The sequence below is a fragment of the Ipomoea nil genome, unplaced genomic scaffold, assembly GCF_001879475.1.
Source record: "Ipomoea nil cultivar Tokyo-kokei standard unplaced genomic scaffold, Asagao_1.1 scaffold2494, whole genome shotgun sequence".
NCBI lineage: Eukaryota > Viridiplantae > Streptophyta > Magnoliopsida > Solanales > Convolvulaceae > Ipomoea > Ipomoea nil.
In genome coordinates, this window is record NW_017618922.1 from 752154 (window position 1) to 824242 (window position 72089).

Genomic DNA, 72089 nt, shown 5'->3' on the forward strand with positions numbered 1-72089 from the left:
ATTTCATAATCTATAAACTAAAATTTCATAATCGATGAACTACAATTCCATAATCGATGAACTATAATTCCATAATCAATGAACTATAATTCCATAATCTATGAACTAAAATTCCAAAATGAATGAACAATATAATGTTGTTGCTGGGAATCGAACCTGAATTTTTTTAAAGGAGAGACGCGCGTTTTTTAATAAAACGACGTCGTTTTGGCATCCGTATGCACCATGCATGGATGCACATCATAACGATTGAGCTATATTGTTCCAAAAACTGTGAATAAAATATTGATGTAGATGGTCTAAGTGCGTGCAAATGGCAGAGGCAAGCTCAAACTACAAATACGCAGACCAGACGATCTTTCTTGTCCCAAAATCAGCTTGGTAAACGGGTTACCCCACCCACATTCACAGCTATCTGGACTGCCACTTGCGAGGTTAGCTCGCCGTTCCCCATCTCTGTCACCCAAAGCCACTCAAATGCATGTTAAGTTTCAGTAAGAAACTTTATGCCCTTTGCCATGGAACATCCCTCCCCGTGCTGCGACCTCTCTCTTCACTTTCCTCGGCCCCTCTCCCATCCGCACGGATGCAAAAAACTATGCCTCACTCGGTTGACATCATTTATCGAGTATCCTCCTCGATCAAAAAGCCCAATTGGGAGGACGACAATGGCTTGAAATCACTGGTTTCTCACATGAACCCAGAATCCGCTTCCAAAGTTTTGGCGCTTCAGAGCAAAGATGTTCGCCTAGGCCTTCGGTTCTTCAAGTGGGTGTGTAGGTACTCCACGTATTGCTATGAATTTGATAGCAAAATAGAGATGTTAAGTTCGTTGGTAACTAGTAATTCAATTCAAATTGTGCATAGAGTCCTGATTTTGTTAATTACGGAATGCTGTGTATCTGAAACTGAGACCTTGAAGTTAATGCGCACACTTGAAAGCATGAGAAAGGCAGGATTTAGGCTCAACTATTCTTGTTATAGTGTGCTTTTGATGCGTTTAGCGAAGCTAAACATGGGTGTATCTGCGTTTCAACTGTATGAGAGAATGGTGGGAGATGGGTTTGTTCTTTCGCTTATTGATTACACTGCTGTAGTAAATGCTCTGTGTAAAATTGGGTTCATAAAATCTGCTGAAATGTTCTGTTCCAGGGTTTTGAAACTTGGATTTATGTTAAATGTTCATATCTGTACATCTTTGGTCTTGGGTTATTGCAAGGTAGGTGATGTTGTTGACGCATGCAAAGTGTTTGAGACAATGTCCAAAGAGGACGGTTGTAAGGCTAACAGTGTTACATATTCAGTATTAATTCATGGTCTATGTGAAGTTGGTAGGATAGAGGACGCCTTTCAACTAAAGGAGCAGATGAATGAGAAGGGTTGTGAACCTAGCACACGCACTTATACTGTACTCATGAAAGCTATTTGTGATAGGGGATTGACTAGTAAGGCATTCTGTTTGCTTGATGAGATGATAAAGAAAGGTTGCAAGCCAAATGTTCACACATACACAGTGTTGATAGATAGATTATGTGATGAGGGAAAGATTGAGGGGGCCAATGGTTTGTTCAGAACGATGATAAAGGATGGGTTGTTTCCTAGTATAGTAACTTACAACACATTAATTAACGGTTATTGTAAAGAGGGAAGGGTGGTGTCTGCCTTTGAGCTACTTGGTGTGATGGAAAGAGGGAAATGCAAACCAAATATCCGTACATATAATGAGCTAATAGAAGGATTATGTAAAGTAAACAGACCTTATAAAGCAATGGAACTATTGGAGAAGATAATCAGTAATGGACTGTGGCCTAATGAGGTAACCTACAATATATTGATGGATGGCTTCTGCAAGGCAAGCCAGCTGTCTGCAGCTTTCAGGATTCTACAATCCATGAAGCTTGCAGGCATTGAACCTGATGGTTTCACTTATACTATGTTGATTGATGAGCTATGCAAAGATGGAAAACTGGAGCAAGCATCTGGTTTCTTTGGTTTGATGCTCAAGAAGGGAATAGCACCTGATGAAGTAACACTAACTGCTCTTATTAATGGTTATTGTAGGGCTGGAAAAATTAGAGATAGCTTTATAATTTTTGACAGAATGATAAACACCAGGTTTTTGATTAGTCCACATCCCTTCAATTTATTTCTTGATGCTCTCATCAAACAAGTTAAGTTGGCTGAAGGTAATTCTATTTTTGCAAAAATGCTAAAGTATGGTTTTATACCCTCTGTAGTGACTTACACAATATTAGTGAGTGCACTCTGCCGAGCAGGTAATATTAGCTCTTCTCTGAAAATCATAGATGTTATGAAGCAGGATGGATGTCAACCGAATGTATACACTTACACTGCAGTGATATATGGTCTCTGTCATAGTGGTAGAATTGAAGAGGCAGAGGACTTCTTGTTTAAAATGCCTGATTTTGGTGTGTTTCCAAATGATATCACGTATAGTATCTTGGTTAAGTCACATGTGAAAGGTGGCAGTTTGGAGCGTGCTCTTGCTATTGTAAGCACCATGGTCCAGAATGGGTGTGAGCCTAATACTCGCATATATTTTGCATTACTTTCACAAATTGTTTTCTCAAGTATGAGTGGATTGGATTTAATATTGCCTTCTAATGAATTAGACTCTGATTCTTGGATAACCACAAAAGGTGGTGTTCATTTCTTTGCGGACTCTGTTTTTAGACAGATGGATGCCTCCCATGTTGCCCATCTTCGAGATAAGATCAAGCAATGTGGGGGCAGTACATTGGGTGTGTACAACTTCTTAATTTTAGGGCTGTGTAAAGTTGGAAGGATAGCTGAAGCAGAGGATCTTGTACAAGAGATAGTGAAGAGTGGTTATACACTTGACAAAGCCATAAGTTCATGTATCATGGAGTACTTTTGCAGATATCAAACTTATGATTATTGCCTTCATTGGGTAAAATTGATGATTAACAATGGTTGGATTCCATCCTTTGCATCATGTAGTTCTGTAATTCTTGGTCTTAGAAATGATGGGAAATTTAAAGAAGCTAAATGGCTGGTCTCTATCCTTTTAAGAGATGTTATTGATGATGAAACTGCAATCTCTTCACACATTGAGTTTTTGTTAAAGGGGGATGAACCATCCAAGTGCTTTGATCTTCTAAATTTGACTCACAAAATTCATCTCTCAGAGAGGCCAATCATCTAGTTTGTCCATTCAAGGCTGTTGCATTATTGATCACAATATTTAGTTTCCTCTCTCTATGGATCCTCGTGGTTTCTCTACATCAACCGGTGAGTTCCAACTCATTTAATCTCTCTGTATCAATGAATTCTCAAGCTTATCTTTGAAATTTGAATTACATTGCCTAGGGAATTTTATTTTGTCGCCATGATTTTTTAATTTGAATTGCAATCTGTCCAGTATTTCAATTCAATTTTGCTTAATTTTTCTTTTACTCTCCTTTTTGTTTTTGATTTTTGACTCATTGACACTAGAATTGAAGCATTTTCTGAAGTTGACTAGGCTGGTTTTTTGAGTGACAAGAGATTGACCATGGGGTATTCTGTGCTTGTGGTAGGAAACTTAGCCTCGTGGAAGAGCAACAAGCAGAATGTGATTGGAAGGTCCAGTTTGAAATCCGAATATCATGCGATGACCCAAACAACTTGTGAATTGGTAATTTGGTATGGATACACAACTTACCGACAGAGATTGACATTTAGACATGTGTACTACTAAGCCTATGGTGTGACAATAAGGCAGTCATTCATATTTAGTTATTCTCAACAATCTAGTTTTCCATGAAATAACAAACATATTAGGTAGATTGTTGTTTAGTATGTGAAAAGATTTAGCTGTGATTGATTTCTACATCACATGTACAAACTAGAGATCAATTAGTGGATCTATTTACGAAAGGGCTCAAAATCTATGCTCCAGCTTGAGATACAAATATAAAGCTATTTACATGAAAACTGGGATGGAAATGTGGTAGTGTAATAATACTTCTGTATTTGTTCAATTATGCATTTTTCCCCGTGTATGTCCACTGGTGATGACATCAGGTGATTTAAGAAAAATGTCCTGCAAAATCTTAGGAGCAATTAATTTTGAGATCAGAGTCCATCTTTTTATTTTCAATTATTCTCTCTCTCTCTCTCTCTCTCTCTCTCTCTCTCTTTCTATAGATTCACTTGTTTCATTTCTAAATGGGAAAATGTTGTTTTTATTTAACTTTTAAAAATTTATTATGCCTAGTTTCATCAGTGTTTGCACTTGATCAATGAGTATTACTCCATATTTGATATAGATTTCCATCCTTTGCAGAACTTGTTACTATCAAATGCAAGTACTTAAATTTAGGTTGCAGTCAAGAAAATGAAGGGAAATTTTGTATTACTGGGAAGTCTGCATAAGACTAAAGGTGTGTGCTGTTGCTTTCATTTGAAATGCACTGATTTCTTGATGTTGGTAGTCAAATTAGTACTTTGTAATAACAGAGTGATTTGTTTGTAAGTGATGTGATAGTTAATTTCTGTTGTCTTCTTTTGTGCGGTCCCTTTGTAAAACTAAGTCATCCTAATATCAAGTTGAAGGAGGCTGTCAGGGAGAAGGATGAGCTATTCTTCTTCTTCATCAAACCATGAAAGAATGGCAAAGACCTTTCTCAGAGAAAGACTTAAGGGGTTTGTTGTCTAAGTTGCTGTGAGAGTGTGAGTACTTGCACATTCACATAGAAATGGATATCTTCATCAGGATTCGAAACCCAGTATTATATTTGTTTAAATTTTTATGCATTAGATGCAGTTCAGTCTTGTTTTCTAAACTGAAAAACTATAAGTTATTGCCTTTCTTTCTGCATTGAGAGAATTTTCTTTTGACCAATGACATGATGATGATGAAAATTGCTGACTTTGAACTTCCAAGAGAATTGTCTTAGAGAAACTCAATTCATACAAATATGGGCATAGTTATTTCTCCACTTAGTGTTGAATATTAGGAAACCTTTGTTGAATATTAGGAAACTCCTAGGAGGAGTGGGCTTAGTTTCCTATTCCTATTAGGGGTTGATTTAGTCCCCGTGTTCCTAAGTTTAAGATACATAGTAACATAGAGTACACCGAGAGAGAGAATCTATTGTAATCTTTCATTATAATATATTCTTTCTATTCTTTTTTTTTTTGGTTTCTCACATATTTTGCTTCCGCCTAACTGGCAAGTGATTGTAAGTCTCCACCCACCCGGCCTTTCAAACCCTCAATTTCAACACTCACTTTTCTCCTCTTACTTCCCAAACTGATAATTGAACAATTTGAGTTCAAGGTAACAGCAGACAAATTAATCTGGCAAGAGCACCCAAATTAATTTGGTGATCAAAACATTGATAATGTTATACATATATCTGCCTTTTTACATTAGTGAAGTTATTACGCACAACATTACAGTGAGTTTACCGCTATGTCATGATCTCTAGAGCCTCTCTTGCTTTTCCCAGAATGTTAAATACTGTTGCAGCGATATGGGATGGCGTGAGACCAGCTTCTGCCAATTGGTCAGCAGGAGCTCCATGATCAATATAACGATCTGGAAGAACCAGGGGCCTCCACTGCACAAGTTACAATACAGCATTTGTAAGTTTCATGTAAGGCCTTAAACAAGAACTTATTAAGTACTCCTATCAATCATATATGGGTTTTATTGACACAGGTTTTCTGTGTGGTATTGATAATATCAGCTACACTCATGTAGGCATACATCAAGTACTGGTATTAATAGTACTCGGTACAAGTAGGCATTTCCTACATGGTTGTATCAGGTACTATCGACATTTTAGAAATATTCAACAGTTAGTGTGCTTTGACTCTGAGTGAGATTTAAAGACATTGATCTTGATCCTTCCTGTGCATAATGGTGAAGTTTTTTTTTAATAGTTGCAGGTAATTAATATGTTGTTTAGCCTTACCTTTAAATTTCCATCAAGGAGACCATCTAGAGCCATAAACTGAGCAACATGAGATCCAAAGCCCCCTATTGATCCTTCTTCCACAGTGATCATCACCTCGTGTGACTTTGCCAAGCTGCGTATAAGAGCATGGTCCAAAGGCTTGCAAAACCTTGCATCTGCAACAGTTACTCGTAAACCACGAGTTTCCAATAAAGCAGCTGCAGATAAGCAGCTCTGCACTGCTGTTCCATATCCCACAAGAGCCACTCTCTCTCCTTCCATCAATATCCGGCCTCTACCAACCTGAAAGAAATATTCAGTTGGATGAACTTATTTAAGAATTCCTTTTGCTTTTATGAGGCAGGTGGAAGTTGAACTTACCTCGAGAGGGGTGCCTTTGTTGCCAGGCGGCAGCACAACACCAACCCCATTCCCTCTTGGGTACCGCAAACAGCTTGGTCTGTCATCTATGGCGGCAGCAGTTGCTACCATATGAAATAGCTCAGCCTCATCAGAAGGAGCCATCACTACCATGTTTGGAAGACATGCCATGAAGGTAACATCAAAAGCCCCACAATGTGTGGGACCGTCAGATCCAACCAGACCTGCCCTGTCCATTGCAAACCTTACAGGCAGCTTCTGTAAATCCACATCATGCACTACCTGGATATAACCCAAGTACTCCAAAAGTTCTTCAAGTTTGTAAAATTTGATATAAGATAGTTGGTAAGTAACTTCAGAAGCTTAGTTTAGAAAGAAGCTGGATATGGCGACTTGCCTGGTCATAAGCTCTTTGCATGAAAGATGAATATATTGCACAGAAAGGCTTAAGGCCTTCACAGGCCAACCCAGCAGCAAAAGTTACTCCATGTTGTTCTGCTATCCCAACATCAAAGCAGCGTGATGGGAAGCGGCGTTGGAAAAGGTTCAAGCCTGTCCCACCCCCCATGGCAGCGTGGATTGCAACTATGTCTTTATCTGCCTCTGCTTCTGCAATCAAAGCCTCTGCAAAGTATGTTGTATAAGACTGGGTTTTGGCACTGGCTTTGAATTGTTTTCCAGTTGCAGGATCAAATTTGGTCACTCCTGAAAGTAGTATAACACATGAGGCAACAAGTAGCAAGAAAATGATGGTAGATGATGAAGCAATGGACTAAGATATTCATAGGTTCAAATTTTCAAGTGAGGGATTATGCATAAGTTTGGAAATGAACTGATTGATTGATTGATTACCATGGTATTTGTCTGCTGCTTTTTCAGCATAAGGATAGCCTCTCCCCTTCTCAGTAACAACATGGATTAGAACTGGACCAGTAGTCTTTGTGCTCTTGACTTCTTGCAGAATAGATACAAGATCATCAATGTTATGGCCATCAACAGGACCAATATAATAAAGTCCAAGCTCTTCAAACAGTGTTGATCCAGAGCCACTGATCATCCCGCGAGCATATTCATCAACTTTTGCTGCAAGCTCATGCATCGGTCCACCAATCTGCTTTGTAACTCCCTACAGAAATTTCAATAACAAACTTTCATCAATCTCAAATTCTTCAATATCTTATTCTCTCCCTGGAACATTTTTTAGTCATGCTCTAACCTTAGCAACTTCTCTCAGTTCTCTAAGAGGCCGGTTGGACTGTAACCGACTCAAAGCGCTACTGAGAGCTCCTACAGGAGGAATTGGCCCGTCTAGAGTAGCAGTTGGTAAAGAGACTTGTTTGTTGTCATTAAGTATAACAATCATGTCAGAATCCAGGTAACCCGCATTGTTCATTGCTTCATAAGCCTGACCTGCTGTCATGGCACCATCACCTATAACAGCAATAACATTGTTTTTCCTTCCTTTCAGGTCTCTTCCCACAGCCATTCCTGTCAGCCATGATATTAAACTTCAGAAAAGAGCATGCATGGCTCTGAACTAAAGAAGATAGGGTTATTAACAAGACTATGAACCATGACAGAAGAGGAAAGCTAGCTTGAACAAATAGATTTCAGATGCATGTATGTCAGATCATCTCAATTCATAAATTAGATGTGGAAGGAAGTAAAAGAAAGACAACCTAAGCCTGCAGAGATGGTGGTTGAACTGTGACCAGTCCCAAAACAATCGTACTCGCTCTCTGAACGCTTAGTAAAGCCTGCCAGCCCATTCGTCTGTCTAATTGTTGGCATCTTCTCCCTTCTACCCGTCAAAATTTTATGAGGGTAGGACTGCAGAATTCAACACATCACCGTTCACAACCCATACATACTAAAGACAATGAACATAATGTTGCTGAACTAGAATGTGAAACCAACCATTACCTGATGACCAACATCCCATAGTATCTTATCTTGTGGTGCATTGAAGACATAATGAAGGGCCACTGTCAGCTCAACGACACCAAGACTGGAGCCAAGGTGACCCCCAGTCTTTGAAACATTGAATATTACATCAGAGCGGAGCTCGTTTGCAAGTTGATTCAGTTCCTATTATTTAAAATTCATATTAGAGTTCATAACTTCATACACATGAATATGCAACACAGCAGTTTAAAATCAAACTTTTAGATAATAGATAGAGAACTGACTTTGATAATTTCTTTACATAACTCCCTACCTTTACAGACAGATTCTTCATGTGAATTGGATAGTTTATAGTGTCCAAAAGAGGAGTTGGTGGTCTCTGTGAGTAGTACTCATCTTTATCTGCTAGTGATGCCTGAACCCCACTTGATCTTTTCTTGTAGTTGATCTATAAAGCAGAACAATCAGGAATTCATAGCCAAATACAGCTCAGCTCAGGTATTTGACAAGCACCAGACTAATAGATAGCCATATTATGTTATAATATGCATTCATGGGCACATATATTTATGCCCAAAATGAAAAAAAAAAAATGCTAGAAAACCCTGAATGACTACATCTGACCATTCAAGGATTAAACAGAATCTCTAACCTGACTGGGCTTCTGTTGAAAGTGAAGATGCAGATCTGAACCATGGAACCACTGAGAGCTGAAAGGTCTTGGCTTTTGAAGATCTGAACCCACAAGCCTGCTCAAATCCCCTGGAAGCGCACATGTACAAAGAGCCATTTTGTGAAATGTGAATGCAGAATGAAGGGTGAAGAAGACCCAGAAAGGCAGAGGACTATAAGAATCCAAAAAAGTCAGGCAAGTCTCTCAATCTTTGTTTTAGCCTTTAGGTGGTGGCTTTTTGAGGTAGTTCAAGCAACTAATGGTAATGGTAGTGCCACTAGCCACTACTGCTGGTCCTGCAACTTTTGACCAAAACACAGAAAGAAAGAAAACAAAAAGAATTCTCAAGAAAATATAGCAATTAGGACGGTGGGTTACTGAAAATGAGAAATCTTTGAAAATTGGAGTGCATGTGGCGTTAATGAATGGAGGGGGAGCGAGGAGTCTTTTGGTTTTGGAGAGGGAAATTTGAGAAGAAGAAAGGACTGTTTGGTTGACTATATAAGTATATATAGTGTGGGTTTAGTTAGCAAGAGATTCTTGAAAGAGAGTTGCACAGCATCACGGGCAAGCGGCTTGCTATTGGGCCACGTGAGCAGAAATCGTAAATGGATAGAAAGATGTGATAATGTACGGGAAATATATTTTTTTTTTAGGATAGGGAAAGGTGTCACTTCTAATTTCACTAGCTTTTTTGGTTCTTTTTTTCTTACTCCAATCAAATGTGTACACAAATACAAATAAAAAATAAAGTAAAATTTAAGAGTCCATGTACAATTACTCTTATCTAAACACATTATTAAGCTTGTTTTTTTTTTTAATCTCTGTAATACTCTTTAACGAGTAAAACATTCACATATTAATTTTTTTTTAATAATTCCTTTATAATTTTTTATTTTTTTTTTTAGGATAAGGGAAGGTGTCACTTCCAATTTCAGTCGCCTTTTTAGGAATTATATTCTTGGAATTTCAAATCTTACTTCTTAAATTTTATTCTTTGACGTGACAGACATTATAAATTACTTTTTTTAATGTAAATTTTAATATAAATATTTACATCAAGATTTTATGTGTGGGAATAAAATTCTGAATAGAAAATAGTAGTACACATAATATTTTTCTTTAATTTTAGATTTGAAACCGATTTGTCTAAACACATTATTAAGCTTGTTTTTTTTTTAAAAAAAAAAAAAAAAATCTCTTAATACTCTCTATTGAGTCACGAGTCAAACTTTCACATATTAAATTTTTTATAATTCCTTTATAAATTTCTCTACCTGCGTTCTCACTAGCAAAAGCGATAATCACTTTTATATCACATTATTATTATTATATAATAATAAAATAATGATACAATAATAAATAAAAACAAAAAAAAAATACAAAAAGCAACCTTTTGTACTTACAAGTCACCTAAGCTCAAAAAAATAATAATTCAATAATATAGACTTGGCCTAAAGTTTTTTGTTATCTTAGGCCATTTTTTATAGGACTTATTTTACAGCTTATAATTTATTTTAAATAACGTTTCAAAATAAACTAGTAGCTACTAGCTTTTAAGCGAAATTATAAGTTATATATACCAAATAGAGCCTTTAGTAATTGGATGATTTTCTTATTATTTGTGTATAATTATAAAAATTACCAATATAAATGCTCGAAGACCTCAATATTTTTTTCAATTCTTGTCGTTTTGAGTGAGAAAATAAGTGAAATTTCATATTACTTATGAATGACTAAAGTTTATAGACATAAATGACCATTTAAAGTCAAAATGTTCCACGAGTATATGGAGCCTCTATATACTTCCCAATAACAATCATTTGTAAATCATTCATGAACAAAGTCAATAACAAGTTCTTTTCCATTTTCTTAAACCAAAATAGCACAACCGCTTGTTTGCAAAGATGCCACTGAAGTCTTACTTTTCTATAAGACATGTCAAGATCGAAATGTATATTGTTGTCCATGAATTTTATCCGCTCGCAATTCATATGATAAAATTCAGTGAAATTTCATTAGATTTTTTATCGAAAGGATTGCAAGATAAAAATTCAAGTCAAGCACTCATACATACAACATTCATTTTTTATTTTTTTTTGGACAAAAATACATACAACATTCATAGTTGTACACAAATAGTGAGAATGATACCAAACTCATGAAACCAAAAGTAACAACAATACTTGTGCCTAATTATTATGACAATTAATTTAAGTTTATAAATTCTTTCACAAAAATATGAATTGCTAAAATAGAAAATGGCTGTATCACTTTTTATTTTTTTAACAATCGACTTTTAACCATGGGATAAAGTACAAATAAGTCACTAAACTATTTGGGAAATATTAATTAAGCCATCAAACTCAAATAACCCCTAAATAAGTCATTGAACCTGGAAAAAAAAGAGCAATTAACATTTTTAACAAGTTAACTCTAGGTTTTTGCTGACTGGATTGCCAAATATTTATTTTATTTACATTTTTTTTAATTATAATCCACCTACATAGTAATATATTTTAAAATAATTATAATCAAAATAGTTTTGTCTTGTCTAGATTTAATTTATTTATTTATTATTTTTTAAACAGAAGATCCAGTGAAAAATAATAATAAATAAAATTAATCAATCAATCTAATCTCGACAAGACAAAACTATTTTAATTATAATTACTTTAAATTATATTACTATGTAGGTGGATTATAATAAAAGAAAGGGAAAATGACACTTTTTCCCCCTAACGTAAATAAAATAAACATTTGGCAATCTAGTCAACAAAAACTTAGAGTTAACCTGTTAAAAATGTTAATTGCTCTTTTTCTGAGTTCAATGGCTTATTTGCTCTTTTTCCGGATTCAATGGCTTATTTAGGGGTTATTTGAGTTCGATGACTTAATTACTGTTTCCCAAATAGTTCAGTGGCTTATTTGTACTTTATCATTGATGTTGTAGAATCTCTTGAATGCAAATATATTAGTGTGAATCTAAGAATTATATAAAAGGAAGGTTTACAATATTGATCAATATCGATATCATTTATATCTGGTACAATCATATATACTTTTTGACTTGGTGTATAAATTGAGTATTATTAGTAATGAATTTCAATCACACATTTGAATTTTTCATAGAGTTAATTCCATTTTTCTCCTAGATTTATAGGTTTCAATCCACTTTTAGTCTCTTTTTATTAAAACATCCACATTTAGTCTTAGTATTATTGTGGCATGACCATTTTTGGTCCTCCCTCAATAAAATTGTTGAAATATCGTTAAATACAAATATGTTTCGATCATTTTTCTATAAAGTGAGTTGACCTTCCTATATTTTTATGTTTATTTATTTGGAAAAATTCGTAAATGAAGACCGAAATGCTTCTGTATTTAACAAAATTTCAATGGTTTTGTTGACAGAGGACCAAAAATGGCAAATTATACCGTGCACCAGGGCGCACAATGCATTGTGCGCCCTGGCCCAAAACGACGTCGTTTTGTACTTTTTTCGCGTGTCTGCTGTTAACTCCTTAAAAGAAAAAAAATTCATGTTTCGAATGTACATAATTGTATAATAGAAAACACAGAATTTTATACTTGAAAACACAGAATTTTATACCTGAAAACACAGAATTTTTATAACTGAAAATCCTCATGTTTCGAATGTACAGAATTATATAATACTCGTAGAAAACACAGAATTTTATACATGAAAACACATAATTTTAAACCTGAAAACACATAATCTTTTTTAAAGGATAAAAATCCCCTATTTCGAATGTACAGAATTGTATACCTGAAAACACATAGTTTTATACCTGAAAACACATAATTTTATAACAGAATAAGCATACATTTTCGTCGCGTTAATTCTCCACACAACTTAACAAAACAACATCGTTTTGGGAGGCGCGGGGCGCACTTTGCTATGTGCGCCCTGGTGCACGGTATAACGATTGACCAAAAATGGTCATGCCACAATAATACTAGGACCAAATATGGATGTTTTAATAAAAAGGGACTAAAAGTGGACTGCCATCTATAAATCTAAGACCAAAAATGGAATTAACTCATTTTTCTTATATAAAAATCAATACTAATAACATCTATATCTATCTATATAATAATAATAGCAAATTAGAAATGCTATCAATATCTTTCCCGCTCATTTTTGTAGATACACGTTACGTTATATTATATGGTACTAGTTTGATACCCGTGCGATGCATGTGGAATGATTTGTAATTAAAAGAATTACATGAAAAGAATATAATTAATCTCATACGCCAAAATAAATTTTCAAGTGTAATTGTTAAAATATAAAAAATATATATATATATAAAGGTGTGTAGTTAGTATGATAGGATGAACGGATTAAATATTTGAAATATTAAAATTCTAAACAACTCATTTATATTAGAAGACAAATAACTTTTCTTTGAATCTCTTGAAATTCTAATGAAAAAGAAATTACTTTAGAAAAAGAAATATACAAAATAAAGGAAATAAGAAAATACAAAACCCTGCATAAGGATTAAAATAAAAAAAAAAAAAAAAAAAAAAAAAAAACCCTACATAATGTAGCCATTATTTATACTACTTCCAACCAGCAGAGGCGCTGTTGCTATCCAAACGCTCATTGAGTTGTCACCATCTTCGACCACCACCCTGTGCAAGTAATTGAAACACCCAAATCCTTGCTCCCATAACTCAATATGCCTCTTCTTCGCCTGTTGCCTCGCCTCCGCCATGTACGGTTTCTCCACCATGGCCAGCTGCAGTTTTCCTTGTGTCGTCATTGATCGCCCGCGACTGCGATGCATCTAACACCTATGCGAAATTCAAGAACCCAATCCTGTTTATCAATGGAATCCATAACAACAATCTCCTTGCCATTCTCACTGATCCATACAGAACGTGGAGTTCCCCAGAACCTACTTCGACTAACAGCCCAATCCCTTGCATTTTCCTGTCAAAGAATACACCTCATTAAAAATATCAAGTGATAAATTTATTATCTGAGTGGTCAAACTTAATCGGCTACTTCTTCTTTTCGTCTTCGACTGAATGGGATCAGAATTCGAATCTGGGTCCATTTCCTTCCCGCAATCTAAGACCTATGTGAAATTCATGGACCTAATCTCGCAACTACTATGCCTATATATATATATATATATATATATATATATATATATATATATATATATATATATATATATATATATATATATATATTAATGCAAAGATGATATCGAGAATTGAATAGGCACCTTGAGCATAACAATAGATCATTACTCTTTATCAATAAATGAATAGGAAAAGATGTATTGATAAATACGTTTTTTGCCTACGAAATCTAATCCAGGAACATACACCATTAAGGGCATCCTCAATAGTGGTAGGATTTTGAGGAGATTTTGTAGGTGTGATTTTTAAAGATTTGAATCATGTACTGAAATTATTTGTATAAAGATATAATAATCAAAGGCTTTAGTTGCGACTTATTTGTAGCATGAAATTGAAGAGTCATCTTTCTTCTATACTATTTGCATAGCTTAGTCTACTAAGGAGCCAATGTTGGGCACCAAAAGACTAATTTGGGTATAGTAAGAGATCAAGTATTTTTAGAAAAAAAAAATTCTAAGTGTTGCATTGTGAGGGTAATTAACTCCTTATATTTATTTCCTATAAGGCTCTCTATGGTACCGAGAATAATGGTGAACGAGAGTGTTTCTTGTTAAGCATGAAAATTTCAAAGGAAATCATTTGTGAGTAAGTAAAGCACTCGTCAAAGTTTATGTATGTGTGATCGAGAGGATCAAATTGCTTTAATAAAGAAGACAAATGATGAGATTAGTCGTTGAATCATTGATGAAATGACTAAAAGTGTAAGAGGTGATGAATTTGTAGTGGATCCCACTTTTGTGGTCAAACGAAGCCATGGAAAGAGTCACAAAGCAGTACATTAATTGGTCATTCCTATAATGTGTGTACTTGTGAGGTTGAGCTACAGCTCTTAATGAATTCATAACCATATGAGAAGGGTGGTTCTGTTGAAACGGACCTAATGAGTTCACCGCTTAATACTTGAGTAATACCCAGTTGGGGTGGTGATGTAATCACATTTGTGCATGTTTTTATTGTTATTTTGAATCATCTCAGCAGCCTAAGTCCTTTAATTTTGCTTATTTAATACTTGTTTTCTCATTAGGATATGACTTTACACTTGTTTTGAATGTTTTACGGTGTTTGGTAGTGTTTTTAAACCATTACAGGTTAAGTGCAAAAGCAAGGGGAGATTTCCAAGCACGAATGGGTCAAAAAGAGGAGGAAGTTGAGGTATCACAGCCTCGACGCGTCGAGCCCTTTGCTTGACGCGTCGAGATCATCCCGTAACCAAAGTTGAGTCGGACCGAAGGCTCGACGCGTCGAGAATGCCCCGAAGATCAAGACCGCGCCCAGAACAGAGGCTCGACGCGTCGAGAGTGTGAATTGCTGAAATATTTGGAAGTCTGAAACTTTCCTAAAATAATTCCATGGGGTTCCCACTATAAAAGGATCATCTTCCATCAACCCTAGGGTTTTTTTTTTTTTTTTTTTTTTTCCAGATTTTGGTTTTGGAAGGCAAAAAGGAGCAATAACCAAGAGGACCAACTTCAAGATTGAAAATTGGCTTTGGAGTAGAGAATTGGCTAGGAAGATTCGGGAGAATTCTTTTCCTCTTTCTCTTATTCCTATTGTTTTTTGTTTATCTTTCAAGATTGTATTGATTGCTATTATGACCATGAGTGGCTAAAAACCCTTAGGGATTTTTGGGTGAATTTGTTTATGAATCTATGTGCCTAGTTCGTTAATTCTTTAATATATTTACGTTTGGTTTTATGATTTGTGTTGCAATCTTGTTTTAATCTGTTGTTACTAGTAATTAAAGGCCTAAATTACTTGCTACATAGCCATGTTCATGTCATAACGAGAGTTAGGCATAAATTAGGGCACACACGATTGCACTTGACCGTTGCACCTTGAGAAAGGGCAAATTAGTTGGGAATTTATTCTAGATTGTTGCACATCGAGAGATGGTAGTAATTGAGAATTAATGAATGTTGTCCTTTGTTCTTATTGAGTGTTTAAGCCACGAGAGTGGAACTTCACTAGGGGTAGAGATTATGAGAGTAATTCAATTCCACTTTGCATTCTCACACCAGTCTTAATTCCAAACTAAATAATTACAATTTTGATTGGCACTAGGCGATTAAACATTGTGATCCCAAGAATCCTGCTTTACTCTATTGCTTACAACACCTTGTTAATTAGTTTATTCTGTCTTTTATTTTCTACAATTATCAAATCTTCAAGTTTCGTTTAGATTAGTTCCATATGAGTAACCAAGTAGCTAGTGCTTAGTACCCTACTTCCCTATGGATCGATTACCCGAATACTCCGGGTATTATTTGTTTGCCTAAATTACCACAATCAGGTGGTCTATTTTGAGGTAGTAGACCTAACGAAATCATTGACTTGAGTGAAAAGGGGCTAACCACCTTTGATGAAAGATAATGGGGGCATTTTAAGAAACTAAGTGGATAAGAAATATGTTGAGAAACGTGCAATTGTAGGGGTGTCCAACACATTCACTACATATACATTGTGATTTAACAAACTGTCATTTGTGTTGCAAAGAATAGTGTCTATAATGAAAAAGCGAAGACATATAAGAGTCAGACATGAGTCTATAAGGCAGTTGATTATGACCGGAGTAATCACAATGGAATATGTGAAATTCGAGATGAATGTTGCAGATCCTCTCGCAAATGACTAAACCGAAATGCCATTCTTGAGACGTCAAGGGAGATTGGCTTAAAATCGGTGAGGTGAGGAATTCATGACGGATACCACTTATGTGGTCAAACAAAATCATGAAAAGAGTCATATAAATCTTGTGAAAATAAAATAGCCCAACAACTTTGTAGCCTTAAAACAGTAGACTATGTTAGACTTGAGAAAGTGATATTCAAAAAACTTAAAAGTCAAAGAGTTTGACTTCTGTAGAACCTGCATGTGTTAAAGTTGATATGTGTATTCGGGTTCAAAATTTATCCAATCGATGAGTTCAAGACTTGTTTCACTCTCGAGAAGAAAATTACTCGATGTCACTGCGTGTCAGTTCAAGATATTAAATCACTGACATTAATATCAACTATGTGTATTGCTCAGACATTGTCTATCTCAACCTTTCTTTTAAATGTGTGGGAGATTGTTGGAAGAAATTTAGAAAGAAAAGGCTTATTCTTCCATTCCTATTTTTTCGGTCAGCTCTCTCATTTTGTTGGCATTCATGGGATCGTTCAAGATCCATGATCCATTATTTTTGCAATTTGCGTGGCTGGCCAAGAGGAAACAGTTGAGCTGGAATACTATATAAACATTGTTTATTCTTCATTAAGGAGGCACTACATTTCATATATTCAGCTTCTCTCGTCTCTTCATACACGTCTGAGCTTATAAAACAGTCAGGTTTGTCTGCATATAACCTGGTGCAAGGTTTGCACAGCTTCTTTGTGTTACCTGTCGAAAGCAATCCGAGCTCTTGAGCCTGCACCGGTCGCCGGAATTTGCTTTTAAGGAAATGTTGTTCGCAACACGACACAGAGTCTTTCTTTCCTTCTTTGTTGTCTTCACGTTAAGCCACTATTATTTCATCTGTTCTTGTTGACATTGTTTCAATTAAATCCCAACAATATTTTCATCAAAACTCATTACCATTACTAAATATTTTATTTTCATTCCGATTTCGATTCCCAAGTGTGAACCAAATTCACCCTAAATATCTTAAGAATTACTATGTACAGAGAAGTCTAGTTCCAAAAATTTAGAGTAAATATTGTGTGAAACTATCTCGTAATGCTTTTAAAATGAAATTAATTATTTAGATCGGCTATTTAGCTAACGTTAAACCATTAAACTAAACAATTCCAAAAACTATAAAAGAAAATCGCTACAAATACCAAGTAAATAACTAATTCCAAAAAGAAAAAAATCATCGTGAATCTCAATTAATTAATTAATTAAATCTAGATTTAATTGTACCATTCAATTGTCATTAAAATTCATATTTAATTATTTATTATTTATACTTAAATTAATTTATCTCATTAACATGTTATTTGGTACATGAGAATTTGAATTCCTTTCCTACGCAATTCTTTACATGGCGTTTGGTTCAAAATAAAAATAAAAGAAATATAATTTAGAATTTCAACCGGAATGGAATATAATAGAAATACTATTGTACTGTTTGGTTTATAAGGAAAATAAACATGAGATCAAATGAGGAATCATATTTTTGTATTTGGTTGGACCATCGAATAAAAAAATATCATTTAAATACCAAAATGCCCCTAGCCTATTCAAAATAAAATTTTAGAGCATATATATACAAATAATAAAGAAAAAAAAAACAAAAATGAAAAAAAAATGTATTGTTTCAGTTCGTGTATAGTATATTTGTAATACATACAGACATGAAATGATGTAGTTTCTGTAAGCATATAAATGATACACATGTATATCCCAATTATGTTGGCTATAATTTGACAAAACATAGAATATAGTTGGTCTATTCTTTTAGTCTTGGTTGGTTCGTAAATCATCTACAGAATCAAGTGCTTCGAAGCTTATTTATCTAACAAATTCCAATTGAATTGAGCAAAGTCATTGGCTGTTTTTTGAACGAATGGACTGCATGGTTTAAAGGAAATGTTGGCAGCTTATATTTAGCTTTTTCTGGTGGTCCTCTTGGCTTATATAAAGGCGTGAATGTGAAGTTCTAAATATAGTTTTATGGAGAGCACTAATTGGTGAAATTGAGGTACAAGAATCAGAAAGGGAATTCTTACTATTATATGTCTTATTAATCATATTGAAGATTGGTGGATTGTTCTACATGAATGTCATTGACAAAGTGAAGATTGAAGAATTATCGTGGCTTGCACCACGTACCCTCTCCCAACAATAGATGTTTTGAAGATTAAGTTGGTTTATGTGCAGTGGTTGAGGTATTTTGTATTCAAACCCTTGTAATCTTGGTGAACATGCATCTAGTGGATTGGACTTATGTAAGTTGCCCCGGGACGTAGGAGTTTTAGTTCCGAACTGCGTAAACAATTGTTGTGTTCCTGGTTCTACTTTTCTTACCTGTCTTTTATTTTGTTTACTTTATATACTAAAACAAGTTTAATTAAAGGATAAGTTAATTGCTAATTAAAATTAATTAAGTAGAAATTGTAGGATCCACTTGCATTCAATACTCACGATTCAATTTCAATTGGTATCAGAGCTTGGAAACTTAAATTATTAGTCTATCGATCTGGCTATTCCGTGCTTCTTGAACTCAAGTTTTCAGTGTTTTTAGTGTTTTTCTTGCTTTTCTTGCTTTGTTAAATTTCACGGTGTGTTAAGTGTTTCAGGATTGATAGATATAAGTCTCATTCTCAGTTGACAAGTGATAACTACGCCTATTGGAAAGCTCGCACCAGAATCCATCTTAAGGCTCAAGGAGAACGTGTGTGGCGTTCAATTATAACAGGATTGACTCATCCTACCAAGGCTGGAGCAACTCCAGAAGATCCCCAGTGACTAAGCCTGAAACAGAATGGACTGAAGCTAAAATAACCAACGCTGGATAAAATGATAAAGCACTTGACACTATTTATTCTTCAATGCATGAAAGTCAAATTACGTTTGTTACCGGTGTCTCAAAAGAACAATTCACGCAATAACAAGTTTCAAAACCATAACGGATCGAGCTCAAACACATCAAAAAATGGTCCAAAACCTAGCTCATCAAGTTACAAGCCTTCTGCCTCAAGTCCACCCAGTCCAAAGACAAATCAAATGGCAAAGGTATTCGTTGTTACGAATGTGAAGGATATGGCCACGTCCAAGCTGAATGTCCCACATATCTAAGGAGAAAGAAGTCCATGTTTGCCGTGACCTAGAGTGACGATGAACCTGAGTCAAAAACCGCTGGATCTTATGCAAAGGAAATATCTGGTAACTTTGTTGCATTCCCCGCCAAAACTGAAGTTCTTTCAGAATCTGAAGATGTCGCTAATTCAGAAGGAGGCGAATACACCTCAGCTAAAGATTTTGATTTACCTACTCTTTGTTACGAAGTATAATATAAAAATTTGTACTCCAAATGGGAGGTTTTACTTAAAGCTAATCGTTCATTGTCTAGTGAAGTAGGAATATTAGATAATGCTAGAAAAGTGTATAAGAATTAGGTAGCTGATAAAGATCTATCTCTTAAAATTACTCTTGATCGAGAAGAGAAGCTGAAGTTGGAGGTAAATGCACTGAAGCAGGAACTGAACACCCTCAAAAAGCAAATCCAAATGTTGGACACTACTTCAACTCTTGACAAGATTCTCGATTCAAGAAGACAATCATCTACAAAATTTGGCCTAGGCTTCACCGATGGCAACAACAAGGACAAAACCGTCTTTGTCAAAGCTTCTGGACCAGATCAAGAAGATATTCCTGAGTCAAGTTCAGCGAGATAAAACCATGGTAAAGTATGGCAAAACAAAAGTATCTACAAGTCTTATAACCCTATTTGCCATTATTGCAGGATTCGAGGCCACATCAGACCTGAATGCTTCTATTTCTACAAAGATCAAATGGCCAAAAAATACAAGCATAAGTAGGGGTGGGGATAGGCCAGTCCCCTTCGTAGGGGCCTAAGGCCCGACCTATTTAAGGCCTACATAGGCCTGACTTGTTTAGTAAAAAGGTCAGGCTTGGACTCATTTTGAAGCTTATTAAACTAAACAAGCCATGCCTATTTATACCAAGCTCGACCTTCAGGCCTAGCCTATTTACACACACATATATAATTTATTTGTAATATTAAGTTAGTATATATTCTATTTTATATTTAATATATTTTTATATTTACAATATAATTCCAAGTATATATAATTATCAACCCTAACACTCCACCTTCAAAATCGTATTCTAAATTCTGATCCAACTATAAACATTGTTGTTAATCCTATTATAAATGTTCTTATTGTTTAATTGTTCTTACTATTAAACAGGGTTGTAAAAATCCCGCCTAGGCACCGAGTAATGGGCGCCTAGGCGCTAGGTGCCCATAGGCCGTGGCGATTTCCGCCCTAGGCTCCCGCCTAGGAGACCGGCCGCCTAGGCGCCCGCCTAGCGCCTAAGTCAGCCGCCTAGCGCCTAACTCGTCCGATTACGCCGAGTTAACTTGTCAATTTCTGTCGAGTTAGTCGAGTTAACCCGACCGACTCGACCTTGCTAATTTTTTCCATTTATATGACATATACATATAATATGACATATATACACTCGTAGACTAGTTTGATACTTTCAATCTTTGGATGATTGAAGTATTTGAGTATTTCATTTGAGTTTTTTTTTTTTGAATATTCTTTTGATGTTATGACCTATGAATTGTAATTATGCCATTTATTTGGATGTGTTATTTGATAAAATGTTGAAAACAACCTCATTAAAATTGTCAAATTGCAAGTCTGCTACTGTTTTTTTCGCGACCGCCTAGCGCCGCCTAGATTCCGCCTAGGCGCCGATTAGGCCGCTTAGGCGCTAGGTGCTGCCCGGGCGCCCGACTAGCGCCCAGCGCCTACTGCAACCATGCTATTAAATATTTAATGAAGTGTCACGACTTAATTATGTGAGTTGATTGTTAACTATTTATGAGATTATATAGGATGACAATCAATAATACAATTGAATTCATTCATAAACAAGTTAACAAGCATGTTGAAGTTGTGACTTGTTTTATTTTATTTTATATATGTTCTAATACTATTATGTTTTCATTGTGGGGATATACTTATGTAGTTATATATTAATTTTGTATTAGCTAGTATATTTCTTAAATTATTTAGAAATATTTATTAAAGTTTTTTAAAAAAAAAAAAAAAAAAAAAAACTTAATATATAGGTTTTAAATAGGCTCAAAACAGAACTTACTTTAAAGTCTTTTTAATGACCTACATATTAAACAGGCTTTTAAAAAGGCTTCAGGCCAGGCCAGGCTAATTTGTAGGCTCAGGCTTGAGCCTAACAAAAAGCCTACATACAGGCTCAGGCCTAGGCCTAGGCCTTAGATTTTCGTAACAGGCACAGACCTAATTTTCTAAAGCTCGGCTCGGCTCGGCCTATTTCCACCCCTAAGCATAAGTATATCACACCTTTTCCTAAACAGATTTGGGTTAAGAAAGCTGACTATATTTGTCATGTTTCTTTGCATACAAAAAGTATAGGTAGAGAAGAAAAATGGTATTTTGATAGCGGATGTTCGCGTCATATGACGGGAAATGCAAAATATTTGAATGAGATCAAAGAAAGCAAAGGTGAAGTAACCTTTGGTGATGGCGTCAAAGGCAAGGTTACTGGAGTTGGCATCTTAAATGTCACAGGACTACCAAAGCTGAAAAAGGTGTTGCTAGTAAATGGTCTACACGCCAATCTTATAAGCATTAACCAACTCTACGATCAAAACTGGAATGTGTGCTTCACCAAAGACAGTTGTAACGTTATGGACAAAGAGAAGCAATGTGTAATGGAAGGTAACGATCAACTGATAATTGTTACATACTAACCAATGATGTTCTCTGTTGCAGGTCCAGTATCAATTAGTCAGAATTGTGGCATAAAAAATTAGGTCACTTGAATTATAGATCACTTGACAAACTCATAAAAGTAGAAGGAGTTCGTGGCCTACCCAAGATGAAAATTGACTCAGTTAGAGTTTGTGGTGTGTGTCAAGTTGGAAAGAAAACGGGAACATCTCATCTAGCTATAAAGACTATCAACACAAGTCACTGTCTGGAACTGATCCACATGGATCTTATTGGACCAACTCAGACGGAAAGCGTTTGAGGTAAACGATTTATTTTGGTTTATATAGCCCGAGGTGAGTGCATGTCTTAAGTTTGAGTTTCCAGTTAAGGATAGAACACTTGGTTAACTATATCATCGCTTTATGTGTCGAGGTCGTCACTATGGATGAGACCCTAGCGTACGAGGAGAGACCGGTGAGAATCTTGGACACCAAAACAAGAGAGACTCGTTGTAAAGCCGTGAAGTTGGTGAAAGTCTTATGGTCCAATCATGAGGTCGATGAAGCTATATGGGAGATGGAAGACGAGATGAAGAAGCGCTACCCAGCTTTGTTTGCTCCAGGTAATCAAGCTTATGTGTTAATTTGATTCCCAGGTTTGATATAGTTAGTTGGATAATTTAGAATTGGGTAGATTGATGCTTGGTTCTAGTTAGATCTAGAACTTAGAATTGATCATCGACATATCTTTTGCATATCATCTTCATCTTGCCTCATATTCCGAAAACTAGTTTAGACCTACTTCGTCCTATTTATCCTTTTTGACTTCGAGGACAAAGCTCTTTTTAAGGAGGGGAGAGTGTGACATCCCGCATTAAATATTCTACAATTAGTATTCCTAAATAATTCTCTAAGGGATTTATTCCTTCAATTTAGCCAAATTCTTTTAGCATAAATAAATCCCTAACTTATATAAATTCATTAAAGGCCTAAATTCCTAAGGATTATTATTATTATTATTATTATTATTATTATTATTATTATTATTATTATTATTATTATTATTATTATTATATACCTAATCTCCTACGACTAAACTATTCTTGGACCTTAGTATTATTTCCTACTTATATTATATACATTTAATGGCCTAACTTGTATAATATTGACCCATGCATATAGTATGTATTATGATAGCCCATTTACCCTATGAAATAACCCATTTATATATATATATATATATATATATATATATATATATATATATATCTTCAACCTAATACATATAATATTATGTATCTAACATTTATATATCTCTTCCTCCCCACTTCACTCCACTCTCACCATACCCACTCCATTTTCCCTCCCCATAACAATAGAAAATTACCTTCATCTTCTACAAGAGAAATCCCACCAAGATTCATATTTTAATCATATTCATTACAAGACTAGGTAAGATCATCATTTATCTTGCACTTTCCCTTCATATTTCATGATCTTTATTGCATGTTCTTATTATCCTACATTGGGGTTTTGGGGTTTTAGAAGACCAAGTTGAAGAGGAGATGCTACGGTGATCTTGCTTGGAGCTAGACTAGAGTTGTTTGGCTAGCTAAGAGGTAAACTTCCTTGTCCTACAAAACCTATTTTCTTCCAATATGTGATGAATATATTTCTTGAAAATCTTGAGCATATTCTTGTTGTTATTTCTTGATATGAGCCTTGTTCTTGAGTATTCTTTGTGTTAATATTGAGCTATGATGTCTATCCTTGATTCCCTATGCTTTTGTTGGTATTCTAGTGTTGTTGGAATATATTTCTTGATGTATTGTAATTTTGAAAATTTTGATAATCTACAGTAACCGATCTACTTTCTTATCTATTGAACAATGCGCATATATATAACAGATATCAAATCGGACAACCAATCAGACAGACCAATAGATATGATAAAGAGTAAATACCAGTCAAGGTCCCTCGAGTTTAGTGGTTTCACCACCTATAGTCCCTAACTTCCGTAATTACCATTCGTGGTCCTCCGAGTAGTGAAAACTGACCTGCTACCGTCCTCCCGTTAGTTTTTTCCATCTAAACCGTCAAAAGTGGGGGTAGAGACGTCATTTGACATATATAATTATTTTTTATTGCCGCTGCTGCAAATCCAACTCATTGCCGCCGGAAATAGCCACGCTCTCATCTCCTCCGCGCAACTCCCGTTCTTCCTGGTGAGCAGGGCACGAATCCACCTCAAATCATACTAATGACATGAATCAAACCAGATAATTTTTTCTTTAAAAAATCCCAAATTCAATTGTTTCCCAAGATTCAGCAGATTAATCATCCCTTTTAAGTATCCCTAAACACTGATTCCAATTTAAAGAGACAAATTAAAGACATGCGGATATAGAAGGTTCTGGTGGAAGCTCGGAGTGACCAGCATTGGACGCGTGTATCGTCGATGCGAATGGTAGAATTCTGCACCGGAAAGCCATGGGAGAGGTTATGTTCTAAGCGGAAGTTTTAGAGTGTTTTAGACAACAAAATTCAACTGGTTCAAGTGCCGTCACTACGATATATTTCTGGGTGAAGAGACTGTTGAATCGGAATGCAACCGACATCGTTTTGGAATACTAAGAAGGCGGCTGCCACTCGCCACTACGGACAGCAACCTCTTGACCCGGTCACCAGCAATACCGTGAAATTGAGATTGTTCTCTTTCTTTTTTTCTTCCTATTATTATTATTTTACTGCTACTAGTAAGTACTGTAGTACTACATCAAACGATCAGACAAGCTTGGAAGTTTTCTAAAGAAATTGAGGCTAGCAGATGGCATTGGGTCCCGGAACATGGGGTGGCGGAGGAAGTAGAAGCCTAAGGCCATTGCCACCAGCTTCGGCGGCACTGAATATAACACTATGGTTGTCACTAAGCACAACACAATAACCAGAGCTTGCACTCTTTCACCATGGGTTGCAAAATCACCCAACACTGTTTGCATCCTTGCCGCCAGTATTCTCAGCCGGTCATACCGCCAGTATTCCTCGTCCGAGTTGACGTTCAGGACTTGGGAAAGCCGAGTGTCCATACCCGCCGGGAATTTTGGCCAAAAACGGTAGTACCAAACTCCGATCAAGAGCGAACACATATAGGAACCCGGGTGGGAGTGGAGACGATCAAATCCGGGTACCATACAAGAACCAAATAAAGAATATGGACCAAAATGGTGGTTACTGGGTTCCTCCATATCCGGATATGGTTTAACCATTTTGCCAACCCGACAAGCCAAGTTAAAATGACATTTCTACCCCTATTTTGACGGCTTAGACGGCAAAAACTAACGGGAGGACGGTAACAGGTCAATTTTCGCAACTCGGAGGACCACGAATGGTAATTATGGAAGTTAGGGACTATAGGTGGTGAAACCACCAAACTCGAGGGACCTTGGCTGGTATTTACTCTATGATAAAAGTGCGGAAACTAAAGGCAGAAAGTAAATCAACACAATGATTTGGTTACCCAGTTCGATATAGTGTGTATCTACATCCGGGGGTCAATCACCGATGCGTGGAATCCATTAACTCAGAATCCAATGTACAGAGGTAGAGAAACGATCTCACCCAATAGTGATCCACACTATGTCAGTACCCAATCTACAGAGGTTTAGTAGATTGTTGAAGACGAAGAACCATGCATTTAGAAGTCCATGAAATCCCATCAATGGAGAGCTAACTCTGATGCAGTCCGCTTTAATGCCGCAGTCCCACGCTGTTCCCACAACTGAGTGATCTTCGCGTCCACTATATACATATATATATATATAGATTTTGGTTCCTGTGAAAACAGGTCTTCCAGTGCGGTCAGTGCGACATACAACATTAGGTATGCATAAATGCACCATACAGTGTTCGAGAATACACCAGAATGAAATGTCAAAAAATGCACCACAAAAAAAAAATACACCACACATAATGGTGTATTTTTTAACAGTGTGTGGTGCATTTTTGCATACCTAATGGTGTATGCCACACTGACCGCACAGGAAGACCTGTTCTCACAAGAACCTGACCCTATATATATATATATATATATATATATATATATATATATATATATATATATATATATATATATATATATATATATATATATCGGTTCTCGTGCGGGTGAGGGCTTCAGGTGCGGTTGTGCGGTTTAATTTGAGCCATTCATCTCGCTTTAATCAACGTCCAAGATTACCAAAAAATAAAAAAAAAAAAAAAAAACACGCGGTGACAATTTTGTAATTTTTGCATCTAGGTCAAAATTAAGGTGAGTGGTTTTGTGATTAATGTGCGTGAGTTTTGTATATAAGGTGCGTGAGTCTTGTGCGTAATGTGCTTGAGTTTTGTGCTTAATGTGCGTGGGTTTGTGCTTAATGTGAATAGTTGTTAAAACCTAACTGTGTGGGCTTTTGTGCTTAAGGTGCGTGAGATTTGTTCTTAAGGTGAGTGAAGTTTGTGCTTAATGTGCGTGGGGTTTGTGCTTAAGGTGCATGGGGTTAGTTGTAACACCCCCGATTTTACCAACTTTTTGAAACTTTAATTTCAAACGATAAACAACTAATCATTAAGGCAAACAACAGCAGAAGCTAAACAAAATCGGAGAGGTGTTATGCCACACCCATAAACCATGGGTGCACAGGCTAAAAACTATCAAAATCATCAAGCAGCATAAGTCTAGGCACACAGGCCACTAGTCTAGGCACACATGCAACTAATCTAGGCACACGGGCCAACAAAAAGTAAATGTCTAAACATGGGAGCTACTCTATCTAGCGTCCACATCTAGCGCGCTCGACATCTACTCAAAACCTGTAAAACGTGGGGATAACACCCGGTCAGCGATTATTGCTGGTAACCCATCAATACGCGTTAAATAACATAGTATAGATAGATATAATCAAAGTCATTTGAAACTGAGGAATACCATATATATCATTTTAAAACCAAGGAAGGAAGTCAACATCAAAGACCAATACACTCTCAATAAGAACGAGGATCATCAACCTCACAACAACAACAAGACCGCAAACATAATAGACAACACAACTCAGGATGCATCCTACCATTCGCAAGGTAGAATACATCAAGACATGCTCATAAGCAAGGGAATCATACAATCACACAATGACACATTCATGTCACAAGAATCATGGTACCAAGTGTATCGCTTCCAACTTTCAACTTCCAACCATATGCCTCATTCCAACCTTATGGCTACCCCCGGCCTTATCACAGTTCCAATCGTTACCTCCAAGTGCCACCCTGTACTTCTGAGTCCAACCTTTTACCTCCGGGGACCGTCGCCCTCCCACCTACACCGCCAAACATCACCACCGATCTCTCAGTACACGAGGGTACCATTAAATATCATAATCATAAAACCGCCGATCTCGTGAGCAAAGCTCAAGTAACAAAATCACCAATCTCAATCATAGTGTCACATAGTCATCATCATTATCAAGAAGACTAAGGCTCAACAATAGCCCCAATCAAGTATCAACAAAGGGTACAACGATTTGCATACGATCACACCATAAGAATCAATCAAGAGATCACAACAAAGACATGAGACCATACTCAACAACAAAGGATTACAATCCAACACCAAATGATTGTCAACACAAGTTGCCAATCCCAATAAGAAGGAACGAACCACACATACTAGCATATCAACAACAAACTAGCATGCTTATAAAACGGGTAAACCAAATTAGTTCCAAAGAACATTCAAGACTCACATTAGCCCAACGAATCAAAAAGTTGGACCCTTAGCACGATTCAAGACACCAAATCCTACATGGATTCCTAACACACCGTTCTAGACATACGAAACATCAATAAGACTCACAAATAGCCCAATAAATCAACAACGGGAGGTCAAAACATCAATACCGGGAAGAAAGAATCACGGGGAACAAATCTCCGCACACATCCACAAGTGTTCCCCGCGGGTGGGGCCACGGGTAGGTCCCCACCCGTGGGCCTGCCCGCGGGGTACAACCCACCAGCTACACGTTCCCCACGGGTGGGGCGGCGGGTATGCCACTACCCGCCGTTCTGCCCGCGGGGTACATTCCTGTACACCAAAATTCCTTCGGGGATTTTCATCACCAAGGTCAAGTTCAAGACCAAAACACCCAAAATCTCACACACAACAAAGATATGACTTGAACCCAAGAAATAGCCAAGCAATGGCATTCAAGAAGCCTAAAAACAAGCTCTAAACATGCATCACCACAAGATCATGCATCAAATCTCACAATTCATCACAAGAACAACAAGTAGAAGCCAAGAATCATCATTTAAGTAAGAAAATAAGTTTTGTATATCATGGGTTACCTTTGTAGACCAAAAACCACACTTTTACACCCTCTTAAGCTTCTTCCCAGAGCTCTTCTTCCACACTAACTTCTTACACAAGCCAAAACACAAGAAAGGTTTTAACTTTAGATAAAGACACCCAAAATATGACTAAAAACACCCAAAAGTTAAGAACCTTACCCTTTTCTATGCTCAAGAAGAAAAAAGTAGGAATCTCGGTGAAAGATCTTGCAAGGCTTGGAGGTTCACCTTCTTGCTTGAAGAATAAGCTAGGTTATTTTAGAGAGAGGCTAGAGTGTTTGAGTCTTAGGTTGAAATGATGAATGAAATGAAATGTCTTATTAGGGTAGCTTGAACCACAATTCATAGGTGAAAAGCCATTTTTACCCTTATTAATGTTGGAAAGACAAGGGGACAAGGGCACAACTCAATAAGCACAAGGTACACCCATTTGACTTAAGTGACTAGTCAAAATTTAGTCCCTCGACTATCAAATTTCAGGATTTTTAGAAATGGATTACAAAGAAGCTTGGATTAATTCTTCAATTAATCCACGATTAGTGTTTAGATTTACGGGGTGTCACATCCTCTCCCATTAACAAGAAGCGGCGTCCCCGAAGCTTGGGCACGACGAGTTCAACAAAAGATAGCAACGAATCAAAGATGTGATAAAAGATAGCAAGTGTATAAACATAATCAAGGCTTCAAATTAAAGGTCAAGAGTAGTGCAAGGGTTTAAGCTAACGGGGAAAAACTTCTCAAGCAACACCGCTACTAACACAACTCAAGGCTAACTAACACCCCGCTACACTATTCCTAAGCCAAGAACCAACTAAACTCGAACAAAGCAAAGCAACTAACCAAACCACTCAAACAACAAGCTAACAACAAAGACACACAAGAGAGCACAACTAAATGCACCACTAAGCAAGCAATAACCAACAAGCCGACAAACAACACAAACAAGGAAGGAAAACGAGCTTACCCCAAACTCCGGCCTAGGAAGAATCATCCTCCGAATCCTCGAAATCCTCGTTAGAAGTTTCTTCGGCTCTACATCGGCTAGAGCTAGCTTCCAACCTATCCAGCCTCTGGTTCACGGTGACGAACTAAGCCTTCATGAAGGAGAAACCTTCCTCAATCATCCGGTTTTGCTGTCGAAGGAGGGCCACCACACGTTCCGAGTGGGTTATGGCATCATGCTCTTTCTTAGTCCTCACTTCCTTCCTCCTTAAGCTCTCTTCGCTCTCGGGGTCACTTTCCTCGGCTTCTTCTTCTTCTTCTTCTTCTTCTCCCTCTTCTACTTCTTCATCCTCAGCATCTCCACTTAAACTCTGCACCACCTGATTCAGCTTCCCAAAGGGGATCTCAAGCTGCTCAACCAAAGAACTCCTCACGACAGTGGGTTTCCTTGCGACTTCTTCTAGAGTGATGTAGTCACCATCATCCAACTGAAACAGATTGCAGCTCCGAAGGTTCACAGCATCCAAAACCATCTTGCCCACAGGCTTGGGCACACAGCCTTCAACATTCACCCCTTTCCTAACGAAGATCCAACTCAAAACCATGCCATAGGGCAAGCTTTTCCGGTTATGATCTCTATAGTAGTCTATATGTTGCAACATCAAAGAAGGCAGATTGAACTTCACTTTGTACTTCAGACAAAAGGCAAAGGTGCACTCCAATTTACCCAACAAGCTACTTTTGTTATTGTTAAGTAACAAACAATCAGAAACAAGCATTACCAAGATCTTTTGCTCGACAGAAAGCCATTTCCTTTCTGGCCTCGTGGCCTGAGTAAAACCACTTGTTCTTCCCAACAAAAAGCTCAAATAATTTTGATAAATCATGCTACTTGTCTCAATCCAAGAATCACCACTGTACTGTGAGACTCCAGTAGTTGTCAAACTCAAGAGTTGAGCCAACCGTTTCTCAGTCAAGGAAATTTTCACACCTCCCATCTTAGAGGTGATTTCCAACTTTCCCCGATTCTTGGTCACACTCATTTGACGGTAAAATTCTTTCACCAAACTCGGGTAAGTCTCGGTCCTAATTGCGAGATACACATCCAACAAACCTTGATAGCTCAACAATTCCAACATAGAACTAGAAAAAGAGTCGGGGTCGAAAGCTTTACCTTCCAAAACCGAGTAATGGGCATCCACCCATTCCATTCTTCTCGCGGTTTTGGACCTTCTAGGCATGATTATGAGATGTCCAAGACAAGGTAGACCCAAAACGTCTCCTTTTCCCCTTGTTCTCTCATTCTCTTCCTTCTTCTTCTTCTTCGGCTTCTTCGCGGTTCCGGTAGGCAGCAGCACGACGGCGAGCTTCCGGCGACAGTTGGCGACGGCGGTTGGCGGCTGACGATGGCTGGTCGGCGACGGGCAGAGGGGTTTCGGCTGTCTCACGGGTAGGAGGAAGAAAAGAGGGAAGGGTTTTGGGGAAAATTTGGGAAAAGAATATTTTAATTTGGGAATTTTTGGGTAGGTTAAGGGTAAAAGGGAAAAAGAAATTTAAGTGGAATAAGATTTAAGAAACACAATTGGTCTAGATAGTTCAAGGGTTGGTTTGGAAACTAAGAGGCCTGGGTTTGAAACTTACTAGCTACGAATTAATCTTTCTTTAGCTTTTTAGGCTTAACTTTTTAAGGGGTTCCTAGAAATTAACCATTCTAAGCTTTAAGTTAACGGTTTCTTTAGCTTTTTAGGCTTAACCTTTTAAGGGGTTCCTAGAAATTAACCATTCTAAGCTTTAAGTTAACGGTTTAGACTTAAGGTGACAAGAAGGGTGAGGTCCTAATTATATGTATCTCTATAAAACCTCGGAATTAAAACTAAAGTTAATCACTCAAAAGAAACAATCAAACTACAAGGAATAACTCACTCAAAAAGATAACTAGGAGGATCGCACAAAAAGGTACAGGAGCAACACGAAAAAGGTACACTCTCAAGATAAAAGGTAGGCTCAAGAAGGATACTTGTGGACTCCTCCTCCACTAAACCCTCAGCCTCAGCCTGTGACCGGTTCATCACGAACACTTTGCCCGAAGGCTTCGTCCCCCCCCCCCCCCCCCCCCCCAAAGCCTCGACCGGAACTCCCTCCCGACGGTCCGTTGGGTCTCGTACTAGGTGGCAAGGCTCTCTGGTTGGATTGGAGGTGGCACTCAAAAGCTTTGTGGCCCCTTTCCCCGCACTTGTAGCACCGAAGCACATTCCCTTGGCAATCCTTCCCCACGTGGTCCTTCCCACATCTCTTGCACATTCGAAAGGCCTCTCTTTTGCTCCACTCTCAACCTGAGTTGATCCTTGAGACGGAGGAGGTGCAGGTCTTGCTCTGAAATCTTGCCTCGGCTTCTTGAAACTGTGAGATCCACTTCCTTCACTTCTCTTCTTGGCGAACTCAAAGGACCCCCGTTGATGTTGTTGCACTCGATACAGATCTGCTGCGCTCAGGTAGGCCTCATTAAGCGTCCTAGGCTTACTCACCGTCAAAGCTTTCCGGGCTTCGTAGTTGAGTCCCGCAACAAACTTCTCCACCTTAACCAGCTCGGTGGGAACCAACATCCGAGCAAAGTGGGCCAACTCGAGGAAGCGTTTGTGGTATTCCACCACAGTCGACGACCCTTGTTGGAGATGCAAGAACTCTTCGTACATGGTCGCTCTAACGCGGGATGGGTAGAACCTCTCTCTTAACTTATCCTTCAAAGCTGACCAATCGAATCCGGGCTCTTCTTAGCACGCTGGGCCTTCGTGCACCGATCAGAGGTCGGGTTCGTGGCTAAAGTAAAATGAAGCCAACTCGACGCGGAGATCATCCGGATAACCCACCACAGCAAAAATCTTATCCAGGGACCTGATCCACTCCTCAAGCAGTACAGAGTCTTCCTCTCCAGCAAAGACGAGCGGCCTATGCCCCGAAACTAAGCGACCCACGTCTCGATTCCCGGCACGCGACGGCGGAGGAGGGTTGTTGTTGAGCAAGAGGGCGTTGCTCAACGTCTGCATCGTCTGAGTCAGATGCTGTAGGTTATGAGCCAGCTGCTCGTTGGTCAGCGTCTCCGGGGTACGGGCACGATGACGAGGCAGAGCCATGACGAGACTCTACAGAAATAACATAGTTACAGCACGGCACAAAGGAGCTGCACACCCTTACCCGGCGCTAAAGACGAGGAAGCCAAAACTAAACAAGAACAACAGGATAAACACAGCAAACAATAAACAAACTCACAGCTCACCGCGCGTCTTAAGAATCTTAAGTCCTGACACTTAGGCACTTAAAGGTCAACTTATGGTCTTAAATCACATTTAACTTCTTAAAGTCCAACTCTTAACATCCTAGGCTCAAACCTACGCTCTGATACCAACTGTAACACCCCCGATTTCACCAACTTTTTGAAACTTTAATTTCAGACGATAAACAACTAATCATTAAGGCAAACAATAGCGGAAGCTAAACAAAATCGGAGAGGTGTTATGCCACACCCATAAACCATGGGTGCACAAGCTAAAAACTATCAAAATCATCAAGCAGCATAAGTCTAGGTACACAGGCCACTAGTCTAGGCACACATGCCACTAATCTAGGCCCACAGGCCAAGAAAAAGTAAACGTCTAAACATGGGAGCTACTCTATCTAGCGTCCACATCTAGCGCACTCGACATCTACTCAAAACCTGTAAAACATGGGGATAACACCCGGTCAGCGATTATTGCTGGTAACCCATCAATACGCGTTAAATAACATAGTATAGATAGATATAATCAAAGTCATTTGAAACTGAGTAATACCATATATATCATTTTAAAACCAAGGAAGGAAGTCAACATCAAAGACCAATACACTCTCAATAAGAACGAGGATCATCAACCTCACAACAACAACAAGAACGCAAACATAATAGACAACACAACTCAGGATGCATCCTACCATTCGCAAGGTAGAATACATCAAGACATGCTCATAAGCAAGGGAATCATACAATCACACAATGACACATTCATGTCACAAGAATCATGGTACCAAGTGTACCGCTTCCAACTTTCAACTTCCAACCTTATGCCTCATTCCAACCTTATGGCTACCCCCGGCCTTATCACAGTTCCAACCGTTACCTCCTAGTGCCACCCTATACTAGCATATCAACAACAAACTAGCATGCTTATCAAACGGGTAAACCAAATTAGTTCCAAAGAACATTCAAGACTCACATTAGCCCAACGAATCACAAAGTTGGACCCTTAGCACGATTCAAGACACCAAATCCTACATGGATTCCTAACACACCGTTCTAGACATACGAAACATCAATAAGACTCACAAATAGCCCAATAAATTAACAACGGGAGGTCAAAACATCAATACCGGGAATCTACGGTTTTAGGTCCTAAATTGGGCATTGTAGCGGAAATCCCACATTTCCCAAGCACCACCACACTTTGAAGTATTTGAGGTTAGGGACATGCCCTTTCCACAACTCATATGGGGTTTTGTCGAACCCTTTATGGGGTACCCTATTTAGTATGTGATTTGTTGTTAAGACAGCTTCCCCTCCTCCCCCCCCCCCCCCCCCCCGCTCCCACCCACCCACCCACAAAGAGTCTGGAACACCTAAACAGATTAGCATGTCATTAATCATTTCTTTAAGAGTTATATTTTTCCTCTCAGCAATGCTATTTTGTTATGGAGTATAAGGAGCAATTACCTCATGAATAATACCAGAACTTTCACACAGGTTTTTGAGAAAATATGTTTCATATTCTCCTCCCCTATCTGAACGAAGCCATTTAATCTTTTTATCTAATTAATTTTCTACTTCTAATTTAAAAATCAAAAACTTTTGTTCAGCTTCATTTTTTGTTCTAAGTAAATTTTTGTAATGAGGGAAAAATCATTAATGAATGTAATATAATAACGTTTTCCACCTCTGCTTTCAGTGCTTTTGAAATCTGCTAAATCAGTGTGAATTAATTCTAGGACGTATGTAGTGTGATTGTTTACGGCAGAACAAGATTTTCTAGCAAATTTAGCTTCATCACATATTTCACACTGAGAATACGAGTCTTTTGTCAAATTTGGCAACAAATCCATATTTTTAAATCTGTTTAGGCAATTCAAGCCAACATGTCCTAGTCTACCATGCCAACATTAACAGAGACAACAATGTAAGTAGAAGAAGCATTATTATTATTATTAGGGTCATGCATGTTTGTAATAAAATCATAAATAGTCAAAAGGGGACCACTAACAACGAGGGAAACTCTAATCAAAGCTACATCTAACATAAACAATCCACCACACAAATATCCCTTCCCAAGATATTTCCCTTGACGAGTCATGACCAGACAATCATACTCAAAGACTAACTTAATTCAACCTTGTTCAGCAAGGCTCCAGAGATTATGTTTCTATGGAGGGAAGGAACAAACTAACAACACATTCTGGAAAAGAAACATTTTTACCAGAAAATAGCATAAGTTCTACTGTCCCTCTACTTCACTTTGAAAACACTAGAGCTCCCCATGAACACTTGTTCCCCTTTAGATGTTGCCACGAACTCCTTGAACAAATCTCTACTTGCGCAGAAATGGCGAGAGGTTCCAGTGTCCACCACCCATTCGTCTGGATCTCCTACGACATTAGCCTCAGTTATTACAATAGTGATTACCTCTGAATCCTCCAGCAGATTGGCTTGATTTTTGGGTTCTTCATGACCTGACTTCTATGTGTTTTGATTGTAGACCCTTTTGCGAAAGAAGCACTAAGCAACACGGTGTCCTTGTTTCTCGCAAACAAAGAATCCACTTCCTTTCCCTTTTTTTCTAAATTTTTTTTGTTCTTGAAGCGATTGTTGTTATTGTTGGATTTAAAATTCTTTTTGTTGTTTTTGTTTTGACCAACAACTCTTGCCCTATCACTAGTTTCTACAACGTTTGCCTTTAAAGTTGCTGGAAAATTAACAAACATGTTTCTTTGGCAAATTGCTTCTTCAATGTGAATAGAGTTCACCACCTACTCCATGGAGTAGTCCTTTGTTTCGTGCTTCAACTTGTTCTGGAAATTGGACCAGGACTCGAGCAATTTGTCTATTAGAGCATTAGACAAAAATACATCGCTCACCTGTGTGCCTTTAGCCACTATGTATGCTACTGGATTTTCATAGTCGTGAACCTATTCCACTATTGGCTTGGAGTCCGTCATCTTAAAGCTCAACAACGGCCAATTGCATACTTTCTTCTCCTGGCATCGTCAGTACCATATATCTTATGTAATAAGTCCCAAATTGTTTTGGTAGACTTATGAATAGAAAGTATGTCAAAAGAGCATCAGTCATTTGTTGCAACAAGGTAGCTCGAATGGATTTATTGTCCTTCTCATACTTTGTATGAGCCTCCTAAAGCTGAGCAGATATTTTGGGTGCAAGAGCTTTTGGATTAGGTGTAGAATCAATAATTGTCACCTGGAATCTGTAGTAGGATGTTATGCTTCATCAGCATGAACCCGGTACTTGGCAGGATCATCAAGGAGGACATAGTCCAATTCAATTGCTTCCAAATGCATGAGTATCTTAGCTGACCATCTGCGCTAGTTGAGGCCATGCAGAGGTTCAACCTTGGTAAGATCGACGATTGGTCTAGTCGAAGTGCTCGACATTGCTTATGGCTAAAAATTAGTTTTAACTATTGTATAAGTGCCTGGAGCAACGTCGAAAAACGCAGGTGTACGAAGACAGGAAAAATGAGATGGCTGTTGAGAAAGAAGAAAAAAGAGAACTTTGTGTCGTGATGCAACAATACTATCTTAAAAGCAATTTTCCGGTGACAATGCAGCCAAAAGTTTCTCAGCACACTTTCGACAGGTAACACAAACCAACTACGCCTAGCTTACACCAGCAACTATAGTACATGTGTACCTGAATTTGCTCTAACAGAGAAGGAGAATGGAATTAGAGTGGAGAAGAAGCTCTGTAGGATTTGGCGTGTTTCTTCTCAATGCTGGGTGCTATTTATATAGTAAATAATCCAACAACCAGCTTTGTTTTCAGCCATGGACGAGCGCAGGAAAGTAAGGTGCAGCAGGAGAAGATTACACATGTACCCATGATCCAAAAGAATAGGCACAACTTCTAGTTTGAATGATTTCCAACAATATCTCCTTTGTTAAACGATAAGCGAACGGGTTGCCCATTTGTTAGCTCGGGAGTCCTTTTATATGTCTAGTGGTGCGGAGTGGTCTTTGAGCCCTTCGTCTTTTATCTGTAATGCGTTAGTCTTAGATCTTTCTTAATGAAATCTAGCTTTGTTTTTTTTTTTTTTTCTTTTTTTTAAGAGTATGTGTATTTATATTGGACCCAACTGGTTTATGATATGATGACGTGTATCTCTAGGTTAGTCAGTTCCTATAGTAGATTGATTATATGACATGTCGGTCTATTAGACATTTAAGTGGTTTATGACTAGTCAATATTTGACTAGTATATAGTATATTATGATTTCAATTAATCAATGAATATATTCAACACATTCTATAAATATACTTAGGCTGAGATTATCTCAGCAAAGATGGTCATTGGCAAGATGATGTGGATTCAAAAATGTAATTTTCTTTTTCTTTTTGGTTGTTAACGTGGATCTTTTGCTGCCAAAATGGCAGCAAAAGCTAACACCTCCATACCTTTTTTTTTATTTCTTTTATTATTATTTTATTATTATTATATATAATATAATATGAAAGTGGGGCCCATTTTTTAAAGTGAAAGAGATTTGTATGGATGTGGAAAAATAGTGGAGAATTTAAAAATTTGATAATATGATAGTGAGACCAATTTTTAAAAGTGAAAGAGATTTACAGAGATAAAGATAGCCTCATTACAAAGTTTACAACAATTAAATATGACATTTTAATTTTTTTTTTAAAGTCTAACGTAACTTTACTAAAATTAACCCTAATAAAATTTAAAGTCATAACTAATACTTTTAATTTTAAAACTTTTGCTAACTGCAGAATATGGAAATAACATTTTTGGTCTCTGAACTATACCATAATGGTTGACTTTGTCCTTAAATTTTTCTCCTGACCAGTTTTCACCTTCTGATTGTTATATTGTTAGTGTTTTTCACGTGTTGAGTCCTCTAATCTGGCATTCTTGATTTAGTTTGCAAGTATGTACGGTTTGATGAGACAGTTTTCCCCTTTGCTACTAAGATTGTTTTGCAAGCACCTCCAGTTCCATAGGCTCATCCTTGGGCTGAATCCGTTTTACAGCCATGTCATGACACGTTAGCTGTACCTATGGACTCTGTATAGCTGGTTTAGACTGCTCCTGTGGCGGCTATTACACGGGCACGCGATCGTCGTGCCCGTCCACGTGGCCGCTCTACAAAGCCACCACACGGACTCATGCCATGACCACTTGTTATACACATGCAGTTAAGTATCCCGGGTGGCGTGAGGCAATGGATCAAGAATTCAATGCTCTTATACAGAATCAGCATGGTGCCTAATTTCTTTCTAGAATAGATATGAATGTTATTGGTTGTAAGTGGGTGTTTCGCACGAAAATAAAAGCTGATGGTTCAATTGAGAGACACTAGGCCAGATTAGTATAGCAAAAGGGTTCAATCAGGTTCCTGGTCAAGATTTCTTTGATACATTCAACCTGTTGGTAAAACCCACTACTATTAGGTTACTCTTATCTTTGGCTTTATCCTCTGGTTGGGTCATTAGACAACTGGATGTTCATAACTCCTTTTTGAATGGTAACTTAACAAAAATTGTTCATATGCGTTAGCCCCCTAGATATATTGATACTCAGTTTCCTAATCATGTATGTCTGCTGAAACAGTCCTTGTATGGCTTAAAACAGGCTCCTAGAGCTTGATTTAATCATCTACACACATTCCTTCTATCTGTTGGCGTTAAAGCATCAAAGACAGATGTGTCACTATTCTATTATTTGCAGGGTTCTAACGTTGTGTATCTATTAGTTTATGTTGATGATATACTTGTGATGGGGAGTGATCAAAATCTAGTCAATATTTCACTATCAAAATTATCCAATTCTTTCAAAATTAGAGAGCTTGGTGAACCTGGATTTTTACTTGGAATTGAAACAGTTAAATGTAATGATGGAATATTGCTTTCTAGATACATGATAGATATCCTAAAACGTGCTGGTATGATAGACTGTAAATCTCTAGCTACTCCTCTTCCTGTCTCGAAATATGTTTCTTTCAATGAAGATTTGTATGATGATCCTACTTAGTACAAGAGTTTAGCTGGGGCACTACAATACCTCACGATCACACGACTTGACTTGTCCTTTGTAGTCAATCAACTTTGTCAACATATGCATGTTCCTACAATCTCACATTGGGAACAACTGAAACGTGTACTAAGATATGTTAAGGGAACTATTACTTATGGTCTAGGTATAAGGAAGTCAGCATCTAGAGAACTAAATGCTTTTTCTGATTCTGTTTGGGTTGGATGTCCTGAAGACCGTAAGTCAACTAGTGGTTATGCTGTGTTTCTTGGATCCAATCTTGTATTTTGGGTTTGTAAGTGTAACACCCCACTTTTCTAACTCTTAAACACAAGTCTAAACCACAATTATCATAAACTAAGCAGCGGAAATAATAGCTAAAAAGATAACTAGTGGGAATGTGACCGCCACAACAACCACTCTGTGGTGATTGCACAGGCTAGGGATAGAACTATAAATAAAATAAATATCTAGCATCCATATTAAATACTGAGAATCATAAGGGGGAAAAAGTCACCCCAAAAGTCTACATCATCAACGTCTCCAAATCATCATAAGTCTAACACATGAATAATAAGGTCATTAACAAAACATAAGAGTTTAGACATCTCAAACTACGAGACTAATCTAACTCGATCACTTCTCACTGCTGGGCCCACCTGAAAGGGGTTTTACAAGCAACACATAGACAAACAGGAAAACACCCGTTAGCACGAAGCTAAGTATAACCTCACTCAACCCTGTAAAGTACTATAGAGTATACTTTGAAAACGTTTGATTTCACTTGTAAACAACAAACTCATCTCGTAGACAGCTTTAGTCACATCACATACTTTCTAGATGCTTACAACCTATAATATCAACAGGCATGCTTCGATATAAAGACTTAACAACTTAGATATTTCAACATGTAACTTCACAATAAACTTAACAAGCAACTCATGCTTACAGGTAGTATCATGCTAATAAACCATACAACAGGTTTTCTCATACTCTCAAATTCTCATCACATAAACTGGATATACAAGGCTTCAAATGTAAATTAACAATATGTTCGATAGACATTCTTAAATCAACATTCTCATCATGCAATCTCATGTGATACTCTACTCAAATGAAATCTCGTGCAATACTATAAGAATACTCATATGCAATCTCGTGCAATACTATACTCATGCTCATATGCAATCTCGTGCAATACTATAAGAATACTCATATGCAATCTCGTGCAATACTATACTCATGCTCATATGCAATCTCGTGCAATACTATAAGAATACTCATATGCAATCTCGTGTAATACTATACTCATGCTCATATGCAATCTCGTGCAATATTATAAATATACTCATACACTCATTGTAAAAAAAATATAGAGTACTTTCTATGGAGGTCTCATTGAGTTATAAATGCCTTTCTTTCTTTCTTTCTTTAGAATCGCAATGACTCACTTCTTTCTTTCTTAGAGTCACAATGACTCATTCTTTCTCTTTGGAGTCTCAATGACTCATACTTTCTCCTTAAATGAACGAGATAGGAACTTCATCATAGTGCGAATGAACTTATCTGGGCACGGCATCTAGCCGACCTAATACTCTGCTCGTCCACCGAACCACTCTCTTGGTTCTATGCTCTAACTCTGTGGAATCAGGTATCGAACTTTTAGTGTGCACACCCCCTGACCAGGATTCCAAGCCTGGCGGGTAGTTTCCAACCTCGTAACGTGGGAATACGCCGCGTTCCATATACTGGGACCGCAATGTCCATAAAATCATCCGAGAGGACATAGTCCAAACGGGATCCTCCAAAACCTCATCGATATAGATAATACATAAATATATCTCTCATGCATCAATCTCATGCATGCAACAACTCTATTACTTCTCAATGCATCAAAGAATGATATACCACATGCTTATGGCTTTTTGAAAGTAATACTTGGGCTCACGTTGGCCCCTTATGCATTGTTGAAATATGACATATGTGAGATGCAAAATACTCTATAACATGCTTCTAAAACACGTATATAAAGTATAAAATACTCAAGGATAGAATATCATACTCGGCTTGCAACATAGCAAATTCTATACATTTCTATCAACAAAATATACTTTAATTCTCATTGATCAAATATCACATTTTAGTCATGCTTTCATAATAAATCATATTCTCAAATGATCATGCTTCTCTACTCAATACAAAATAATCATCAGATCACATAGTCAAGCATTTCTCATACACAAAGAACATAACAATATATGTACTGTGTAGCAATTTCTTCAATAAAATCATCATAACATACTCATTTTTATCCAAATTCAACGAAATCAAAGCCAAAACGTGCGTCGAGACGATCCCGAGGTACCGAGCCACAAGGGCCCGTGACACCTGGCCCGAAATGACACGTTGTTGAGCCACAAGGGCCCGACTACTGCACAAAACCTTCTCAGATTAATACTCAGGGACCTGGGGCGGGACTCCTCATGAGTCGCCCCAAGTGTCCCCTTACTTTGCCGGGCCTAGGCAGCGGCCCTCTCCTAGGGCCGTGCCCTAAGCCCGTATAACCCCGGCTCTAGCCGGCGACCCTTCTGATAGGCCGCGGCTAGGGCCGCTGGTGTGATCTGGTGCACACTGTGTGTGCACCAGATGACATTTTCATCTGCAAAAACAATCCAAACAAGACCAAAACATTCTCAACAACTCAAAGACAAATACTAGATCACTTCCAATCATAAACACAACAAAATCTTATAATTTCTACTCATTTCTACTCAATATCAAAGACTTCACAGAGCCAAGAATCAAGAGGGAGTCCATGGGGTTATACCTCTTGAAGCTTCTTCTTTTTTTGTTGGGATTCCTCCTTCTTCCCAAACTAGCTACACCCTCCTTCACCTCCTAAACATAACAAGCAAACCATACAACAAGCCTTAAGAGCTAGGAACCTCAGAGATGGAAGCTAAGAGATAGAAGGAAGCTAGATGAAGAATGAAGAAATGGAAGCTTACTATGTTTCTTGCAATGTTGGCTTGGGGAAGACAAGGAAGAGAATCAAGGAGGCAAAAATCTGATAAGTGTTCTATTTATAGGGCTCTAAACCCTAGGAGAATCAACAATGATTGGTGGAGGGCAAAAAGGTGATTTCTATGGGCTAAAAGTTGAGGCAGGAAAGGGTTTTGGGTGTCTAGTGGTTCACCATGCTCCATGGACCAAGGGCTAGAAATGCTATTTTAAATACTTTGGGGTTGAAAATGAATTTCCCCACAAAGTTATCTAGATGAACCCTTGTTTAAAATCTTTTTGAATTCTCCCGGTTTCACTCAGATTGATTTCTCGATTTAAAACATGGTACGCGAAGTACCCGAAAATTTAGGAACTTCGAATAAAATAAGTTTTTGTGTCGAATCAATTTAAAATGAGTCCAAAATAATTTATTCAAACACCAATTGATCGCAAAAATTTTTAATGGAGTGAAATTGACTATTTTGGAATTTCTTAGAATTGGATTTATAAAATAAAATTTTGGGTTGTTACAGTAAGAAACAAAGAACTGTTGCTAGATCTTCTACTGAGGCTGAGTATAAGGCTCTAGCATATGTATGTGCTGAGGTAATCTGGATTCTATCATTGCTGCGCGAGATCAATGTTCCAAATATCCCTGTTCCTAAGTTGTGGTGTGACAATCTTGGTGCTACATACATGTGTGCAAATCGATTATCATTTTGTTAGAGACAGAGTTGCTTCTAAAGATATTCAAGTAAATTTTATTTTAACCAAAGATCAACTTGCTGATATTTTTACTAAAGCTCTGCCTGACCCTACATTTTCTTTTCTTAGAGACAAGCTACATGTTACTAATATACCATGTACTTGAGGGGGAGTATTAGGACTCTAAGTATTTGAGTTAGATTATAACTCCTTATCCTAGTCTCCCTGTAATTTTTTCACTATATATATCCGTGTAACCTGTAGCTTTGTAATTAAGTTCATTCAATACAATTCATTCAGTTCTACTCTTTTTCATCAAACCTTCAAAGAATATGTAATAAACAAATAAAAAATTGTTAAATCTAAATTTAGATGGTTAAACTTGTTATTTTGCAAATTCTATTTCTGTCCCTCTTCCTTCAATTGGTTATTGGTGTTTTTTTTTTTTTTTTTTTTTTTTTCAATTAAAAACTGCAAAAATCAGTAAAATAAAAAAAAAAAATCCCCAAATCTAAAAACTAAAACCCTATGTATTCAATAATATTTATAATTTTTTTTTTTTCACGAGAAAAAGGCTACCAACTGATTGTAGGAAGAAAATAGAATAAGAGCTTGAGAATTACAAGTTTAACCCTCTTATTTTAGAGTTAATAATTTTTTTGTTTACTTATTGATCATTCTGTACAAAAATAATTGGGTGAAAAGCACTATTAGGAAAACAATTGAATAATGACAAATGATTATATGAAGAATTTAAAAATCAAATCATTAATATGATATAATTCAAAGAAATAAAAATGTAATTTTTTCTATTGAGTAAGACAAAAATTTGTGTGAAGTGGTCTAATTGGATCCTTTTAGTGGTCTAATTGGATCCTTTTAGGTCAATATGAAAATATAATACTTATACTGAAAAATGTAATACTAATCATGAATAAAATGTGTTTTACTTATACGAGAAATATAATACTTTTGAAGAAAAATGTATTTTTATATTTTTATTTAAAAGTATTATATTTTTCTTCATAAGCATGTGTAATATGTTTGATGAAAAAATTGTAATACTTTGAGTTAATACCTCCAATGGCCCTTCGAGTATTAGCGATTTTCCAGTTGTGGTCATCTGAATTTTAAATGACCTCCAATGGTCCTCCATGTTTTAAAAAATAACCATCCGTGGTTCTAATTCTTAAAAAAATCTGAGTTTAAAATGACCACGAGATGTCCTAAAAGGACCATGAGTGTTATTTTTTAAAACATGGAGGACTATTAGATGTCATTTAAAGCTCGTATGACCACAGCTGATAAATCGCTAATAGTTGGAGGACCATTAGAAGTATTAACTCGTAATATTTTTATATCAAAATGTAAAAATATTGCATTTTTTTTTAAAATATTAAACTTTCCTTTATGAGTAACAAATACTTTATTTCTAATTAGTATTTTATATATATATATATATATATATATATATATATATATATATATATATATATATATTTGGTTTCAATGTAAATATTATATTTCATATTGACATATATAATGTTTCACACAAATAAAAATTTGTGAAACAGTTTCGCACAAAAGTGAGCCAGTAATTATCATCTTCATCGTCATCGTGGTTATCCTCAGTTAGTTATGTAGTTAAGTGAGTTGATTAGGTTATAAGCGTGTAGGGATCACATCACAATACGTGGCGCACTGTAAGCCAAGTGTGGGCACTGCGTACTTTATGGCATCAATAATTATTTCCTTTTGAATTCTTAAGAGCATTCACATCAGTTGGGGAGAATTGGGGGATAATGTAAGAGTGATTAGGAAAGAGAGTGTGGGAGGGGAGAGAAAAAAAAAAAAAAACCAAAAATTGAAATTTTTAAAATAAAAAAGCAATGTAAACAGACGCGTCTTCGGGCGCGTGCAACGCACGCGCCCGGCTTTCTCTCCATTTTGCGCGAAACGCGCTAAAGCGCGCTGATCTTTTTTTTTTTTTTTCTTTCTTTTTTTCTGCCATTATCTTGGCATTTGCAGGATGATTATTTTTGATATTATCTTTGCTTCCCATCAGTTGAAGTGCATATTACTGTACTATTATCTCCCTATTATACATTGCTGTGGATGCTCTAATAGCAAGGGAATATTATGGGGATATTGTAAGAATGATTAGGAAATAGAAAATGGGAGGAAGAGAAAAAAAATAACAAAACTAAAATTTTAAAAAATAATAATAAATATAAAAAAAAAAAAAAGCGTCGCGCCTGACACGTCATACGGGCGTGTGCAGTCGTGTGACCAAAGGCTGTGTGTTGCTTTTTCTTTTAATTTATTTTGTTTTCTGACATTATTTCCTAACCTTGCAGGATAAATAATTCCCTAATTAATCTCACCTCACATCTATAAATAACTCCACTCAAGTTATTCCATCTCACATTAACTCCATATTATGCTCTATTGTGGATGCAAGAGCATCCTTATCAGTTGAGGTTATTTTTCAGTTATTTGTGGATCCCAGCATCCACCTCATCCTCCATCATTTCATTCAATCACAAAAGTTCTTCTCCACATCAGTTTTGAGTTATTTCTCAGTTTTGTATGGACCACCATTTAACCCACTATATTTTAATTATTTTTCTTACCTACTGAGCCCACAAATATACCATACTTTGCAGGAGAAATATCTTTGAAATAATTCCTCCCCACATCAGCTATTAATTTTAGGTGAAAAATATTTAAATAGAAATAACTTTTAAATAACTACTAGTGTGGATGCTGTAAGAAAACGTAAATGCTCCCAGCTACGTAGAAAACGGCAATGCAATTTGGATACGTGTATGCCAAAACTAAGTGGTATGATGATGATGGTATGCACTTGATGTTTGTGCGCTTGTATAGAATTTTAGTGGTGGGGATTCAATGAATTCCACTCTCCCTTTAGCTATCATTTTTTTAAGAGCATAAATAAAATGAATTATGACACAATTTTTAAGTAAAATATCTAGAGAGAAAATTTAAAAAATTTAGACTAACATCATGCTTGATTCCAGAAATAAGTTTGAAATGGAATGACATTTTCAAGAACAAACATGTTATATTGTTCTTTTCGTCTCATTTTATGTGTTTGCTTCGGTTAACGAGGCTTGACTGAAATTATTTTTAAACCAAGTTTTCATAATATTAAGTTCAGTATTAATGCACACAATTATATATTTAAAAACTACACTAAAAGTACTATTGAACACAAAAATCAATTTTAAACATATTAAAGAAAATAAACAAAGAATAAAGAGTTGATTTGACCAATGAATAGGAAGTAGGACAGATGAAGTATTTGTTAATGCATTTTGTTATCGGGTAAAAAATGAAGTATTCTCTTTGCGAGGGGTGGAATAGCTTTTCTAGAACCTCCCCCCCCAAACCGTTATGTTGTGCAACTGTGTGCACACGGTTGCGAATGACGTTGTTTTACTATGGTGGAGTAACAGTGCCGTTAGTGGTACCGTTTAACTCCAATCAATTATTTTTTTTTTGGAATAAGAGTCAAATAGGCCATCGAACTGCACACGATAATGCAATTAGGCCACTGAACCAAAAAAATCTACAATTGGATACCTTTTTGAAAGCCTACAATTGTGTACCTAAACTAACCAATTTCATGCAATTTCTTCAATTTGCAGGTTTCCAACAAGTCATTCTAAATTAAATTATTTTTTTTAAAAATAAATTTTTAAATATAATTATTTAAATATTTTTTTAAAAAAAAACCTCAGGTCGGAGACGAAGAAACCAGAATGGTGCCGATGGTGGTAGGGATTGTAACATCTTCAGATACCAGCCGGCTGCCACATCTCTTTCGCCTCTCTCATCCCTTTCGTCTCTCTCGACCAGCAGCAAGGAGACTCCGGCGGCAGTGGACGGCGACCATGCTTTCCCCGCGAGCAACAGTAGACGACGGCAGAAACGGACCCACGTACGGCAGCGACAACAACGATTGGGAGCTAACTAGTAGCGGCCTTTGGTTCTCCGGCGAAGCAGCGTTGACGGTGGCATCTCCAACGGTTAGGCAGAGCAGCTCCCCTTCCTCTTCCGGTGAGTTACGAACCAGCAGCGATGGGGTTGAGTCACGGCAGCGACCAGCAGAGCCACTTCCACCGTCGAACCACCAGTAACCACCATCCTCCTCCCTTACCTCTCGTCTCTCCCTCCTCTTGTTCCGACGAACAGCAAGACGAGAAAAGCAGCAACTCCAGTATCTTCCGGCGACGAGCAGATCTGGGCCTCCTCCGGCGAGCTGGGCGAGGCTCAGCAGCTCCTCCGACGCGCAGCTCCCTCCAGTGACCTCTGTTTCTTCCCAGCGAGCACAACAGAGCCAGGGACGAAGAAGGCTGGATATCTTTTTTCTTTTTCTTTTTCTTTTTTTTTTTAAATAATTATATTTAAAAATTTATTTTTAAAAAAATAATTTAATTTACGATAACCTGTTGAAACCTGCAAATTCGAAAAATTGCATGAAGTTGGTTAGTTTAGGTATCCAATTGTAGGTTTTTTAAGTTAAGTGGCCTAATTGCATTATCGTGTGCAGTTGGATGACCTATTTGACCCTTATTCTTTTTTTTTTTTAAAAAAAAACTCCAATCGACGGAATTTCCACCATTTTCGGTGTGAATATATAGTTCACTAATTCTGGATATATAATTCATTAATTCTGAATATATAGTTCATTAATTCTGGATACATAGTTCACTAATTCTGGATTATAATTCATTAATTCTGGATATATAGTTCACTAATTCTGAATTTTTAGTTCTTTAATTCTGAATATATAGTTCATTCATTCTGAATACACGGACACATCGAACAGCCATAAGCCAAAACAGAGTACCAGTAACCTGTGTGGATATATAGTTCACTAATTCTAGATATATAGTTCATTAATTCTGGATATATAACACAGCATAACGCCGTTAACGGCAATCTAAAATGATTTTTTTTTTAAGTTGAACGCGTCGTTTTTAATCAAAATGATGTCATTTTTGCAACCATGGTGCGCGCGGTTGCACGGTATAATATACCCCCGCCGTCCCTTTTTTTTTTTTTTTTTTTTTTTTTCATACTTTACGCCTAATCCAATCTAAAATTTGTTTTTTTTTTTTTTTTCTCCCTATCCTAAGTTTATATATTCTTCTATCTATTTGATTCGGTGAATGTATATAGTGTTTAATTGTTTTATAATATTTTTTTAGAGTAAATTTCAATTTTGATCCTGTGACTATAGGGGTTCTGTAAATTGCAGTCTACGACTTTTAAAAGTGATAATTTAGTATTTTGACTATATAATTTTTATCAATTTTGACGACTCTGGCCAAAATTCGCCGGAAAAAAATTTAAATAGTTAAAATAATGAGGGTATTTTAGTTTTTTTTTTTTGCATCTGCTTTTTTTTTTTTTTTTTTTCTCTCCATTCCTCGCCGGTTTCGTCGTCTGGCGGCCGCCGGAGTCACACGTGACCTCCTACCCAACTATTTCAAGCACAACAACTTCGCCAGTTAAACACTTACGCAAGTAGCCTTTCAACTGTATTTGTGCGTTAGTTTTTCCCTTTCTTGGGTACACGTTGAAGATGGAATTTTTATGAGTTTTATTATTTTCCGGCGATTAGGTTTTAGGAAGATAGTGCCTGATAGATGGGAGTTAGCTAACAAATTCTTCAAGAGAAGGGAGAAGCACTTGCTGTGCGAGATTCACTGGAAAAAAGACAACTCAGCCGTCGCCTCCAGGTGGTAATTAAGCTGTAAAAATTGGATGTGGGCACACCTGGATAGCTTTCATTCTTTGATTTCCCAAAAATCTATAATTATTGTAGATACAAAATACTCAGAATCTTCATTTGCTCTTCCCTTTTTGTTTGTAGTTTCTCATCATCTTATACATTGTTTAACATACATCACACATCCTATGTACAAGGTTGACTGCAGCTTTCTCCCGAGAATTTGCAGCAGGTGAAGAAATGGGGAAGAAAGAAAAAAAGATGTAAAAAGAATAAAATACCCTCATTATTTTAACTATTAAAATTTTTCGGTGAGTTTTGACAGGCAATTTGACCGGAGTGACCAAAATTGATAAAAATTGCATTGTCAAGGTATTAAATTAACGCTTTTAATTTGAAAGTCGTGGACTGCAATTAATAGAACCCCCTATAGTCACAGGACCAAAATTGAAATTTACTCTATTTTTTATTTATTATTAGATTATGTTAATGTGTGTTTTCATCCGTTAATGACGACATGACCATGGAGAGAAGCTGAGAAGGGCGCACCCTCTTCGCCAGAAGAGATCACGGCTGACGGACAAGGGTTTGTACCATCTGTGAAACCTATTAAATTATGTCCGTTTAAAAAGGAACGACTTGAGCTCTCCGGAACAGGAAGTTCTTATAAGTCAGTTTGACACTGATAAAGTGGTGGCCGGTGGATAAGGTACTCACAGTCAAGGTGACCAAAGAGCTAGAGAAAACCATCAGAGACGATTCGTTCGGAGGAATTGACATATTCGTCGACCATGAGAACGAAACCCTAGCTAGCCGATACCAGATGAGAACTGTATCAATTGTATTGAATATAATTAATTATAAATGTATGGATAGGGAATCACGAGAGACTAGGATAGGGAGTTATAAATTAACTAAAATACATAGAGTCCTAATAGTATATATATATATAACAGAGTTAACTTTTAACAATTAGTCTATAGTCTATAAAATGTGGATAGTTTGACCTGGCAAAATATAATGAACATTGTTTCATTAAATTATAGCTCACTAATCATCATAATAAAGTAACTTTTTTATTTTCTTAGCCATGATTCTGATAAAAGACTAAAGTGGATAAGAATATTCATTGCTGGCAATTAATCATTATATCTACTATACTAATAAGGGACCAAGAGAGTTAGGCCTATAATTGGTAGAAAAAATGACGGTCAAATTTTTTAATCAAATTAATGGCTTAGATTGATTATATTTTAATTTTTCCTTAAGATTTCATAATCTATCATTAATGAATATTTTTTTTTTTGAGAAATTAATGAATATGATTATTGTTAACTTTTCCGTTAAATTTTATCTTTTCTGTTAATTTTTTTTAGTTCACCATTAACTGACTCATTGATTTCAATAAGAAAGGTCTTAGGTTCAAACCACACCACAATCAAAGTTTGCATAATTAGCACTCTATTTTACTCTTATTAAATTAAATAATAATTAGTAGCTATAACAAAAAATAATACATATGCATTTCTTTAATTTAGAAAGTTGATAAAAGTCTATTAATGTTTTTTATATAGACTTTTATAGAGTCTTATAAAGTTTTAAAAAGTTTTGAACGACTCTATGAAAGTCAATCAAAGTTTATTAAAATCTATCATTTTAAAAGTCTTTAAAACTCTACAAAAGTCATGATTGAATACACACCTCTTAGTTTAGAGAGAGGTTCGAGAGCTATGTTTGGTGGGAAAATCGATTGAAAAGTTAATTCTATTTTTGGTCCTAGGTGAGAATTCAATTTTTTTTTTTTTTTTTTTAAAAAGAAAGTAACAATTCACTTTTAATAATTTTTTTTATTTTATTTTAAAAAAAATCCTCATTTGGTCCTAGTTTTATTGTGACATGACCATTTTTTTAATCATCCATTAAGAAAATAGTTTAAATCCCGAAAATACAAGGGCATTTAGGTCTTCAATTATGATTCTTTTTCAAAAAATAAAAATAAAAATATAGTGGGTCAACTCACTTTGTACAAAAAGATCAAAATATTCTTGTATTTAACGATATTTTAACGATTTTGTTGATAGAAGACCATGGTCACGCCACAATAATATTTTGATCAAATGAGGGTGTTCTATAAAAGAATAATGATTAAAAGAGGACTGTCACCTATAAATCTATGACAAAAAATGAAATAAACTCTTGATTGAAATAGATAAAAATGAGATGATATTGACAAACAAAGCAAATTTTAAAACTAGACAAAAGAGATAAAACTAGTTTGCTTAATTCATTTCAGTCAAAAGTTTTCATATTCATTTTTTAAAAGAAAAAGTGCAACTAATGTGAACAATAATTATGCATAGAAAGAATTTTATTATTGATCAATTCAATCTGCAAAGTATAAGAAGAGATGTATTTATACAAATACATCTTAGTAAAGTCAAGAATGATAAAAGATAGATTTACAATAATATAGAGAGGGATAATGAATTCTAGTGTAACTAGAATACAGAGTCCTAATACATGCCCTCAAGTTGAAGCTTCTCTAGAGAGAATATTGAGTTTGTCCCTTAGATCATTGAACCTTGTTGTGGTTAGTGCCTTGGTGAAGATGTCTACCCGTTGGTCTTTTGTAGAGATGTAGTTTACTTGTAGTTCCTTTAATGTTACTTTGTGTTGAACAAAATGATAGTCTATTTCAACATATTTAGTTTGAGCATGAAACACTGGATTTGCACACAGATAGGTAACGCCAAGGTTGTCACACCAAAGCTTTGGTGGTTTTTGCATAGTAAGACCAAGTTCTTTAATTAAAGCAACTAACCATGTTACCTCTAATGAGACATTTACTATAACTTCGTATTATGTTTCTTTCAATGATCTAGCAACTTTCTTTTGTTTGTAGCAAGCCTAGGAAATTAGATTTTTACCAATAAAGATAACAAAACCATTCGTGGACTTGCGGTCATCAGGACATCCTGCCCAATCAGAGTCCAAATATTCTTGAATATCGTCTGAGTTTGATTTCATAAAACGTAGCTTAGTTTAGAGCAGCTTTGACATACCTTAGAACAAGCTTTAGGGCAACCTAGTGGTCATTGGTTGGAGATTGCATAAATTGACAAAGTTTGTTTACGGCAAATGAGAGATATAGAAGAGTGATGGTTAGATATTGAAATTCACCAACAAAGCTGCAGTACTGTGTGGGATTGTCGTATGACTGAGATGAGTTTGTTGCACTTAGTTTACTGTTGACTAGAATTGAAGTGGAGATTGGCTTGTAGTGTTCTATTCCAAATCTTTTGAGCATTTCAAGCATGTACCTTCAGTGTGCCATGATCATCGTCCTCTTGTTGTGAACTGTCTAGATTCCCAAGAAGAAGCTTGGTGGTCCCATATTTCGTATTTTAAAATTTTTATCTAGTCTGCTTATTATGGAAGCTAAGACACTTTTGTTGATATTCATTATTAGAATGTCATCAACATAGACAAGTAAATAAATTTGAGCATAAGCAGCAGAATAGATGAACAATGATACATCAGTTTTTAAAGCCTTCAAACCAATTGAGAGTAGACAATCATGATGGCGTTTGAACCATGCACATGGTGCTTACTTCAAACCATATAGAGAATTTTGTAGTTTGTAGACATGAGTATGAAAATTGTTGTCAATATACCATGGTGGTTGCTTCATATAAATAGTCTCACTTAGAAAACTATTGAGAAAGGAATTGTGAATATCAATCAAGTTGGCTGATAGACCATGCTTTTGTTATAACAAGAGATAAGAAAAGTTGTACTATAGTTAGTTTGACCACCGTACTGGAAGTGTCAAAATAATCTTCTCCTTTAACTTGATTGAATCCTTTTGCAACAAGCCTGACTTTGTATCGTTTCTCCCACCAACTTTTCAATTGATTTGAAAAGCCCATTTACATCAAATGACATTCATATCTTATTCATAGGGATTTGTGGAACAACCTTCCAAGTGTTATTCTGTATGAGAGCATTGAATTCTTTGTCCATTATTATTCGTCATTCAGGGCTCTTTACGGCTTGGGAGTGACATGTGGGTTCGGAGTCATCAACATGCAATTAGAGCTTTGTTACATATGGAGTCACGAGTCTTGTGTCGGAGGACTATAAGATGTGTATGTTGAGTCGGGGGTGACGGTTGGCGTCGTTCGAGCCTAAAAGGAACAACTGGAGGGTGATTATGAGCAAAAATTGCCAAGGTGGGGGGGGGGGGGATTGGTGACACGACCGTGTCCCCTTTTAGAATGTTGACATGGTTGTGACATGTTTGACGACATGCCCATGTTGATTTTCTGATAAATTGTTCCACTTGGTGTGTTCACGACAACCCATGGCATTGCATCCCGAGCACGAGTAGATACCTATGGAGGCACTGTAGTTGCAAAAGGAAAAACATTCTCATCAAATCGGACATGGCGAACAGTAAGAATTTTTCCAATATTGGGATTCAGACAATGATATCCTCTAAATGAATCTAGGTACTCGAGAAAGACAAACGTGGCAGAACGAAACTCTATTTTGTGTTTGTTGTAAGGACGAAGATAGGAAAAACAAAGACCACAAAAAACATGGAGGATGGAGGAGTAGTTAGGATTTATTTTGTTAAGTATGGCATAAAGGCTCAAGTTGTTTAATGTTGCAGAGGGCTTACGATAGATTAGAAAAACTACAGTCTCATAAGCATAAGTCAAAATCTAGGAGGTATAGAGGTTTGGCAAGTAAAGTGAGAAGAGTTTCAACACGCCCATTTTGCTCATGCTTATAAGCACATGATTGATGATGGGAAATTCCAAGACAAGCGAAGAGTGAGCCTAAATTTTTGTATCTCCCCCCCCCCCCTCCCCCCCCCCCCCCGGTCAAATTGAATGACTTTTATTTTGCAGGAGAAAGTTCACTCAACTAGTGCTCTAAATCTGTGAAAAATGGCATAATTATAAGTTTATAGTTTTATGGGAAAGAACCAGGCATAGCGAGAATAGTCATCAACAAATATAACAAAAATAACCATGACCTTCATTAGATAAAATCGGTGATGGTCCCCTAGTTGACAAGCAGAACAAAGTATATTAGTATTACTTCAGGATTTTTACACTTGACAATGACACATAATGTTATGCAGAACCTTAGAGTGGGGTTACTAAGACACTTGTGTCAAACTTCTATTGGTGTTTTTTATATGACGAATGTCAAAGGTTTTTGGATTGGAAGTTGTATAACCCACCTCTCTGCACCCCCCCTGCCCCTGAGCTTTCTCCTTTATGTAGAACTTGGTTGATGGTGAGATCATTCAGAACAAAAAAAAAAAAAAAGGATGAATGAAACTCAAAGAACACATTATTGTCAGGGGCAAAATTTTTGACAGATAGAAGAGGGTTGGTTACGGCAGGAATATGTAACACATTTTATTGTTGAAAAGAACGTGAGAGATATGATATAAAAGTGTTTCCAATACTAAAAATATTCAAACATTTACCATTACAACTTTTAAGAGTGTCATTTCCCATATACTCTTAAACTTGCTTTAATGAAGAGGAATCCATAGTGACATGATGGATAGCGCTAGTGTCCAAGAGCCAGTTTTGTGAGAATAGAGCATGGCTAGATCATTAGTGTAAGTCATATTTGCTTCAGGACTGGGCTCTAGAATATCTCCTATTGCATCGCAAGGCAGCATTACCAAGGTTGTTGTATATTTGACACTTTGGAACGCAACCACGACCACGACCTCGACCTCCTTTATTATCATGACCACGTACACAAGGGTTGTTAACATTGCGTTCCGGTTGTGAGGCACATTATGGCCGCCATTGGGAAAAAAGTCTTGATGGTGGTTTCGGGGAATAGTCAATGAAATGTCATCCGTGTAGATGAAATGATATGCAGTGAGACAGTCGTTGAGTTGATCAATTGTCATAAGTTCTTTGGTGGTCAATGAGGATACCATTGCACGATATTCAAGTTGGTGGCCTTTAAACAGATATAGATTCTGTTCATCCAAACTAATTGGTTGACTACCTTCAGCAATAAGTCCAATTAAAATATTGACATTGTCAAGATACTCGTAGTGGAATCACCTTGGCGCAAAGACTGCAGCTGACTAAGGAGACTCAAAGATCGTTCCCAAGAGGAAGACCGAAATGCGGCTTCAATATCCTACCATAGAGCCCGTGACGTGGCATGTCCCACTGCAACATATGTAACCACATCGGACAAAGACGAGATGAGCATAGACAAGATAGAAGAATCATGAAGAACCTAATTTTTTGCCATAAGATTAGCTACAATGGAACACCCATCCAGAGCTTGAATAAACGAAGTCGGATATGGTAATGTGTCATCAATGTATCCACTGAGATTTTGACCACGGAGAAAGGGAACAAGTTGAGTCTTCAAGAATAAGTAGTTTGAGTAGGTAAGTTTAATGAAGATAAAGTGATGGGTTGTTTGTAGAGTATTTATTGGGGTTGGGCTAGGAGGGGCAATATTTGAGACTGTGCGAGAGGATGAGGCTATGGTGGTGGTTTCTATAATTGATAGCAGCACTGTAAACAAGACAATTTGAATAATACACACACACTCACACACACATTCACGATTCAAAAGTGCGGATACAAAATCTCTATCAAGAAAGTCTTTTGATTCTCCACTTAGCTTGGTTGAACACTTGAACGTTTAACTAAAGGGCCTCCGAAATGTAGATTGCTCTTCAATGAAGGACTGATTTGTTGCTTGATCTTCGTTGAAGGGCCTCCGATTTTAAATTGTTTTGATCTTCAGTCGACTTTAGTTTACTTGAACACTTGAATGCTTGATCTTCAATAGCTTACTTAAACACTTGACTGTTTGATCTTCAGTCCACTTTTGCAAATACGAAGGCCTCTATTTATAGTGGAGACTGGAGAATATGTGAGACTTTCACTAGAATTCAAACTCTTTAATATTATCAATTAATATTTAGGATAATATGAATATTTATTTAAAATGTATCTAACCATAATTTTATCTAGGTTCATGATCATATCACATAAATTAAATAATTAATTTAAATATATAAATATCTTATCACATACTTAAATTAAATAATGAATTTAAATATATGAATATTTTCTAGGAAGTTAATGACTAATATTGAATGCACCAAGAGGGGATTTGCAACTGATATGACTTGTTCTTCTTGTGCAGGTATATCGGAGAGCCTAGATCACATCTTCAGGTCATGTACCGAAGTCCCTATCCTGTGGGAGATGCATGTGCCCCACCGAACATTGCATATGCTGAGAACGAAGGACTGGAAGTCTTGGCAGTCTATCAACCTCAGAGCAGATACAAGGCTGAGGTTCGAAGAAAATTGGCTGGAGGTGTTTGGGATCAGCATGTGGTGGTGCTGGAGATGAAGGAACTCAAGAATTTTGGAAGACAAACGCGTGAGCCTGGAGCAGAAGAAGGTGTGGACCTTGAATCAACAAAGCCAAGTAAGGGAGGCGTTCAAGCAAAAGTGGTCGCCTAGAGTTGGTACACGAAGTGTAGCGGATCCGGCTACATGGACGAAACCGTCGGCGGGTTGGTGGAAACTCAATGTTGATGGCTGTTGCAAAGGTATGAATCAGAAGTCAGGTTGTGGAGGAGTTTTGCGAGATCATTTAGGGCGATGGATTCGAGGGGTGACGCATAACATAGGATCGTGTACGGCTGAAGAAGCTGAGGCTTGGGCTAGACTTGTGGGGTAACGAATGGCTGTAAGATGTGGTGCTAGAAGATTTATGGTGGAAAGCGATTTGCTAGGCATGATCAAGTGCCTCAACTCATGTCTTAATTCTGGAAAAGGAAGTAATATTGCGCAGCTATGCGTGCGAGAGTCAAGTGCCTTCTAAGAGGTGAACTTCAAGCACATTGTGCGGGACCAGAACAAAGTTGAAGATAAGCTCGCTTCGGCCGCTTTGGACGATGATCTGGGGATATGGGTTCTTGACAACCAACCGCAGTACATGGAAGGCTTACTTTGGGAAGATAGGGTCGGTGCTTGTGCGAATCGTAGGGCACCCTCGCGATGACTAAACGTGAACATCCTTTAGTTATCTAACTCGGGCTTGATCCCTCATTTTGTATCCAAAAATAAAAGGGAAAATGACACTTTTTCCTCCTGTGTTATATGCTTATAGCACTTTTTCCCCCTAAGTTATTCATGCATCCACATTTGCCCCCTCAATTATTATAAAAGTGGCAGTTTTTCCCCTTGATAATATTAAATGGACATTTCTACCCTTAAAATAAATATTTTATTTATTTATCTTCTTCAACAAATTATTGCTTGCTTATACCTAGGGATGATCACGGTTCGGTTCGAACTGAACCGAACGCTATAGCAATCAAATAAAATAACTTCGGTTATAATTCAGAACTACTAGTAATAGCTTAAAATTAGAATTATAATATTTGCAAATAGTGTATGTTTTTTTTTTTTTCACATTTATATTGACTTTCACATATAAGTATATATAATCGCGATTTGGTTTTTATTTTGAATCGTCGGTTCACAATTTCGGATCCAATTTGAACTGTTGGTTCAAACTTTATTTTAAAATTTTATTTTTTATTTTTAAAGTATTCGAAAAATTCAAAAATTAATGTATTTTATTTTTTCAAATCGTGATTATAATTTGTTGGAAAAGAAAAATAAATGAAATATTTATTTTAAGGGTAAATATGTCCATTTAATATATCAGGGGGGAAAACTGCCACTTAAATAATTTAGGGGGGAAAAGTGCTATAAGTATATAACACAGGGGGAAAAAGTGCCATTTTCCCAAAATAAAATAAAATTTCTTGGGCCATATATAGATTAGTGTATTCTTATTATTTGCATGACTTTAATTAGCAAGTCCAATCTATATAATTGGGGCAAATTATACCGTGCACCAGGGCGCACAGTGCATTGTGCACCCTGGCCCAAAAAACGATGTTGTTTTGACCTTTTTCGCGTGTTTGCTGTTAACCCCTTAAAAAAATCATGTTTCGAATGTACAGAATTGTATAATAGAAAATACAGAATTTTATACCTTAAAACACATAATTTTATACCTAAAAACACATAATTTTTATAACTGAAAATCCCCATGTTTCGAATGTACAGAATTATATAATAGAAAACACATAATTTTATACCTGAAAACACATAATTTTATACCTGAAAACACAGAATTTTATAACTGAAAGTTCCCATGTTTCGAATGTACGGAATTATATAATAGAAAACACATAATTTTATACCTGAAAACACATAATTTTATACCTGAAAACACATAATCTATACTATATATAAAAACAAAATCCTGCAATTTTAACTTCCCGCCCAATTCCTAAAAAATCTCTCTTCCTAATAAAATATATTGATTTCTATTTTCCTATTCGTACAAAAATTCTGGGTTAAAATTCTATTCTAATATTATAAAATACTGTAATATAATTCTTATTGTAATCTATCTATCTATCTATACATTTATACTATATATAAAAACAAAATCCTGCAATTTTAACTTCTCGCCCAATTCCTAAAAAATCTCTCTTCCTAATAAAATATATTGATTTCTACTTTCCTACAAAAATTCTGGGTTAAAAACAAAAACAACACATATACATTTTGGGTTAATATTTTTCAAACCCCCCTAATAATAAATAATAATTTTTTTTATCGCGCCGCTGGCTGCGGCTAGGAAGTCCGGAATCAGCCTCCTCCGAGTCTGCTTCGCTGGCTGAACCGGGGATTATTATTTTTTTTTAATTTTTTTATTGGTTGTAAAGTGTCAAAAGTTCGGCAAGGCATAAATTTTGACTCGGTTGTCCGTTTTGGACAAATGTGTTTTTGAAATCGCGTATTTTTTTGAGATCTATCCATCGCAAACTGCCGTAGGCGGTTTGGCCCACTAATTTCTAAAAAAAATGCTTTATTAAATACTTTCTAAGAAAAAACTATCAGAACCTTATGTTTTATTAATGAATTTGTAAATTTTTTAATTAAAAAATGTCCTGTGTATTATTTAATAATCTCTCTTTATAATTGGTTAAATTATTTAATTATGGGAAATTAGGGAATAATTAATGACGGTAATAGAAATCCTAGAAGAATATAGAATTGAAGAATATTTAATTATTGTTACATTATTATTGTGACCACGGAATACAATACAAGAATATTTAATTATTGTTATATTATTATTGTGTCTCACGACCATTATATACTAACAAACTTGAAAAGAAACTAATAATAATAATATAAGTGGTAATAATAATATCTAAAAGTAATTAAGTGTTAATAATAATAGATAGAATTGAAGAATGTTTAATTATTGTTACATTATTATTGTGACTCACGGAATACAATACAAGAATATTTAATTATTGTTATATTATTATTGTGCCTCACGGCCATTATATACTAACAGAGCTTGAAAAGAAACTAATAATAATAATAATAATAATAATATAAGTGGTAATAATAATATCTAAAAGTAATTAAGTGTTAATAATAATAGTAAGAATATTAACGTAAGAATTATGATATAGAATAAATCGTAATAATTAATAACTATTGTCTAGGATTAAATTTGGAATTTTCAGGAGATAAGCGACCTCTGGTGAAATTAACTCTTAAATAATTATATATCGATTTAAATATTCTTAATATATTACAACAATTCCATTACGTGCATCGCACGGGTGAAAATACTAGTCTTTTTTAAAAAGATAAAAATCTCCTGTTTCGAATGTACAAAATTTTATACCTGAAACCACATAATTTTATAACATAATACAAAACGACGTCGTTTTAGGAGGCGCGGGGCGCACATTGCTATGTGCACCCTGGTGCACGGTATAACGATTGTATAATTGGAGCCCACCAGCCTTCAATTAAATTTAATTGAGCAATTGGGTCAATTTAATTAATTCAAATAAATCAACAATAAGTCCAATTAAATCAAGACAGGCCCAAAACACACAATCATTATTGGTCCACACAACTTATGTGGACTATATTTTGTATACTGTAAAATAATGTACATTCAGTACAAAAATAATGTACGTTCAATATAAAAATAATGTACATTGTATTCAGGGGATGTACATTATTTCTGTACTGTCAGTACAAAAATAATGTACACTCAATATATATTAAAAATATACTTTTTATTATGATCCATATAACATTGTGTAGACCATGGTCCATACAATAATTTGCCCAAAACAAATGAATCAGTCAATTCCTTGCTATTAAATTTTTGTTTTCTACAAATGCCCCTCGAAACTTGCCTAATCATGATTCATAGGCAACAAAAAGGATGTCTCGAAATAAACTTCAAACTTGTCACTTGGTTGGATTAATCATTAATTCACTTGTACTTTGTCAACCCACCAATAATATCAACACCACCTAAATTATAATCTTGAACATCAATTAGAACAAGGAAACCTCAACCGTGATCAAGAAGAAGAAACCCAATCAAATTATGAATCCTGATTGAACTATGAATCTCATTCAAACTTTAAATTCCAATCAACCTCTGAATCATAATTTAACTCTGAGTCCCAATTTAACTGATACTCCATATTAAACTGCCAAAAAGTACCTCACTACTAGAAAATCCTCAGTTGCAACGGAATGAATGCCGTTGCAATTACGACGAAAGAGTAAATTTTGGCACAAAAATGGAGGAAATCGTTTTTGCAATGGAAACTAACATGCGTTGCAATTTTTTGCAACAACTGTCAATTCTGTTGCAACATTTTAATAATTTTTAAAAATCGAGGATATTCTAACGGTATTTGCAACAGAACTCAAAATCATTGCAAAAATTGCCATTCAATGAAATACGTTGCAACCGAAATTTGCAACGAATCCATTTTCCTTGCAATTTTCATAAAATTAATTATTTTGCAATGTTTTGCAACAGAATAAAAATCCATTGCAAAAATCGCATTGCAAGGAAAAACTGCAACGAAATGAATTTTCGTTGCAATTACTTTTCAATTAATTAATTTACAATGATATTTGCAACGAAATAAAATATTATTACAAAAATATCATTGCAACGAGAATATGTTGCAATGAAAAATTTGCAACAAAACAAAATCTCGTTGCAATTTTTTTTTGTAAAATTTTTAATATATAGGAAGAATGGTAAAATAGGCCATCGAGCTACACACGAAACTGCAGTTTATTGGGCTATCTAAGTTTGAGAAATTGTAATCTGATCTCTGAACAATGTAAAATAATGCAATTTTATTAATTTTAATATAATAGGAATAAGAGTCAAATGGGTCATCTATTTGTTATTTTAAATTTTTAATGATTGAATATCATAATAATATTTAGAAGAGTTAATTTCATTTTTGGTCCTAGATTTATAAGTGGCAATCCACTTTTAGTTATTTTTTTCCAAACATCCCCATTTGGTCCTCGTATTATTGTGGCATGACCATTTTTGGTACTCCATCAACAAAATTGTTTAAATTCCGTAAAATACAAGGGCATTTATGTCATCAATTATAATTTTTTGTAAAAAAATAAAAATAAAATATAGCAGGTCAACCTACATTGTATAAAAAAAGATCCAAATATGCTTGTATTTAACGATATTTCAACGATTTTGTTGACGAATGATTAAAAATGGTTATGTCACAATAATACTAGGACCAAAGTGAGATGTTTTGAAAAATAAGGACTAAAAGTGGATTACCACCTATAAATCTAGGACCAAAAATGAAATTAACTCTATTTAAGAATAGATATTTAAGTTGAAAAACTTCAAATAACTCAAACTGAATTAATTAAAGCAAAATTAAAAATAATGATTTTAGTACTACAATTCAAGACCAAATCAATGCACAAAGTAAAGTTAAATTATCAAATTGACTAGTAAATGAGACTCTAAATTACATTAGATGTGATGAAGACCCTTTGTACGCAGAGTGTACATACAAGGGATTGATGTGGCGACTCCCAACAACTTGTGAGCAAGGGTTTTGGGGCTTAGGATTTATCCCGTGGCCAGGAAACCTAATGTAAAGAAAAAAAAAAAAAGAAAAAAACTAACAGTCATAAAGTAGAGGGGTAAAGTAGTATTTTAATAAATCAATAATTTGTTTTTGATAGTGTCAAATACAATTCAATATTACGTATTGTTGCAATGTAGGCATCATTTGAAAAAGATATACAAATTTCTTTCAAAAATTAATTATTATCTCATCAGTAAATAATAACATACTAGTAGATAAACTTTGATATTCTCGCTCCTAGGGTTCTCCTAGGTTTTTCTCTCCGTATCTTTCTGGTTCTTTCCGGTCATTCCCGATCTTCCTCGCTCGTTCCTGGGCGTCGCCGTGGTGTTGGTTTCTCCGTGCGGCATGGCAGCAGCTGGCTCCGACAGTGGCGTACGTACCATAACGGCACGGTGGGCCGACATGGTACTTGAGGACGAAGAGGTAGCCTTTAAGCCGGACGTCGGGGATGTGGAGGTGGAAGGGGCTGTCGTTGAGGCTACGTGGAAAGTGGTTGGTCGGTTCCTAACGAAGAAGTTCATTAAGGTTGAATACATGCGACAAGTTTTGGCTTTCGTATGGCAACTGGTAAAGGGTGTTCAGGTAACAGAAATAAAACCGAGATTGTTTTTGTTTGTCTTCTACCATAAGTCTGATATGATTCGGGTGTTGGAGGAGGGCCCTTGGGCGTATGAGAATGCAACCCTAGTTTGTAGGGAGGTGGCGGATGGTGTATTGCCCGGGAGTGTAACTTTGGATACGGTTGATATGTGGGTTCAAGTCCATGATTTGCCGCTAGGTTACACCTCGGAGAAGATTATTGAGCAGATTGGTAATTTTATGGGTTCCTTCATTAAGAGGGATGATAGGTTTGTGGGTGCCCCATGGAAGACGTTTTATCGTATTCGGGTTGCAATTTCTGTTGAAAAACCTATCAAGCGAAGAATGAAATTTGTGAAACGCGACAAGTCCACATGCTGGGTGTCTTTCAAATACGAACGACTTCACAACTTTTGTTTTTTCTGTGGCATGCTCGGTCACGTTCATAAATTTCGTTTGCATGCTAGGGACGCTACGTTGTCGGTGGATGACTACCCGTTCTCGACCGAGCTGCGTGATGGGTTCCAACGTGGACCGAGGGCGGTGGGAGAGAGCTAGTTGGTGCCAGGAGATGGTCAAAGCAGTGACGAGGGGGATGTTTCGGCAATTGGGAATGTGGTGCCGATTGCGGACGTGGCAGCAAGTCCGGCTAGCAGTTGCGATTCTGATCTCGTTGTGGTGGCTGTGGCTAAACGGCGAAGGGAGGGGCAGTCGGGTGGTGGTAGGAGGTATGCCGATGGAGGTGGGGATGTTACTATTTCTGATCTTTCAAAAAACTTGTTCATGGTGGGTTCTGATCCCCAGCCCGCCCGTCCTCATGAGTACCCTTAGCTGGAACTGTCGGGGCTTGGGCAATCCACGCACAGTTTGTGAAGTTGTTGACATGGTGTCCCGTAAAAAGCCCGACTTTGTCTTTTTAATGGAAACTAAGGTGGGAAGAGCTCATGCTGAGCGTATACGTATCAAGCTTGGTTTTGAGGGTCTTTTTTACGTGGATAATATAGGGATAAGTGCTGGTGTAGCGTTGTTGTGGAGAAAGAATTATTCGGCTCGTTTGTTGAGTTTTTCTAGAAATCATGTTGATGTGGAGGTGAGCCGTGTAAGTGGTTTGGTTTGACGTATAACTTGTTTTTATGGCTTCCCTGAGCCGGGAAGGAGGAGTGAGTCATGGGACTTGCTGCGTTCGTTGTTGCACAGATCCATGCTCCCTTGGGTTGTTTTAGGATATTTTAATGATCTCCTTTTTTAGCAAGAGAAGAGAGGTGGTAATCCACATCCAGATAATCTCCTTCGCGGCTTTGGGGAGGTTGTTGATCCGTGTGTTTTTTGTCCCAGTTGCCTATGCGAGGGTACCCGTTTACCTGGGAGCGGGGTAGGGGCACTGAAGATTGGATTGAGGAAAGATTAGATAAGGTTCTGGCCTCAGATGATTGGTGTAGCATGCATGAAGGGGTTTGTGTGGAAAATCTCATGACAAGGGCTTCACACCATTCGGCTATTTTCCTAGACATAGATTCGGGAAATAGTTGTGGGATTAGAAGCCCAAATCGGTTCCGGTTGGAGATGGCTTGGTTGCTGGATGAGGGATGTAGGGAGGTGGTGGAAAGTGCATGGCAGAATGGGAGGAATGGTGGATTGCTGAGTGATGTTGTAGTTTTGTATGGGATGGAATGTGAAGGAAGGTGTAAACGGGAATTGGGAAACTCCTGAGTGTCGAACTCAAGGACGATAAGTCGGAGCAAGTGAAATGCAAGACAAATAGGTGTCACAACGTGTCAACAAGGTTAACTAGGAGAAAGTAGGAGAGTATGGAAGGTAGTGTGTGTGAGCAAAGGAATCAAAATAAAGAAAGAAAATAAAGGCAACAAGCACAAGGTAAAACGGGGATTTGGATGGAATTGGAGTTGTGGTTTGTGCACTCATTGGTCTTTAGTAGACAAGAGTGGTTGCAAGGCTTAGCTAACCTAGGGAGACCTAAGGCACCATCATTAGGTGGCGTCACACCTAAACTCTTGTTCCCTACGTCGGGTGAGGCATTTCACCAAACACTTGGTGGGCGGTCTACCGTCTCCTCCCCTAAGCTCGCCCTCTTGGGTCGTAGGAAGGGGATTGCAAGAGCAAGACTAAGGAGAGTGCAATCTCTTGCTAAACTCCCACTCTCACACTCATCTAATCACTATGGCCGTTAATGGAAAGAGATCAATATGCACTCCTCTACAACAAAGGGACACAAAGCCAAAACATACAACTGATCTCATCATTCATACATTCAAAGCATAAGAACACAAACACAATCCAATACCAATCCAAATCCTAGAAATCTAGCATTTCATCATCATTAATAAGATCACAAAGCATACATTAAATAGGAAATATGAACAAGGAAGAGTGGTTACCCAAGTCTTCAATCTTGATGCTTGTAATCCAATAGCAATGTTGAACAATGAATTGTAGGGAGGAAAATGAAATCTAATCTAAGAGATGAAATGGAAACCTAATCTAACCCTAATCTAAGAGAATTCTACCCTAGAAATTGTATGAAAGTGTTCTCTAATGAATCCCCCCTGATTTAGACCCATTATAAGCCTTTAAATAGAATGAAATCGGATTTTTCCGCGAATCTGGCCGCGCAACACATTCACAACGCGCGTTGCCGGGTTCGTTGAACTTTCGGCCTCCCCGGTAACGCGCCATACAACGCACGTTGCGAATTCGTTGTTGCGAATTTTCCTTTGATGTCTTCAGCAAAGTTGTAGCCCTTGAAGTTTCCGAACCATAGCCGCTGGAATCAACACATTTGGACACTCCTAGCTTGAGATATGATCATTCTACCGAACTGTCGCTGAAATATCTTGAAATTGGCAATGTTTTGCTATTTTCCTACAAAGGCTATAGAATTATTAGTCCTTAATCCTAATTTCTATCAAATGAAGCTAATTAAGCAAAAATTAAGCATAAGGACTCTAATTAAAGCACAATTAGCCTATTAAACACCCTATAAAACATAGCATATTTGGCACTTATCACTGAGTTGTCAGCTGTATTGTGGGGAGCGGTTGTTGCAGTGGGGAGGTGAGCACTTTCATAGGTTCGGGGATCGTATTAAAAAGATTCATAAGGAGCAGCTAATGCTTAGACACCACAGGGACTCGGCTTCTTTAGCGGAGTTCCAGCGTCTTGAAGCGCAACTATGTCAGCTGGATGCCCAGGAGGATGTTTTTGGAGGCAACGAGCGAAGTAGCACTGGCTGAAGGGTGCGAATGCCAATACCGGCCAAATTCTATCACAGGTATGCTTCTACTCGTAGAAAGAAGAATACGATTTCCAGATTGAAAAATAATGTTGGGGATTGGGTTGAGGGGGATGCTATGAAGTCGGTTGTGCTAGATTACTTTAATGATATTTTCTATACTAGTAATTCTAGTTGTGAGGATCCTTTGTTTGATTCTGTGCCCCCCCTCCCCCCGTATTTCCCCGGATCAGAATGTGGGTCTGCTGAGTCCTTTTGAGATTGATGAGGTAAAATCTGTTGTGTTCTCTATGTTCCCTAATAAGGCCCCTGGGCTGGATGGATTGAATCCGGGCTTCTACCAATACTTCTGGGATGTGGTTAGGGAAGATGTGTCTACTTTTGTGCTGCAGTGTTTAAATTCTTGTTCTTTCCCAGAGGGCCTTAATGATATTAACTGTAACACCCCGTGTTACGGCCTTCAATCCCGGATTAATTATTTAATTAATCCCGTTAATAATAATTAAATATGATTTAATTCGGTTAGGTTTCCCTTTAATTAATTAATAAGGCCCACCATGAACCGTGGGCCCTTGCCTAAATTAGAGCCTTAAGCCTATTAGGAATAAAGAAAGTAAGCCTTTTACTATTCAGATTCTGATTAGGAATCCTAGACCTAGTTATCTATTAGGAATAAAGGAAGTAGGTCTTTTACTATTCAGATTATGATTAGGATTCTCTTTAATTAATTAATATGGTCCACTATGGACCATGGAACCCAATCCTTAGTCCCAAAAGGAATAGAATTAGCAAGCCTATAATATTAGTTCCTAATTAGGACTCCTAAATATATAAATAGGGGACTTAAGAGGCACCTAGAACCCCCCACCACAATAAACGACTCACCATCCCAAAAGAGCTCCAAGAATTCCCTTAGAAGAAATCAAGAAAGCAAGAAAGCTTAAAGAAAGACCCTTCATAGCCAAGGAATTAATTAAGGCTAAGAGGTAACCCATGTCTCAACAAAACCTATTTTCATAGTTATGATTCCCCCTTAGGGTTTCCCCATATTATTGTGTATTAATGATTGGTGATGATTATTATTAATGATTGATATAATGATTCCATGAGGAATCTTGATAATCTTGATATTGGGAGATTCTTGATAATTATGGTGTTCTTGGTAATTATATGGAGTTCTTGATGATTATGTGTTGTTCTTGATAATTATGTGATGCTCTTGATGTTTATGTGTTATTCTTACCGAATCTTGCAATTAGAAGACGAACCGTATTCTTGTTGATATAAAAGTGATTAGAACCCTAGGTTGTATCGTATGATATTATTCTTGGTTTATCGGGTGGGGAAATCGCATGTTTGGGTGTTGATTATGTTTAGAAGAGCATGATAGGTTATGTGCCGTTCGTTTCTCGTATTTGATCCGTTAATTGTCTACGTGTTGTCGCTAATTGCATTGTAAAGTGTCTAAGCATGGTTTCGGGTTCCACAACGGTTCTCGGGGCGCAATTGATGAAAAAGAGTCAGTGGGGGGTAGGGGACCCGCCACCTACCCGGTGCCGAGAATCACCGCCTGGCAGCGGGTGGCCGGCAGGCGGGCAGCTGCCCGCCGGCGACCCGCTGCCCGGAACAGTAAAACCGGCGGGCAGCCGGCGGGTGGCCCCCCACCCACCGGCTACCCGCTGGAAATTCATCCCACCCGGGATCCCGGCTTCCCCGTTTGATGTTCCCCTGTTCCCCGTGGTGTCCCAACGGACTCCGTTTATCGTGCCTATGTCTAGTTTGATATTTCGGGTACCGTTCGTAGGTTTACGAGTCTACTATATTGCATGCTAGTTGAATTGGTATCCCGTTGACCTAGGTGGAAGGAGTATGAACCCCTTAGGACTATTCTTAGTATGTGAAGGATCACGCATAGGTTTTGTTATACGCTTTCTCCCCCTTCCCAATATGTAATGTGGGTTGCATGTGCTTGCTATGTGATATGTGTGTGTGTTACCCCAATTCGGTTGCGATCGGATTGGTTATCCTGAGCTGCGGTTCAGAAGCTGGCTGCGGTCAGATTGATACTCTTGGGCTGCGGTCCACCGTTTGGTTGCGATCAAACGTTTCTATACGAGCTGCGGTTCGTCCTCTTTCCTGGCTGCGGTCAGATGACATTCTCTTGGGCTGCGGTCCACTGTTTGGTTGCGATCAAACACTATGATGAGCTGCGGTTCATCGGTCGGTTGCGATCGACCCCTCCGTGTTGCGATACGGGGCAGGGTGCTGCGGGGCCGTGTCAGAGCTATATGCGCTGACCCTCATGTATGGGCATGCGATTGGTCCTGTGGCGCCAACAAAGTGTGTTATGTGTTGTGATATGGATGAGTGGTGATCATGAGTGTCTTGGGGGATGTGACTATGGGATTTATGTTGGGGATTGTTTATGTTGGGTTGTGACTATTGTTTATGCTTTGCCTTATCTGCCTTATCTGTTGTGAACTGCATATGTTTGTTATAACTGTTGCTCGTGCCTGGCCTTATCTGTCGAGTCATTCCCGGTTTTAAAAGCTAGAGTTCGTAGGATATATCTTCATGCTCAAAATGGTTTTCGTATATCTATATATATCTCTATATGTATTGTATTTCAACGCGTTGGAGTGGGTTACCAGCATCTCTCGCTGAACAGATATATTTGGCTTTCAGGCACAGAAGAATAAGTCACTGGAGCGCGCTAGAACTTGGAACGTAGAAGTAGATAGTTTCCCTTTTCGGCCTGCGTGCCATGCTTATGCCTTTACATTATTGAGGATATTAGTTAGTTAGCCTGTGCACCTGAGTTCTCTAGCTCAGGTGTGGCATAGCACCCCATACTCTTGTATTATGTTTTGGGATTTAATGGGATTTCACCTTTATTTTATAAGTTTTAAATGTCTTGAAAATCTGGGGTGTTACATTAACATTGTTCTCATCCCGAAGAAATATGTTCCTGAGTTGGTGGCTAATCTTAGGCCAATAGCTTTGTGTAATGTGACGTACAAAATAATGGCAAAAATGTTGGCTAACGGGTTAAAATCACTATTGGGAGGTCTCATATTTGAGTTCTAAAGTGCTTTTATTCCAGGTAGGCTTATCACAGATAATATCCTTGTGGTTGCGGAGGTTGGTCATTATCTTAACAGGAAATAATGTGGAGTGGTAGGTTGGGGGACTTTAAAGTTGGATATGGCGAAGGCTTATGATCGTATGGAGTGGCCATTCCTGAGGAAGATGATGGAGGTCCTGGGGTTTGGTGTTAGATGGGTGGAGTTGATAATGCTCTGTGTGACTACTATCACTTATTCTATCAACATCAATGGGGCTAGTGGTGGACGTGTTACTCCCTCCCAGGGTCTCAAACAGGGTGATCCTCTCTCTCCCTATCTATTTATTATATGTGCTGAGGGACTATCTTTACTGTTATAGAGTGCCCAGGATCGAGGTCGTATTTGTGGATGTAGGGTGGCTAGAGGTGCCCCGCCTATATCCCATTTGTTCTTGCGGATGACAGTCTTTTGTTCTTAAAAGCCAATGTCCAGGAAGCGGGTGAAATCAAACAATGTTTGAATAGTTACGAGAATTTATCAGGTCAGGCTGTTAATTTCCATAAGTCCAGTATTTGTTTTAGTAAGAACACCTCTGAGAAGGACAGGGAGGTGTTGGATACATTGCTAGGTGTGACTTAGGCTCCTAATTTTGGGAAGTACATGGGTCTACCATCTTTCATGGGGAGAAATAAGAAGGTTGTTTTTTCATACATAGAAGACAAGATCAAACAGAGAATTGGGTCCTGGAATAAGAACTTCCTTTCTCAGGCTGGTAAGGAGGTTCTCTTGCTTCCTGTTTCAGTATGCTTGTCTATTGAACGAACCATGAATAGGTATTGGTGGGGTTCTGGAATGATAGGGGATTCATTGGAAGGCATGAGATAGGCTCTGTATTCCTAAGAAATTTGGGGGTCTGGGCTTTAAAGATCTCCGTGCTTTTAATTTGGCCATGTTGGGAAAGCAAGTGTGACACCCCGCAAATCTAAATTCTATTTAGGGATTAATCAAGTAATTAATCCTAATCTAATTGGTAATTTATTCTTTAAATTCCTAAAAATTCAATAGTCGGGGACTAGTAATTGACTAGTCAACCCAAGTCAAGGTGTTGTACCTAAAGCTTTAAGAATAATTCCCTTATCTCCTTACACTTTTTCATCTTAGTAAGGGTAAAGATGACTTTACACCTCATGTTTGTAACCTAAGCTAACCTAAGGTCATTACTCATTCTTCTCATAACACACACTCAAAACAAAAGCTCTTCCTTCTCTCTAGAAATTTAGCTAGCTTTTCCTTCAAGCTAAGTTGGGACTTTCCAAAGATCTTCCAAGTTTGTCTCCAAGATTCCACCTTTCTTACTCTTGAGCATCTAGGAGGGTAAGATCTATGTTCCTTTTGTGTTTTTAGTGCTTTCTAAAGTATCTTTTTTCTAAAGATGAAATCTTTATGGTCTTTTGGTGTGTTCTTGAAGTGGGTGTTGAAGGTGAACCTTGTTAGGAGCTTTGAGAGGTGTTATAAGTGAATGTTTAGTCTTCAAGAGGTAACCCATGCTTTACAAAATCTATTTTACTTACCTATATGAAGATTTCTTGGATTCTACTTGTGATTTTGCTATGAAATGGGTGTGTTGATGCATTGTCTTGTGAAAATGCATATCTAGAGCTTGTTATTAGGGTTCTTGCATGCCATTGCTTGGCTATTCCTTTGATTCAAGTCATTTTGTTGTATTTGGTGAGATTTTGGGTGTTTTGGACTTAAATTTGAGCTTGGTGTTGAAAATCCCCGAAGGGATTATTTGGTACAGGGTTGTGTACCCGCGGGCGGAACGGCGGGTAGGGGTCCACACGCCGCCCCACCCGCGGGGTACGAGTCATAAGGAACATGGTTCCCGCGGGCGGAACCACGGGCGGGGGTCCACCCGTGGCCCCACCCGCGGGTACAGTATTGTGATTGTGTGGGGATTTGTTCCCGTGATTCTTTTGGCTCGGTAATTGATGTTTTGACTTCCCGATGTTCTTTTGTTGGGCTTTTGAGTGTCTTCTTGATGTTTCGTTTGTCTAGAACTATATGTTAGGATTCCATGTAGGTTTTGGTGTCGTGAATCGTGCTAAGTGTTCAACCTTGTGATTCATTGAACCATGATGAGTCTTGTGTGTTCTTCGGAACTATGTTTTGTTTACCCGTTTGATAAGCATGCTAGTTCGGTGTTTAAATGCTAGCGTGTGTGGTTTGTCCTTTCCTTTTTGTGGATGATGACTTGTGTTGATCATCGTTGTTGTCGGATTGTGATCCTTTCCTTGTTGAGTATGGTTTCATATCTTCGTTGTGATCCGTTGATTGATTCCAATGATGGTGTCGTGTGTGTGGCTGTACCTGGATTGCACGATTAATGGAATGGGATATTAGTCACCATGGTACGTCAGTGGTCCTCGTGGTGGCCATGACGTGACTATGGAGTTTGTGACCTGTGTGTAAGGTTCACGTATTTCTTGGGAGGCTGTGACCATGTGTGTGATCGGTACCCTTGTGTGCTATGAAATTGGTGGTATTGTTGGAGATTGTCGGAGTGGGGACGACGGTCCCTGGAGGAATAAGGTTGGACTTGGATGTACAGGGGTCCTGGAGGTAAAGGTTGGAACTAGCTATAAGGTTGGGGTAGCCATAAGGTTGGAACCAGGCATAAGGAAGGATTATTGTATTCGTGATGTGTGATGTCACGAAGGCATGTGTTGCTGTTGTGTGTTTCTCTATTCGTGACGAGTGATGTCACGAAGGCATGTGTTGCCAATGTGTGTCTCTTTATTCTCTTGTGTTGAGCATGTCGGGTGATATTCTACTGAGTGATGGTAGAATACACCTTGAGCCTTTCTTGTGTTATCGTTGTCACTTTTTGATGTGTCATGGGATGTGTTTCCCCTTATCCTTGTTGTGAGTGATATAGAGTCCTGTGGTTGACTTCTATCTTTGGCTTTGAACTTATATATACAGTATTCCGTTTCGAAAATAATTTTGTATATACTATCTATGTATGATACTTAACGTGTATTGATGGGTTACATGCATTATTCGCTGACCGGGCATCGTCCCATTTATTTATGTGCTTTTCAGGTCCCGAGTAGTGGCGAGCGCGATATAGAGATGGCTAGTTTAGTCCTCCAGACTCTTTTAGTTATGTTTTGGGCCTGTGTGCCTCTTTTGATAGACTTCTTATATTGATGTTGATGATGTTGTTGCCTATGCGTTCACTTAGTGTGGACGTGGCATAACACTCTCCGTTTTCCAGTTTTATATAATTAGACTTCCGTTGTGTTTTTCTTATGCTTATGGTTAGAATATCTTGCATGTTTAAGTTTAAAATGGCATGAAAATCGGGGGTGTTACAGTTGGTATCAGAGACTAGGTTTGAGCCTAGGATGCTAGAGTCTAGACTTTATTAGAGGTTAAGTGTGGTTTTGAGACCCTAAGCGACCTTAAGTATCTAAGTGTTTAGGACTTAGGACTTTTATGACGCGCGGTGAGGT

General features: G+C 37.3%; 2 protein-coding genes across 5 annotated transcripts; one reads left to right on the forward strand and one right to left on the reverse strand.

Annotated features, from left to right (window-relative positions):
* Positions 1-285: 285 nt before the first annotated feature.
* Positions 286-4694, forward strand: LOC109153530 (pentatricopeptide repeat-containing protein At3g07290, mitochondrial). Of its 4 annotated transcripts, XM_019301389.1 has the most exons (4): positions 286-389; positions 435-3273; positions 3561-3658; positions 4310-4693. In XM_019301389.1, the coding sequence occupies exon 2, from the start codon at positions 482-484 to the stop codon at positions 3185-3187; it is 2706 nt and encodes a 901-aa protein (XP_019156934.1). In that variant the 5' UTR covers positions 286-389; positions 435-481; the 3' UTR covers positions 3188-3273; positions 3561-3658; positions 4310-4693. The 4 variants fall into 4 exon arrangements, with proteins under 4 accessions (XP_019156934.1, XP_019156933.1, XP_019156935.1 ...); XM_019301388.1 differs by having other exon boundaries at positions 286-3273; positions 3561-3666; positions 4310-4694; XM_019301390.1 differs by lacking the exon at positions 3561-3658 and having other exon boundaries at positions 286-3273; positions 4310-4694.
* Positions 4695-5293: 599 nt separating this feature from the next.
* Positions 5294-9003, reverse strand: LOC109153531 (probable 1-deoxy-D-xylulose-5-phosphate synthase, chloroplastic). The gene is made up of 10 exons (XM_019301392.1): positions 8866-9003; positions 8527-8661; positions 8232-8396; positions 7988-8138; positions 7525-7796; positions 7161-7434; positions 6706-7013; positions 6309-6590; positions 5946-6230; positions 5294-5588 (listed from the first exon to the last, which is right to left on the reverse strand). The coding sequence occupies exons 1-10, from the start codon at positions 9001-9003 to the stop codon at positions 5439-5441; spliced, it is 2160 nt and encodes a 719-aa protein (XP_019156937.1). The 3' UTR covers positions 5294-5438.
* Positions 9004-72089: the final 63086 nt, after the last annotated feature.

Coding starts and splice junctions, on each gene's coding strand:
- LOC109153531 (XM_019301392.1), bottom strand. CDS start 9,003: ATGGCTCTTTGTACATGTGCGCTTCCAGGGGATTTGAGCAGGCTTGTG. Junction 7,797..7,987: donor CACCATCTCTGCAGGCTTAG/GTTGTCTTTCTT, acceptor CATGGCTGACAG/GAATGGCTGTGGGAAGAGAC. Junction 6,231..6,308: donor ACAAAGGCACCCCTCTCGAG/GTAAGTTCAACT, acceptor TATTTCTTTCAG/GTTGGTAGAGGCCGGATATT.
- LOC109153530 (XM_019301388.1), top strand. CDS start 482: ATGTTAAGTTTCAGTAAGAAACTTTATGCCCTTTGCCATGGAACATCC.